At 41.7% G+C, this 63,122-nt stretch overlaps 6 protein-coding genes across 12 annotated transcripts; 3 read left to right on the top strand and 3 right to left on the bottom strand.

Annotated features, from left to right (window-relative positions):
- Positions 1–5,793: 5,793 nt before the first annotated feature.
- ERH3 (P-loop containing nucleoside triphosphate hydrolases superfamily protein) lies at positions 5,794–9,967 on the bottom strand. Of its 3 annotated transcripts, none has more exons than XR_013583152.1 (9): positions 9,634–9,967; positions 8,525–9,008; positions 8,252–8,458; positions 7,368–7,612; positions 7,115–7,273; positions 6,849–6,936; positions 6,318–6,695; positions 6,029–6,136; positions 5,794–5,939 (listed from the first exon to the last, which is right to left on the bottom strand). XR_013583152.1 is itself a non-coding variant. In XM_078583608.1 (7 exons), the coding sequence occupies exons 1-7, from the start codon at positions 9,747–9,749 to the stop codon at positions 6,414–6,416; spliced, it is 1,581 nt and encodes a 526-aa protein (XP_078439734.1). In that variant the 5' UTR covers positions 9,750–9,967; the 3' UTR covers positions 6,209–6,413. The 3 variants fall into 3 exon arrangements, 1 of the variants encoding a protein (XP_078439734.1); XR_013583151.1 differs by having other exon boundaries at positions 6,029–6,128; XM_078583608.1 differs by lacking the exons at positions 5,794–5,939; positions 6,029–6,136 and having other exon boundaries at positions 6,209–6,695.
- Positions 9,968–10,011: 44 nt separating this feature from the next.
- On the bottom strand, positions 10,012–14,030 carry LOC144709928 (uncharacterized). The gene is made up of 5 exons (XM_078583607.1): positions 13,768–14,030; positions 12,652–12,984; positions 12,318–12,422; positions 12,117–12,212; positions 10,012–12,045 (listed from the first exon to the last, which is right to left on the bottom strand). The coding sequence occupies exons 2-5, from the start codon at positions 12,966–12,968 to the stop codon at positions 10,218–10,220; spliced, it is 2,346 nt and encodes a 781-aa protein (XP_078439733.1). The 5' UTR covers positions 12,969–12,984; positions 13,768–14,030; the 3' UTR covers positions 10,012–10,217.
- Positions 14,031–21,939: 7,909 nt separating this feature from the next.
- On the bottom strand, positions 21,940–23,747 carry LOC144709513 (cell division cycle 20.2, cofactor of APC complex-like). The gene is made up of 3 exons (XM_078583088.1): positions 23,616–23,747; positions 23,372–23,521; positions 21,940–22,233 (listed from the first exon to the last, which is right to left on the bottom strand). The coding sequence occupies exons 2-3, from the start codon at positions 23,426–23,428 to the stop codon at positions 21,997–21,999; spliced, it is 294 nt and encodes a 97-aa protein (XP_078439214.1). The 5' UTR covers positions 23,429–23,521; positions 23,616–23,747; the 3' UTR covers positions 21,940–21,996.
- A 425-nt stretch (positions 23,748–24,172) lies between these two features.
- LOC144709764 (tudor domain protein (DUF1767)) lies at positions 24,173–34,849 on the top strand. 4 transcript variants are annotated; one of them, XM_078583400.1, is made up of 8 exons: positions 24,173–24,267; positions 24,353–24,451; positions 24,958–25,249; positions 25,499–25,664; positions 33,670–33,895; positions 33,983–34,150; positions 34,221–34,492; positions 34,577–34,849. In XM_078583400.1, the coding sequence occupies exons 3-8, from the start codon at positions 24,999–25,001 to the stop codon at positions 34,715–34,717; spliced, it is 1,224 nt and encodes a 407-aa protein (XP_078439526.1). In that variant the 5' UTR covers positions 24,173–24,267; positions 24,353–24,451; positions 24,958–24,998; the 3' UTR covers positions 34,718–34,849. The 4 variants fall into 4 exon arrangements, with proteins under 4 accessions (XP_078439526.1, XP_078439525.1, XP_078439527.1 ...); XM_078583399.1 differs by having other exon boundaries at positions 24,353–24,470; XM_078583401.1 differs by having other exon boundaries at positions 24,353–24,470; positions 24,940–25,249.
- On the top strand, positions 26,581–29,334 carry LOC144709529 (uncharacterized). Its single transcript, XM_078583108.1, has 4 exons — positions 26,581–26,675; positions 26,767–28,022; positions 28,125–28,416; positions 29,004–29,334. Exons 2-4 carry the CDS (start codon positions 27,035–27,037, stop codon positions 29,332–29,334), a joined length of 1,611 nt encoding a protein of 536 aa, XP_078439234.1. The 5' UTR covers positions 26,581–26,675; positions 26,767–27,034.
- A 3,691-nt stretch (positions 34,850–38,540) lies between the features above and the next one.
- LOC144709769 (uncharacterized) lies at positions 38,541–40,816 on the top strand. 2 transcript variants are annotated; one of them, XM_078583408.1, is made up of 3 exons: positions 38,541–38,961; positions 40,373–40,453; positions 40,525–40,816. In XM_078583408.1, the coding sequence occupies exons 1-3, from the start codon at positions 38,803–38,805 to the stop codon at positions 40,729–40,731; spliced, it is 447 nt and encodes a 148-aa protein (XP_078439534.1). In that variant the 5' UTR covers positions 38,541–38,802; the 3' UTR covers positions 40,732–40,816. The 2 variants fall into 2 exon arrangements, with proteins under 2 accessions (XP_078439534.1, XP_078439535.1); XM_078583409.1 differs by having other exon boundaries at positions 38,545–38,961; positions 40,534–40,816.
- Positions 40,817–63,122: the final 22,306 nt, after the last annotated feature.

Here is a 63,122-nt window from a genome sequence, read left to right as displayed (position 1 = left end):
GGACGTATCTGGTGCTGGAGCAGGTGCTGTCGGGGACGGTGGTGACGACTCCGACGGCATGTCTGGGGCTGCGCCATCACCCACTATGGCTGGTGAGTGGCGGCTCACAAGCAGTAATATGCACAAAGGCACACGACGAGAAGGCCAACAGTAATCAAAGACCTTATAGCACTTAGAGAGTAGCCCGTGCTTGCGCAAGAGGGAAGTCTTTATTTATTTCAATCTATAACATCAAATGGGATTTATTAACATTAACTTTCCTAGAATTTTTTCAGATATGGGATTTTATCTGACTTTTTGTTTCAACTCCTCGCTGTACTGGGCAGACAAGTGATCAGATGAATTGCAGCCTAACAGGTCGCGATCTTAAGATGAATAAAAATAACAATGACTTGGTCAACCTGGCTCAAAGTCCGTGTCATAATGGGCATTCTTAAACACCCCGATATAATCTCGATCATGTAGTCTTTCTAAGGAAGATTGGATGATGAGAGCATAGTATTATTTTAATTATTTATTTCTGTTATTTTCTTGGACTCTAATAGGCTGTGATGGCCAATGAGGACAGAGGGACCCTCTCCGAATAAATCATGTAGGCCGATGCTAATGGGGAAAGCTGATGAGGATGCTGACATGGGAAATAAGGGTGTACCTAAATGAAGGTCCACCCTGAAATTTAATCAAAAATTAATGGACCAGCTGCCACAGAGATCAGAAGGCCAGAGCCAGATCCGTCCATCTCTGCCCCTCGCCGTCGGCACCATTGGCCGGCCTGCAGCTTCCGGCCATGGGAGACCACTAGATGCCGTTTGGGGGTCTTAGAGCACCCCATGGCTGGACCACGCCATCCTAAGGCCACCTCAGACACTCCTTGGTCCTTAAAAGGTTCTCAAAGGGCCCCGATTCCTCATCTTCCAATCCATTGATCCGTTGAGCATGAGAGACCCATCTGGTGGGAAGACTAGCAAGCGGAGAGGAGTGACACCTCTCCCATTGCTCGGAACACACAGGGTGACACCTTGGATTGCTAGAAATCCTTGGATTTGATTCAGCATGGAGGAAGGTGGGAGGAGATGCACACGAAATCTTGGAGGCGGCAATGGGCACCCCCAATCTCTAGGTTCCTGAATTAGGGCGATTCAGGTGAGTTTCTGAACTCCGTGAGGTGGAGTTATATGATTTTATCCTCTTTGAATGCGTACATTTATTCAAATCAAAGTTTAAACTAGTTTTCGATCTTGTTTCTAAGTTTGGCATCTTTGATACATTTTGATGAACACCTTCTAAGCATCTGGTATTTCACATGAACTTTATCAATTTGACCTTATTTAAAAAATACCAAATATATATATTTATGAAATATGTAAACTATATAAACCATAATTTGCTATTAGATAATTTTTTAATTGTATATTAATAGACATAATTAACTCAATAGCTCTCTATTTTCTCCTCTCTCACCGCTCTCTCCTCTTATTATTTTTCCTTCTACCTAAGTTATTCTAAAATCAAACAAAAGTTTAATCTCTTGATCTATCTAGTTAACTCAACTATCTTAAACACCCCTTATTATCTGACTATTCAATTCTTTTCTAAATTTGATAATCTTTCTTCTCCACTATTTCTCTTAATCTTAAATTCTAAGCACAAATATATACAAATGTATATATATGTCATCCATTGATCTATATCTTAACATTAATTCCTTATTTCCCCTACCATAAGTATTACTCCCTTCTTCCTTCTTCTTCTAAAATAAATACTCCTATTAATTATGTTCTTATATATTATTAAAATAAACTATTATTCAGTAGTTTACTAAATCTTAGCATCCATAATTATTATATACATATCCTATCTTACATAAAACTTTCTATTAAGTAAATTAATGACCTCCTATCTCCTATTAATAGTATTTTATTATTCTATATATCTCGCTAATTTTCTATAATTTTCCACTACCAACATTAACATCACCCTTCATTATAGTATCATTAACTCATTTCAAACATCCTATCTCGAACATCTCTAAAATGATATAATGTAATATCTTATAATATCTTTCTCTTTCTCTAGTTCTCTCTCATACCATTTATTATTCCTCACGGTTACATACTATCTTAATTCTCTCATCCATTAAATACTTCCTCCCACCGAATATTTACTTACCTTCTACAATTCTCACTACCTTCATTATCATTATTGCTTCCAAAACTCAACTATAAATAATATATTTAACTAGTATTATTATCATGCTCAATTCTCCATCACCCTATCTCAACTATTAGATCAACTTCTAAAGGCTGGTCCCTGTGGAGACTAGCCTTAACAATCCCATTATACAAATCTAAGTGAATTTTCTATTATTATAAATTCATTTAATTTAGAAAAAATTAAAAGCACAATGATAAATCCAAACGAGTCATGTAATTATACATATTTTAAGGACACTTTGGGATCATTTCATGTGTAGTTTCCCCACTTTTATGAAATATTACATTTCATGCACTAAATAGAGCAAATGATAAAATGATGCATTTTAATGTCATTTATATGCATGTTATACAATTTAGATAATTTTTAGTAAAACTGTACATTCAAGACCTTTTTAATTTTCTCATGTTCTATTTAGTATGTTGTCTATGATCTTTACCACTCTTTACACATGAAACCCTAACTTGGACATATTACTACTGCTATCTCACCATCCATCTCATCTTATCACCACTCTTTACTCAATCACTATTTTATATCACATATACGTCACATTATTATCCCTACTTGTATTAACTCCAAAGTAGCATCTTCTCCCTTGCCACATCCCTCATTTCATGATCTTAGATTTTATACTTATCTCATATCATATATATAATTTCCATTTAATCTTAAAAAAAAGACTGAAAAACTCTGAAATGGTTACATTACTAATCAATAAATATTACAAGAATTAGTTTTTTCTTGGTATAAAATCACTTCAAAATATTTTTTTCTAACTTGTTTGTTGTATTCACGTTCAAATGAAAATTAAGCTAGTATTAAATCATAAAGTATTTTCTTAACTTAATATTGCCACATAGATTATGTAAATATCCACATTGAATTCTCTGATCCATATTCACAACATGTGGATGTTAAATCAATTTATTCTTGGTCGTAAAAGGTATAATCGCCTCCCATAGCTCAAATAATTAAAACCTTATAAACGTATAAATTTGTATTTATAATTTAATATAATGCCACAAGCAGTATATTAACTTTTTTTGTTAAAGACTATCAGCAGAAAATCAATGTCCCACTATCAAGTTTCAAAAATGATCTCAGACTATGTTATTCAAATTTCTCATCTACTGTTTTACATTTTCAATATTCATATATAAATACCAATTATTGTGTATAATAAGGCACTTCAATTTATGGAGTGGAAAAAGGTAGATATAAAAGACTTTAGGATGACTGCAAATGTTAGCAGAATTTGATTATATTTTAAACCAGCAAATAATATCATTTATCTATAACTGATAATAATATAAATAAGAAGATTTATATCTCTTTCTCTTGATCAAACCTAGTTCATAACTGATTTGGATGCCCGTTATCAAATGATGGCATCTTTTGATTCACGACTCAATTTAAGGTAATTGAAAATTAAATGGATAACTCTTTCATAACATGGGTGTAGTTTTAATATCATGAATTACTAATTTTTTTGAAACTTCAATACTTAATCTATTATGTTCTTAAAATTTTATTTTAAGATTCCTGACATGTTTATATGAATATAATATTCCGCACATAATGGATATTGTTAATTAACCCTAATTGAACGTTAGGAACACAAGCAGTTTTACTACTTATAAATATTTCCTAGGCACATGAGTGCATTTACAGGAATTAAACGGTATGATGAATAAGTCAAGAATAGAGTGATTTGCACTTTTGACTTGGTGATGCCCATTTTTGTGTAAACATATCACCAATCCATTAAAAGAAGAGGGACAATAGTCACCAACATGCAAGAATACTCCAAACACAAAGAATGAGGGGATGTAAACTGGATTTAAGGCCTAATTCTTTGGGATTCTGAGTTGGAAAGATGCACTTGTTATTCCTTTTGATTTGGAGTGAGATAAAATTGCAATTACATATAGAAAAGTAGAGCTCTTGATTGAATCCAACTTTTCTCCTCAAGTTTGCCACAATCATTTTGTGATAACTTTGGTGATGTTGTTCTTACTCGTTACTCAACCAAATCTTAGAAAATTATGTATTTTGGGTATCTGCAAAATCTGTCACCACAAAATATTGAAACTGTATATCACTCAAGACAGGATCAGGTCTTCGTTTTCTGCAAATGTACGATCTCTGTTCAAAATGGAAACACCATAGACTTTTTGAATTTTCATTCAATTAATCTCTTTCATTCGTTCAATTATGCCTTTGATTGCATAGCATGTGGAGAAGCCAGTGCCAAACGCTACTCTTCAAGTAACAGGAGCAGTTGGTTGGAGCCTGGAGGAGAGAGGACCTTGGTTCCAAGAAAAATTAGCTGATTAGATATTTTTACAGTTTCAAATTCCTTTTGTCATTATGTTATCTTGACTAAACTTCAAAACAGATTCCTTCTTCACAATCAGTTTCTAAATTTTGGCATTTTCTCTATCGTTATATTAATTTATTATATCTTCTCTCTATCACTGGTGAGTCACTAAATTGTTCAATAAATTATTAAATTAATATATTAATATGACTTCGTGACGACTGCATCAACAGGTTAATTATTACATTAATTATTTCACATTCTTAAAAAAAATTCTAATTTATTCAAAATATTTTAGCTAAATATTTAAATTCCCAACCAAGCACTGAAATCTTAAGTTACTTATATGACGTCAACAATTTTGGTATCCTAACATATTAAAACATAAGACAATAAATACTACATTTTTCAACAGGATATTAATTTATTAAATTCTTCTACTAAGATAATTCATTATTTAAATGTGACTAAAATTTTTAAATCTGTAAAAAGAAATTATTCAATTTTACTGTACTTTGCGTTTATAAATCCTTAATTTCTCGATCAATAAATTAATTGGTACAACAAATTTCTTACATCCCCTGACAAGTGGCAACAAATTAGTTATTTACCTGCATATAGAAAATATATAAATGTATCACTTTTCTGTGAACAAATTAATCATTATATTCTTTAATTTTTTAGTCAAGAACTTAATTAATAAATTATCTGCATTTGAATTTTAGGTCAATAATTTGATTATCATAACATATTAAACCATACATCTCGTATTAAACAATTTAATTATTACCATCTATTTAGTAATAAAATATAATTGTATTGAAATTCCGTTACGGACGTCATCCATGACGGAATTTTCGTCACGTCACGCGTCCTACCCCGTCACTGTCACATCACCGTCACGGGCAACCCATCACTTGTCACCGTCACAGCTCATCTGAATTGTCACTGTCACCGTCACGTCATCGGTCACATGTCCGTCACGGTGACGCATGATGTGACGGATGACGTTTGACGATCCCTAATTGTTAACCTTTTTTTAAAAGATGATGAGAGCATGTAACATCATCAAAAATGAATACCACAAAGGTTACAGCCTTTTGGAAAACCTTTTCTTATCCGAAGAAAGTGTATCTGCTTTCGGGATCTTCCATGGGAATTATTATAAGCGAGTTATAAAGACAATTCTCTTGGACGTGGGCACTCCAACTTAAAAAAGAACCAGAAAAAACGCTCCGAGAGTTTGGTGCTTAGGATAACTGGATCAAACACGGGACTATTTTAATGATAAGTTATCAAAGAAAGGCTCTCGTCCGCCAAAATAAGTCAATGCAACCCAACAGATATTTCAGTATGACAAATCGAACTAAGGAAAAAGATCAACGATATCAATCGCCAAGTCCTGAAAGTTTATGAAAAACAAAAATAAAACAGTAAACAAGGAACCAATCAATGAGAAAGCCAAAGGTACTTGTAGCATTAAAAAAATACCGCTCGGAATGTTAAGAAGTTCAAATATGTTGCCGGTTAGCTAGGCACTCAAAAGACTGCCTATATTCGCCGAACGCATCAGCCTGCGAGAACCATTGTTCTGCATTCCTACAACATAGTTTAGCAAGGAAAACTTTTCCTATCGGAGAGAACTATAGATGGACAAATTTGCTTGTCAGATAAGTCAAGTTCTTGAGATGATGATTGATGACAACAAACGAAAAGTTTTTTTTCAAAAAAGAAAAACAACAAAAGAAAAGTTTTTTTAAAAAGAGGCTAGGAAGCTGACCATGCAAATTTAAGTAGTATCGCCCACAATTAAACCATCACGTGCTGCGACAAAAAAGAGCTCTTGAGTCTTGACTGGCTGTCAGAAACGACGGTTTTATGCAGATCCAAACTCCGCGAACCACTTCTCATGACGCTCAATGTCAGATGCAGAGACGCTGGGCTGGACCTTGCTCAGAGCTTCCTCAAAGTCGCACATCGCCACGGGGTCCTTGGAAATATCATCCTTGGACATGTTCTTGATCTCGTCTCGCGTCTTCCCCGCAATCTTTCTCCTCATCCCGTTCATGGACGCGTCCCGACAGACATTGGTCAGATCATCCCCACTGTATCCCTCAGCCCTCCTAGCAACTTCATCGATATCCACGTCAGGCGCCACCTGGAATGGGTTTGACTGGTCAACGTCCACAAACGGATAACAGACTGACAAGCGTTCTCACTAGATTTAGAACGATGTAACCTCAGATAGAGTATCTAAGCCATGAAACAGAAGGAAATAAAAAATGACAGAGTTGGCTAAAAGTTTGAATACCTCAACAGTCCGCAAATTGATCTTAATCAGTTCCTTGCGACTCTCAAAATTTGGGAGTGGAATATAAATTCGCTTCTCCAATCGTCTCCTGCATGAACAATATGTCCCAATATATATCATCAAGATCATTGTCCTGAATTGGGAGCTACTATCCGAGAATCCTATGAAAAGACAGAATCATCTTTAAGTTTTGTCACTCGTAATTAGAGATTTCTTTAACACAAATATTGCCGATTACTCGAAGGAGAGAAGCTGAAGGAAGGAACCTGAGAGCCTCGTCTATATCCCATGGAAAATTAGTAGCCGCCAAGACCATAACGATTTTTCGTCCTCCATCTTCTCCGGTTGAGCTGTTGTTGACGCCATCGACCTGGACCAAAAGCTCAGATTTGACTCGTCGTGATGATTCATGTTCGCCAGAGGCACTGCACATTTGGCATGAAAACGCAACCAGCTGATGAATGGGTCCTCAGAAAGGGAGAACCAAGGGAAAAACTGTTGTCAGGAAGGGCTTTGTACCCTCGAGCATTGCAGAGGGAATCGATTTCATCAATGAAGATTGTGCTGGGGGCATAAGCTCGGGCGAGTTCGAACAAGCAACGAACCATGCGTTCACTTTCCCCACGCCATTTTGATGCCAAAGTCGCGGAGGAAACATTGAAGAACGTCGTTCCACACTCCGTGGCCACCGCCTTGGCTAGTAGCGTCTTCCCAGTTCCTGGTGGGCCAAACATAAGAACTCCTTTCCAAGGCCGACGTATCCCCTGGAATGTGATTGATAATAACCCCTCAATAACAATGTACAAGTCAACTCATTTGCAAAGAATCAAAATTATTAGCTAAATAATCTAACTTAACTCGCCAGCTAAGAATTAGCAATTATCCAACCCGAACTCATTAGCTAAGAATTTCAGCAATAGTCAATAAGAACTCAAAGTACCCTTCAGAAAAAATGCATTAAATCATAACCATGACTGGAAGGTTGAGATTAAGTATCGCATGGTCAAATAACAGCAACAAGTCAAAGATCAATTGGGAAATAAAACAACTTCATCTTAACCAGCGCAGTCAGGGTAACGGCTTCATAGACTTACCTGGAAGTAGACATGGTAGTTCTGTTCTTTTTGTGCGAATTTGTGCGAATTTGTGTGAATTTTTCGTTCTGTTCGGTTTTTCGAACAGAATAAAAATGAATTCGAACAGAACATTGCACAAACCCGTGTGCAGTTCTTTTGTTCGCTTTGTGCGAATTTTGTTCTAGTCTTGTGCGAATGTGCGAATTTGTGTGAATGTGCGAATTTTGTTCGTTTTAAAAAAAAAAGAACAGAACAAGGCCCTGTGCGGTTCTTTTGTGCGAATTTTTTTTTCGTTTCAAAAGAACAGGACAGAACAACCATGTCTACCTGGAAGTACTCGGGCATCCACAGAGGGAGAACAACAGCTTCCTCCAGAAGTCGTTTAGCTTCGCTAAGTCCAGCAACATCATCCCACTTCACCCCCGGCGTTGAATCCAAAACATCTCTTTCGATCATCGCCGCCAAGTCTGCATCTGGCCCTTCGTACTGCACCCTTTTGGATTTATCATCTTCTCCATCGACGCTCTTGTCAAGCTTGAAAAAATAAACGATTTAGAAAACATATATCTGAAACGATGATCATGAAGATCGGTTTCCTACCGCAGAATCAGGCTTGCCAGCATTTGCATTTGGTTTTCCTTTCTTCCCTGCCGCTCCCGGCAATGCTGTTGATCTGACAGTCGAGCCCCCTTTACTTGAGGAACTGGACTTCCCTCCACGAGCAGCAGCAGCAGTTTTACTGACAGAGCCGCGCGCCCATACACCGTCTTGGGAAGATTTCTTCGGGCCGCCTTGACCGGCTTTAGCGGGCCTCCTGCTTCCAAACTGATCACGATTGGGGGGCCTCCATACATCAGGATCGTCCATTGTACTACCTGAAGAAGTGGGGTACTCGTCCATCGGCTGGAACACAGAAGATTTGGTTTGAATGGGCGGGGAAGAAGGTCGTCTTCCCCCCGGAATGTCTTTGAACGATCTGAGTTCGGCATCCAGCTGTTTTACCACCTCCAGCTCCTCCGTCAGAGCTTTCTTGCATTTCATCCATTTCGATCGAAGGGTAGTATCGTCGAGAGAATTGAGATGCCTGATCACAAAAGAGCAGAGAGCACCAATGTTCAAAATTACAGATAAAGAGAGCGTGTTTGTTTCAACGGCTGATACTTGGTTGGATGATGAGAATTTCATTTAGAAGCCTAGACAAAATACTTGAAGAATTACTGATCGCAGCCTCTTGTCTGCGAAAAATTGAATATAGATGTTGAGCGTACAGCGGCAACCCCCGTATTTTCCCCAAAAATTCAACCCACCAATGTCTGGCGACAAGTCCTAACCATGTTGATCCTTTGGTCACCGCAGGATGGAACCAGCATCGACATCGATCGTACCATTACGGCAAACGCAAAATATGAATTCTTGTTTTTTTAGACTCAAAGAACAGCGGCGTCTATATTAAGATACTCGAAGCCTCGAGAAAAAGCCGATGGAGAAACTAATTCGTCTACCGAGATATGTGCAGAAAAAACGAATCGTTGATTTGAGGACTGAACACAGAAGAACGGTGATTTTGTCGAGAGAACGGGTTTATCGATCATCGACAGGCACACTAATTAATCACCGAAAGACTACGCAACACCGACGCGGGCAGATCTAGCCAGATGAAAAAGGGAATGCCGCACTGAAACAGAAACAGTCGAGAGAAAGTAATTCACTTGTTGATTTGAGCGATGGCGCCGTCGAAGAAGATGACGGCGGTGTCGTAGAGGCCTTCGAGCGCGTACTCCCTCGCAAGATTGACGTGGTCTTGCAGCCCGGCGAGCGTCCCCATGTCTTTCCTCCCCCCAAAATACCAGATCGCCGAATCAGCAGACTTTAGAAGGAAAAAAAAAGAGGGTTTTTTCCCCGATACTTGCGCTCTCCTCGCCACAAACGAGTAGACCCTCCTTCCACTGTCGATCTCTACGCGGACGAACCCCCCCCGGCAAATTCAAGCAGCCGGCTCAACGGGGACGTCGACGGCCGACCAAGAGCGGGGTCGGCTACGCAGTTACGCAGCTAAAGACCATCGCGTGAGCGACGAACATACAGACTTCAAGTTATAACTCTTCCAGGAGCAAAAAAAAATTTACAAAGCCTCCCCTCTTCTCCCCCGCGACCGAGGCGAAAGAGCGAGCCCCCTTAACACCTTAGATTGGGGTCAGAGGGAGCAGGAAGAAGATCGAGGAACAGGAGAAAGAGCTAGTGTCCGCGTAGAGAGATGGAGATAGATTAGAGAGACTTAGTAGACTGAGAGAGATCAGAGGAGCGCCTTACAGGTGGCCTTGTTGTGGCCGGAGCCCTTGCAGCGGCTGCAGTGGTGGCCGCGGGCGGCTGCGGCAGCTGCTGCGGCGGCGGCGGGGGGCAGGTGGTCGCGCAATTGGCGGAGGAGCGTCCGGGGGCGGCGGTTGCGGGGCGCGGGGATGTTGGCGCCGAAGCTGGAGCTAATCTTGTCGACGTCGGGGATGGGGTAGACGGACTCGGCGTAGGCCACCCGGTAGGTCTCGGCGCGCAGGTAGTGGGAGCAGAGGTCGTAGACGGAACGGCCGAGGTGCGCGGCCACGGCGACGGCGTGCGCGCAGGGGAGGCCGGCGAGCTGCCAGCGGCCACAGCTGCACTCCCAGGCGGCGGTGTCGACCACGCTGATGTTGCTGCCCCGGACCTCGAAGACGTTCTCCGAGGAGCGCAGCACGCCGAGCTTGTGCGCGCGCGCCGCCTCGCGGGCCAGGCGCTGCTCCATGGAGGGGGTGAGCCGCTGGGACTCGGGCCAGGCGGCAGCGGCCTGGCGGCGCAGGTCTACCGTCTCGGCCATCTTGGCCCGCAGCGCGTCGATCATGAGCACGACGGACATCTCCCGCTCGGGGGGGATCCAGGCGCTGAGCGACTCGACGGCGTCGGCGGAGCAGTGGCCGTAGCGCGCGCCCTTGAAGAGAGACGCGGCCCAGCGCTCGGGCTTGGCGGCCATGATCCAGGCGGCGGCCTCCTCGGAGATGCCGCGCACGCAGTCGACGCGGGCGTAGAGCTCCTCAGCGTGCGGGCTCTGGGCGGCGCGCTCGAGCTCCTCGACCATGGCGTCCTTGGCGCCCTGCGACCAGGGCCCCCGGTTGAGCTCCGCCTTGAAGTCCTCCACCAGGTGGGCGAGGCAGAGCGCGTGGAAGCAGTCCCCGAAGGCCTTGCCCACCGCCTCCTCCAGCCCGCACCCCCGGTCCGAGACGAAGGTCAGGGTGCGGCCCGCGCCCACCGCGAAGCGCAGCTGCTCCAGAAACCAGGCCCAGCTCTCCGGTGACTCGGCCTCCACGGCCGCGAAGGCGACGGGGAAGACGGCGTTGTCGCCGTCGACGGCGGCGGCGGCGAGGAGCTTCAGGTGGGTGTTCTCCTTGAGCGGGACGCGGTCGAGGAAGACGAGCGGGCGGCAGCCGTACTCGAAGCCGTGGAGCGACGCGCGGAAGGCGACGAAGATGCGGAACTTGAGGTCGGCGGAGGTGGCCAGCGTGACGATGCTGCCGGGGTTGCTGTTGAGGATCTTCTCGCAGAAGACGGGCAGCTGATTGTAGGCCTCCTCGTGCAGGTTGAGCAGCTCCTTCTGCGCGTCCGTCTTGCCCCGCCACACCTGGTAGTACTTGAGGTGGATGCCGTACTCCTCCGACACGTCCCGCAGAATCTCCTTGGTCTTGTACAGCGGGCTGTCCCGCAGCTTGTCCTTGATCACGTCCACCAGCCACTTCTTGGTCGCCTTGGGCTGCACCTCCCCGCCCCCCCCGCACCCGCAGCTGTGCTCCCCGTTCAGGATCTTGATCACGATCTTCTGCTTGTACGACGACTTGGACGCGTGCAGCCGCCACGGGCAGCTCTCCACCACGCACCGCGCCGTCACGCGCGTCAGCTCGCTCTTCACGAACTTGTACGCGAAGCCCCGCCGCATCGCGTACTGGAACAGCTTCGCGCGCAGGTCCTTGACGTTGTCGAACTCCTGACCCACCCCCGTGATGATACTCTCCGCCGGAACCGACGGCCCCGGAATGATCAGCCCGTCCCCCCCGCCGGAGCCTGCCATCGCCGACAGCTCCATCTCGCCGGCCCCCCCTCCCCTGCACCAACGCCCACCCGCTTCACATTCTCTTCAACCTTTTCATCAAAAAAAAAATCAAGCCCAACCGACCTCCTGCCCAGATTCTCCATGGCGACGAGCTTTCCCTGTCCCTCGTCGTCAGTCTGCAACAGAGAAGGGAAACTAGGCGGCGCAGCACTAATCATCCTGGAAAAAAAAAAAGGAAATAATATAAATTCGCTCAACCAAATATTAAGAAAGATTATTAACAAGCACAAAGCAGGGATAAGCGCGAGAGTCTGGCGTTTTAACCTGTCGTAGCTGTCCATATCGGCCGTAACCCGTTTCCGACGTTTGGCGTTGCGACCAGAGACATTCGCCGAATTTCCCGAAGACCCCAGGAGGCCTCCACTCAGCCTGCAGTCATGGTGCAACTTGAGAAACTGACCCAGCAATGTATTTTTTAAGAAAAAAGAACCTAATGATGTAAGAAACATAAAGAGGAAGATTCGACGCATACTTTGTTTTTCAGGCAACAACATAATTAGCGAGAGTATGTCTTTAGATTCTAGAAACTGTAATCCTGAAGTATATCTTATTCACACTTCAATCTACTACGCCTTGAGGGATGATGATTTTGGCATACCTGGCCAAATCCTTGTCCAAGATATAAACGTCGACAGTGGTGGAGTTGGCGTGGAAATCGATCATGCGGTGCAAATCTTTGTCACTGGACACGGTGATGAGGGTTTGTCGGTTGTTTGGGAGAAAGTACTTGATCGACATGGCGGTCACGTCGATGTCAAATAAGCTCATTATTTCAGACTTGAAATCCTCCAGGTTCAGATCAGTGTTGAGATCGATAGCGTGGGCATCACCACCGACATAGGACATTGAGCCATCCTCGTTGGAGATGAACTTGCCCCCATACTGACAAATGGCCACGATTCCAATTTGAACCATGGTCTTCAGCGGCTACCTGTGCTTGATGAGTCAGAAGATGATGATGATAATAAACCATCACGAGTGGACAGTAAACATAAAACGGAGATTAAATAGGATGGAAATTACTAAAGTCAAATAGGTAGAGATCATCTCTCAATCTTCCTTTCCAGAGTTCATCATCTCGCAGTTGAATCATCAGTCGATTTTTTTTCCCATAGTTTATAAATTTCACTTTTGAAATAGCGAACAGGCCGTTGATGAGATTTAGAAATTAATAGTAGAAGACTCATCTTTCTCGATCCTAAAGCACGAATAAATAGGAAGAGAAACACACTGAACAAAGGCTTTCGGTTCCCAACAACAAGCCATATCACATAATAAACTCTTTAGGCTTGCAAATTCAAGCCATTTCGGGGATCAAAGAAAATAAGTTTTTTAGCACGTTGCGAAAGATAAATCAAGTTTTCAGGGAACCCGCGCGGAATCTCCTGCAATGTCAACCTGGAAAATATGAAAAGTACAAAAGCGTGCTCGACGCACCGCAAGAACCAGACGAAAAAGGTAAATCTAGCCTCGATTGCCAGTTTTCCTGACAGAATAAAGCATTTTTCGGAAGAAACAAGAGCATTGTTTTTCTTGCCCATCAAGTCCACAACTTTTATTTTCTAATTTCCGAGTTGAGGGTTATCCCGCGCTGATTCATGCAGCAAAAAAAGAAAGAAAACATTCCGAGCAGGCGGATTCGTTGAGCACAGGGCAAAGGGTAATCCATGACCGTAAAGTAAACACATAGCACAGGGGAAATGAAAAAATGTACCAGAATGATGAATCCCCGGTATCGATGAGAGAACAAGAACCGCAGCAATGGTGTCGAAATCGGACTTTAGCAAGAGAGGGATCAACCCAGGGCATAAACAACGGGTCATAGGAGGAAATCAACGTTCGCTAAAGCTCGAAATCGCGCGGATTCTAGCAACCTTGGAGTTCTGACGACACATCGAGGGGCCGAGTAGCTCCTTCCTGCAACCACAAACCCTCGCGCTTCTTTCTGTCTCTCTACCCTTCCTCCCAAATCCAAGTATCAAGCTTCTAGTATTTTGTGGACAAAGCGTCCTCGTCATCCAAAGTCCGTCGTCGTTAACCGCCTCCAAACGAATGACGCCATCGGAACGGGTCTGGTAAAACCTACAAGTTACGTCAACAAGTAACTAAAAAATCATATCAAATGTTTAAAAATCAAGACCAAATTTTAGATCAAAATAGTTATTAAACGAAATGAATAAACAATTCTAATAGGTAAAGACATCATTTGTGTCATGTATTCACCGCATAAAACTGCACTTGTATTAATATTTGTATTTGTATTTATATTCATGCCCGTACTTACGTATTTCCCTAGTTAGGTATTTAAATATTTACGTCTTTAGGTAATAACATGTTTGCATATTTATGCATTTATGCATTTTGGTACTTAGGTGATAATATATTCTTGTATTTGCAAACTTAGGTATCTACGTAGTTAGGTCGTTACGTAGTTTGGTAGTTACATATTTACATTATGGACTGCTTAAATTTTTACGTATTTAGATATTCACATATTTATGAATTTAAATATTTCATATTGATGTATTTGCCTACGATGTATTTGCGAGAGTAAATTGCATTTCCAATATATTTTAAAGTAATTATTTTAGGTGATTTTATACTTCTCGTGATTTTTAAGTATTATCCAAATTGGAAAATAAATTAAATAAATTAAAACTAGAGAAACTATTTTAAATAAATGCAATACTTATTTATTTTGTTTTAGATAAGTTTCAATAGTTAAGTATTATTGTTTTAGGAATTATCAGGGAAATTTATAGTGCAAGAAATAAGATTTAACTTTAAAGGAAACATCCGGCCGCAAATTTGTGGGCGGTGGCGCTCCGCCGGGTGGGTAGTACACTGAAAATGTTGTAACTCATGCTACATCATGAATTTTTCAGCGCTATTTGATGCGTTGGAAAGCTTGAAGTCTAGCATAGCTTCTCTAATGTTTATCTAGATAAAAAGGTGATAAAATTCAAATGAAACATTCAGGAGATTACACAAACCTAGCTGTCACTTCTCCCAACGACCAAGTTGTGTTCTTTCTACAAAAATCTTTATCACCCTTGAACTCTATCTCCCACACTCTCGTAGAAAAACAATATATCAAACAAATATGATGCACTAGGCCACCAACAACAATATGAGATACAAAGAGAATGGAGAAGAGAATAAATAGAAGTTTCCTAACTCTCCGAGGCATTGGATTTAATTCCAAGGGTTTGGAGAGTTAGGATTATTTGATTTCCATCTTGGATTTACATTGTCCCCTTCCCATCTTTGAAAACAGGCCTATCAAAATGAAGCTGTGGGTTAGTTCCACAATTTTTGCTTTTAGTTGAACATGTCCTTACAGAGATTTGAATGGGCTTTTAGAATGGGCTTATTGTGTATCGAGTCTCTTCCTATTATTTATTAGATGGCTTAGGTTTCTCCTTTCCTTCCATTTTTATCCCAAATTCACCATTTTATTTACCTAAGTCCTATATTTCAAATAAACCTCTAAGAAGATATGAGACATCCACTTGACTCTAAGGGGTCAAGTGGGGTTAGTCTCAAAATTTTATAAAAAATAGAGATTAGGAAAATAAATAATAAATTTCTCATTTTGTCCTTTAATCTTGAATAATGGTAGTGCAAATCTGAAAAAATATGTAGTAAAAAAGAAGTATAAAATCATAATTTTATTGATCTAATTTGATGTTATCAGGAATGGAGGGGAGAAAAGAGAAAATAAATCCAACATAGAGAGATTATTTCCGATTTGCACACAACAGAATAATTGACGCAGGACACGCAGGATCATGCAGTTGCAGAGACGGTGACGAGGGGGACAAGGATGTGATTAGGGCGATGGAGACGGCAACGATGGCGATGCCGAATACAATAAAGGGGGTGATGAGGGCGACACACTAGCTACATGCTAGTTAGTGCAGACGAATTGCCAAGAGATAAGTCTGTATTGAGGCGGCAATTACATGCGACGTTAGTAATGACAGCCATTAGACCTCTTTCTTGGACTATATTTTTTTCTAAAAAAATTGTTATCTTTTGGGTGTCACGTGAGGGCTTTATATAGCCTCCAAGTGATATCCCCCTTTTGTAAACAATGTATCAAATAAAATAAAATTATTAAAAATAAATATAAAATTTTTAAACACTATGCAGATGGGCCAATCACATAGTTTATTAGATGGGCCAAGCATGTCTCCGTGAATTAGAGGATATTTTTTCCCAAATAGTATATTAGCTATAGTGCACAAAATTCAAATTGTAGAATGAGGTGATGGAAATTTCAATCAAAACTCGATAGAAACTTTCCAGCTCTTAAAAAATATTACAAAAGAATGAAAGGATAAAAAAGATTAGGGAGTTTTTTAACAGGGTTGTATTCAAATATGCAATCAAATTTTAGAGACAAGAGTTTTGTTTTAGTAATATTGATGATAGGATAATAATTATAGATAATATGGGAAGATTTTGTTCAACTGCATCTCAACTTTATTTCAGTATATTAAAGGGAAAATGATGGAGAGAACAAAACTTGGTTGAATGTATCTATAAATTTTCAACTCAAAGAGAAAATGAATTCGTTTTTTTTATTCCAAATGCATGAATATAATGGATTTACCATGTATATCATTCATGGACACTAATGACAAAGGATGGTTTCTCTTAAGGGAAATAGTTCACCAAATTTATATGTAGGAGGAATGCCTGAATTAAATAGTTGGGTCACTTCACCAAATTGGATCACCTGTATAAGATAATTTATGTCATTTTATAGATATTAGATATAATAATGAAGTAGGATATTTGAAATGAATTAATGGTACTATAATTATGGGTTTTGTGAATGTAGGTAGTGGAAGAAGTGTAGAAGAGTAGTGAGATATATAGAATAGTAAAGTACTATTAATTTGAGATAGGATGTTGTTTATTTAATTTACAATAATTTATATGTAAGATCAGAGATGGATAATGATGATGGATGCTAATATTTAGTTATATATTGAATAAGATTTTATGGTAATAAGGTGAAAGAAGTTAATCAATGGAAGTATTCAGTTTAGTAAAATATAAGAAGAAGAATTAAGTATTGCTAATGATAGGGAAATAAGGAACATAATAAAGAAAAATAGTAAGAGTTATTAAGAGCAATATATTTTTATTAAGACATAGATTAATGGAATAAATAAATACTTATATATCTTACCTAAGAGAGTAAGATAAGATAATAGCAAATATCTAAGTTATAATAAAATAAAGTAGCTATATTGAGAGGGTATTTAAGCTAGTTTAATTAACTAGATATACTGAGGGAGATAGGTTAAAAGAAGATGGAGGGACTAGTAAGAGTTATTAAGAGTGAAATTTTATAATAACATATGATTAATTGACCGATTTTAATAGTAGGATGCAACTTATATAGGTGTAATACTTAATATGTGTATATATATATATATATATATATATATATATATCTACATATATATATTAGGATGTAAAATTTGGAACAAAAATTGTGAAAATTTTTTAGAATGCCCAAATGCATGGAACCTATTGGATCGAATGCCTATAGAGGCCGCACAATGAAATCACAATGATATCAATCTCTACAGACAAGTTAAACCAAATTTATGAAAACAAACATGAATACGAACTAGGTATATCCTGAATATGACACAAAAATCAACTTGGATTTCTCTGACTGAAGCAATTGGAGATTGGGGGCGAAGATCACCGCCTCCTAGCATCTGTGTGCGTCTCATCCTGCCTTCCTCTATGATGGTGAAGATCTGAGGTGTTCTAGATCCGAGGAGATGAGCAAAGTAGGGGTCGTCGAGCCCTTTTAAAGGTTTGGAAAGGACTTCCCATGGCTGCTGATGTAGTGGGCCTGCCTTGGGGGTTCTCCCAGCCATCGAATTGCCTATGCAGTAACCCCCCCAACCCCCCCCAAAAAAATTGTCATTTGGTGAAAGTTTTCATACGATCTCCTTTAAATGGGATTCGACGGCTTCGATTAAATGTCAGATGTGGACCCCCATTAAGTTTGATACACACTCACGAGCCATGTCACCACCCCGTCATCAGCCTCGCCATCCATTTTCTTTGTCTGATTAGTTATTCGGGGGGATCAGTTGTCCTCGTCAGTCGGCGTGGCCTGTTAGAACCCTGCAAAATAAGTAAAAAAAGAGAATTAAAAATAATAAATCTCACTGTCCGATCTCCATTAAGAATATTGGACAACTAAGACTTTATCGAAGTACTTATAGAAGCCCATTCTAACGCGCGCCGGGCATGGTCAGCTCGAAGCGCAGTCAAGGTTTCTTCTTATTTGTTTTAATATATCCGCCTGCTGGGCCATGATTTATCTCATCACTTGTTAGCCCATCTGAGTGCGGAGTTCACAAAAATAATCAGATAAATCCCATACAAGAATATGATAAAACAAAATAACATGACATCTCCCCTAAAATGCGCAAGCTACATCTGCTCTCAGGCCTTTGTGGGCTCCCTATTGGACTTACTCGGGCTTTGTTTGTGTTTGTATGTGCCTGATGTGCGCTACTACATGGTCGTCAACTATTCACTGGCCACGCCCAGGATTGGGCACCACGTGCTCGTCTGCTTGTTGCTGGCTCGAGCAGTTGATGGACGCTTGGTGGAGCTGCCTCTAGTGCTTCATAAAACCACTTTTTATTCATTAATATTCTTCTTTTTATTAAAAAAAATTACTTCCTCCCCGAAACTAACATACTACATAGAAGGATTAAACTAGTTAAATGTAGTAATATTTTAAGCATATTTTGAATAAGAATTAGTAGGCCCATAAATTAAGTAGAGATAACCTTAAAAAGTATTTCTACTTTTTAAGGTGATGTAAAACACCTTTACCATTTTAATTAATCATATTTTGAATAAGAATTAGTGGGCCCATAAATTAAGTAGATATAACCATAAATTAAGTAGAGGACCCATATAGAGATGAAGATAATATCAGTAAAATGATCCAAAATGGCTTTAAAGTGTGTATAATTGCACGTCGCATTTTGGGTTCATCAGAAAGCATTGAGACATCTACTTCATTATCTAAAAGGAAGTATATTTTATGGTTTACTTATTCATTGATATTCATATTTAACTATAAATGCATTTAGTAGTGTAGAATGGGCAGGGATCACATAAATACAAGGTTGAAAGGAGTCTTTTGATATATATTGGACAAAAATCGACCAATGGAAGCCAGATCAAGCACTGCCGGCTGAATGTAAATCCTTAAATAATGTCACATCTGAAGTCCTTTAGATACAATCTCTAATCAAATAAGTTTACGTTAGAGTTTACTGATAACCTATTATTTGTGTGATAATCGTGGGTGTTGGGTTCTTTAAGCCTAGATCTGGATGAACAGAACAAAACGATACGTAGCGGAAGACTCTTTGCGAATCGAACGGCATCAACGAAAACATTAAAACGATGTACATTTGCACAAATCTCATTCGTGATTTCTTCGATCCCGGAGTGAGACGAGTCGAGCTGCTCAAGTGTGCAGCCTCTAGACATATCCACGCGGTCCTCGGTGCGTCGGATCTCCTCCTTCTCGTAGACGAGCCCCGTTCTTTCTCCGTCGGCGTCATTACGTCGTCCCGATCACATCAGGGATGGAGAGGGGGTGTGGGGAGAGTGGAGAAGAAGGGGAAAGGCCCCTGAACAATTCTGGCATGGGTGAATTTCGTTCAGGGCCTTCCCTTATTTATACTAAGTGGATATTTTTCATAAAACCCCCAAAACTTAAGTATATCTTCCAACGTCCAAAAGACCATTTGCGTGTGACCCTCTAGGCCCATGTATTAGTCTAGTTAACGACTCCAGCGGCCCAATAACCTTTATTGGCCTTCCAAATTACTATATCATCATATAGATTAATTAATGTCGGATCGATTTAACCCAATCGATAGGTCGAGACTCCGACACGTGGGGTGCCAAGCTACACCTCGTATCCTAGAAGATACAAAGGAGTATGTATCGACTCACTCATGGAACCTGTTCATCATCGGTTACCGTATATGTATAATCCCTCATCCACTTGACGCTCCTTGGACGACTTAGGGTATGGTCAACTGTCAAACCCTAATCGATCATCCGAGTTAGTACTGATGCATTCAGAAATCATCGGAGAACTCTTCTCCGATATTTCACTACCTTGGCCAAGGACTTTATTGCATCGTCTTCCTTGAGGTGTCACCTCTTATACCGAGGGTGGACGATCCTATCTTGACCACTCAATCGCCTTCGTGTACTTCTTGATGCACCCGAATTAAGACCGTTTAGAATCCCATGATTAGAGACTCGTAGACCATAGCCAAAGTACAACCGTCCGTCCACAAGACGTCTTTGGTGTCTCATGTCTAAGGACCACTTACACAACCGTGACGTGAATCAACCTGATTGACAGTTCGGTATAATACCATTCAGGGATTCATACGGATCAATTCAGTGAATTCTTTCCACTAAAGAGCACCCACTATCTATCCTTAGTGTCGCCACACTAATGGCTACGGGACCAGCCATACTCATCATATGAGTGAAGCTAGATAGTGTTATTCTATCCGGATACTTTGATGTCCTTCTCGCGTATCCTTTGAATATGAATGTTTAGAACACATGCTTAAAGAATAGTGATCTCCGTATTACGATCTCATCGTAATTCACTAAGTTCGATAATGTATTCATCGACGTCATTATACCCATCACACGTGCACTATAATGAATATGTTCCATTAATGAATATGGAACGAGATGTGGAATGTGTGATTGGCTTGCCGACCACATATATTTCCATCAATGGGGCCACCTATCTAGCGGCAAATCCAGTATTTCATGCAATGACAAAACAGAGCCAAAGAAAAATTCATCTCATTTCAGAGCAAGTTCCATCAAAAAACATCTGCGTCTATTTCATCAACAATGGAAGGTAACTTGCATATGTTGTGACGAAGCCAATTCCAATAATTTGTCTTTCTTCATTTAGAGACAAGCTCAACGTCTCATTACCAGTGTTGCGCCTTGCGGGGGTAATTGAGGAGTCAAAAACTTGGAGACTAGTTTGCAACAACCTCAACCAATAGGACTTGATAATAAAGAGTATCAAGTGATAAATGACCTTGTACCCTATACTTGTTCAGAGTGTTAACAGTCAAGAATCGATTCAGAACCAAATATAGAAATAATGAAATATAGAAGGCCATGATTCAGTAGTAGAAATGAAACATTTAGACTGTTATAATGTACTATTTTAAATGCTAAGACAACTTTGATTAGTGGAATACAACAATCTCTAACTGTGTATATCTTGTCTTCTCCCAAACTTATATCTTCATCTCCCATCATACCTCCTGCTGCAGAACCCTCTGGGATGACGAATGCAGACGACGTCTCATCAGACTATTAGAGGGTGAGGTTGACGAAGGACGAACATCTATCACAACAACTGCAGAACCCTCTGGGATAGAAGTAGACATGGTTGTTCTGTTCCGTTCGTTTAGAACGAACAGAAAATTCGCACAAACGAACCGCACAAGGGTGTGTTCGGTGTGCTGCTCTTTTTATGTGCGAAAATTCAAACAAATGTTCGAACAATTCGAACAAACGAACAAAATTCGCACATCCGAACAAATTCGCACAACCGAACAAATGCGAACAAACGAACAAATTCGAACAAATTCGAACCAAACGAACAAATTCGAACAAGCGAACACAATTCGCACAGAAAGAACATAATTGTTTGGTAATTGCATAAAATGCTATAAATTGCAAAAAAATGTTATGCATAAAGTATAATTTACTACGAATAATCTAATTTAGTATGACGTTAACTTAATTTACGAATCGCAAGTCATGAAACACCATAATCAGTATAATATTTTCAGTATAAATATAACAGTCATTAAATCTAGTGATAACAGTCATTAAATGCGAAGTTCTGTTCATTTCCAGATTTGTTCTGTTCGGAAATCCGAACAGAACGAACAATTCGCTCAAGTTCGCACCAAACGTACAGAACTACCACCCCTGCTGCAGGGCCGGCCTTAATGGGCTTTTGGGCCGCCGTTTCTGGCGTGCCGAACACGTTCCAGAACCTCAGCGTCTCGTCCCCCGCCGCTGACGCCACCGTGTAGCCATCCGGGCTCTTCACGCACAAAGAATTAAAATAAAATCAGAATAAAAAAACAGGTCGAAAGATGATCATATATAAGAAAAACGAAATCAAAAGGTATTGAGATGAGATAAAAAAAAGAACATAAAAAAGTAAAAAAAACAGTTGAAAAAGAAAAGAGAAGAAAAAAATATACAGTCCAGAGGAAAAAATCAAAAGAAAAAACAAAAACAACGAGATCCGAAGGCGAAGGATCATGCTACTGTTTTTTAAGGGCGACAAAGTGGAGAAGATCAGTTGACAGAGAAAAACACGAATCGAAAAACGATCAAAAGAAGACAGAAAACAGAGAAAATATCAAAAGAAGATAGAAAACAGATGAAAAACAAAAAAAAAGAGATCAGAAGGATCATTCAAGCAAGAGGGAAAAAAAGGGCAAAAAAGACGGAAGAGGAAAGAAAAAACAGATCAAAAGAAGGCAGACGCAGAAAAAACAATTCAGAAGAGGAGAAAAAGACGGAGCAAGAAGAGATGTGAACAAAATAGCCAACAGAAACATATCAGAAGAAAAAACAAGATGAGAAGAGGGAAAAAACAGATCAGAAGAAAAATAAAGACCAAGTGCTGAAGGAAAACGAGAAAACCGAGATTCGAAAGGATCAAGCAGACTGTATTCCGTAGAAAAAGCAGTCCGTAGAAAAATATCAAAAAAAGACAAAAAACAGAAAATATACAAAAAAACCGATAGAGGAGAAAAAACAGATAGAAAGAGGATTAAGATGAGAAAAACACTGAAAAACAGCTTAAAAACGGAGCGAAAACATCGAAAAATCAAGATCAGAATAACGAATAAACAGAGAAAAAAAGAGATCCGAAGTGGAGAAGATCAGAAGTCAGAGAAAAAACAGAAGGATAGAGGATCAAGATGAGAAAAAAACGTCGAAAGAAGACATGACACAGGATCCGAAGATTGACAGAGAAAAACAGATCGACAGAGGATCAAGATGAAAAAATTAGGTCGAAAATAAAAAAAACAGATCGGAAGTGGAGAAAAAACTGATCGAAAGAGGATCGAAAGAAAATATCAAAAGAAGAGAAACAAACAGCTCAAAAAATAAAAAAAATCAAGATGAGAATCAAAATCGGAGAGAGAGGGAATCAAAATCAGCACCTGCGCGAGGAAGAGGACGCGGGAAGTGTGGCCGGTGAGCTCGGCCATCTTCACCATGGAAGGATACTTCCAGAGAGTGAGCTGGTTATGCGTGAATCCGTGCGAGCTCAGCAGCTCCCTCTCGTGCTTGCTCCACTGCAGCGCGCACACCTGCGACCCCGTGTCCAAGCAAATGCATCGATTCAAAAAGCTAAAACGAGACATACAAGATAGATTTTTCCCGCAATCAAAAGGGCGAGGATACCTTAAAATGTCGGGAAGCTCCGTGATTGAGAGAGCAGAGAGCAGAGAGAGGCGAGACTAGAGAGTAGAGAGAACGAGAGAGAGACTCGAGAGAGCTTTCTACAGGCCGTCGTCGAGTTAGAGGCGAATTAGAGGCGTGTCTACAGGCCGCCGTCGAGACTCGAGAGAGCTTGAGAGAACGAGAAAATGAGGTAGAGTGGGGGAGGCAAAGCGGGAAGCATTCCTTCTAAAGTTCTAAGTTTCTTAATTTGTATAAAATACTTTACAAATAAATTCGCACAAATCGAACAAAGCGAACCGCACACTGGTGTGTGCTAAGTTCTGTTCGTTTCAAGATTTGTTCTGTTCGGAAATCCGAACAATTCGCTCAAGTTCGCACCAAACGAACAGAACTACCATGTCTAGATGGAACGAGAGACCTTCTGGTATGTGCATCGTCATCGTCATCCGAATGGAGTCGAAATAACGGATTCGACGACGATTCACTATCGTCATCGGTTCAGGACGAGGACGATTAAATAAGTATTCACGAGGGGAAAGAAATAGAGCCTAATTAATCTCATCAGACTAATTTGGTTTAATTAGATGGTCGCTTGATAGATGTTCGAGCGGGAAGACTGCGCCGTCGAGGGAGCTCACTGCACTGGAGAAGGGTGGGGGGGCATGCACTTCGATCTTTGCAATTCTTGAATTTTCTAACTGCGACGAGTTCAATTCTGATCGATCTCTTCCTCGCAGGAAGACTTGCGATCACGAGGATGATAGAGTTGCGGTTATTGTGAGGCCGTGCAGACGACGAAGGGTATTAGGAGAGAGCACGCGCGGAAGCTCGGGAGAGTAAGCTCAGCATTTCTCCGTAAGCTGCTTCTGCGATGTTTATTTCTTTTCCGTGGATGGAGTTTGCTACTTGGGCAAAAGCTTTTCCTCGATATTTCGTGGCTGCCCAGTCTAACTTCATCTAAATCTCGACGAGGAACAATCGAAGGACTCCAAAGATTTTGCGGGCGCGGTTTCTCGTTAGTATTCTTCGTCAATCGCTTTATCTCTTATGCCTCCTTATCAATGTCTGACTTTTAAAGCCAATTGTTTCCCTGAAAAGTTTCCTTGAAAATCTCATGGGATATTCACATAGGATGTCATTGGGTTGAGGGTTATGTATGTATATGGAATGTTATAATCATGAGCTAGTATGAAATCCAACCTATCCCCTCTTATGATTACTGTTGCATGACGAAGAAACCTGTCTATGATTGCGTTTGCGTTGAATGCACAAGAAGAGGGGGGGGAGATGTAATTATCGCATCTTGTTAACTAAAATGGTAAAGGTGTTTTGCATTTGGTAGCAACCATCGCTGGAGGAGGGAGACTTGAACAAGTGGGCAGGATGGAGGCTTCAAAGCTGTCAAAGACTATATTGGAAATGCTGACATCGAAAGGGTGGCGCTTCAGGAATCCTGAGGACATGCTACCGTTGTTCCAACACGTTTTCGAAGAAGAAGGTGGCCAAGATTTGGACAGGATTCTGAAGGCTGTGGAATCAGAGATCCTCAACATGGATATGAGGTCATCTGGCGGAAAATGCCTTCCAGACTCATCGGCCATGAAGAAATTGTCTCATCTTCAGGGGCCCTTGGTCTTGCAGGCAAGAATAATAAAATACTTTTGAGCATTGTCTTTCTTTACACGATCTGCTACTTAGGAAGAAAGTTATGACACATCAAACTCTGTACCATGGGCATTCAGAAAAGCACATCTACAATAAAGTATGTGAGATTATGCCTCAGATTTGTCTCATCCCGTCACTAGTCATCGTTTTATGTTGCAGTGAATAATCAAGTGAACAATTTCCCAAGCCCATTCATGGTCAATTTCTATATTATTTACTTTGCAGTTGGTTCAGGCGAGGGATATCTATCAAAGCAGCATCGATTCTTCGTCTAAGGATCGCCGTCTACTTCGTCTAAATCTTACTGATGGGCACACAGAAGTGATCGCCATAGAATGCAGTCCAATACCTTCAATAAATGAACCCATCATTCCAGGAACTAAGGTACCATGTCTTTCTTCCCTGTCCAAAATCTTTATTCTTCTATTCTTTCGGGTGGGAAAGTTCCTTTTAGAGTATTTACTGTCTTACGAAAATTAAAAGGAAAGGGATTCATTTTGATGACTAACATGCAAATTAAAGAGAAGAGATTCGTTTTGTTGAATAATTCTCATTTATCCCGTCTAGATATTCTATTTCTTCGATGTTTCACCTTCTCGTGGTTGGGAAGAGATGAGAAGATAGGAAGGTATGTAGATTTGTGGAACAAATGATGAGGGCAGACTATAAGGTACTTTTTTTGACAGCGGAAAATAATGGATTTGATAGGTTCCCACGTCGGGGATGGATCGATAGTCGAATGTACTAACAGAACTCAATGAAAGAACAGAAATGCTCCAAAGTAGCAGTAACATGAGTAGGGGAAGAGGGACAGAAGTAGAGAGAGGGAAGAAGTAGAGGAGTTCCCAGGGTGGAGAGGAGAGAAACGGGAATGATCGCCGGAGAGTAGTCGAGGGCTCAGCCGGGAGGTCGTCGACCTACGAACCACAGAGGAGAGGTTCACGACCAAGAGATAGGAAGGGAGGACGAGAGAGAGAGAGAAGGGAAGCTTACTGTGTGATTTCCTACCCCGACTGCCTCAAGAGAGGCCTTTAAGTAAGAGATGGTGCGGGTTGGGCCTGGTCTTGCATAATGGCCCTGACTCGGGTCTTCTACCGAATGTAGACCCGCTGTTGGATCATATCAGGATTTTGGGTCTATTTACCTACTCAGTCCATTGAACAGAAGTGCATAACGGAACAGGATTCTTGACAGTTCTTAATACCATTCAATAATGACCATTGTAGCATGGAATTTGGGTCCTAAAAATTGAACTTAAATTGAGATGTAATTGATATGATACCGGGCCGCATTTATTAACGTCGGCGGCCCAAGACACATCAAGAGCCCACAGGCTCAACAGCAGCCCTAACTTAAGGGTTGGGGTGTTGGGGAAGGAGGGCAGCGAATATCATTGTAAGTCATTCCTCTCTCAATCCCTCTCTCTCTCAGCGAGCTCGAAATCTCTGGCTCGTCGCTTACCCCCTCCCCGGTCGTTCGATTGCAGAAGTTCTTCCCTGCAAGCCTGACGCCGTGGAACCCTCGTCGTGGAGTGAAGCTCTTCCCACTTCCTGACACATTGCCCCGTCTCTCTCCCTCTTCTCTTTCCCACCCCGGACCACATCTGTCTTTTGGCATTCTCGGAACCGTTATCCGTTCTAGGCATCGATGAAGCCTAAGAGACGGGAAATCAACCTTCCTCTTCAATAATCGAAGTATCTTTTTGGAGTTTCTTATCACTGGTATCAGAGCTCCAGCGATCTTCGGGCACCGACATGGCGAAGAAGAAAATTGCGGCCGAAGACCAGGGACCATCTCAGGGGGCGCTCCAAGAATTAGAGGCCAGCCTCTCGGAGTTGAGGACACAGGTGGCCGAAAGTGCCAGGGTCACAGACGTCAAAGCTCATCGAGCGGAACAAGCACTCCTCCATGAGAAGCTCGACACCGTGTTGGCCAACCAGATCGCCACCTCAGAGAGATCGGGGCGTTCACAGAGGTCGGACCGGGCCTCCCACATGGGGTCCAGTAGTTCGGCGTCATCACCAACTCTTAAGGAGTGCGGAGATGCAACCGAGAGGCAGCTGCCCACAGCCATCCACGCTCCCGAAGGCCTGTTGCCAAGGCCGATGGCGGGGACCAGAGCGGCCACGGACCGCGGGAAGCAACCTTTCGCCGAATTCACCCCGGCGAACCTGAGTCCATTGTTTGGACATCAGGGCAATGCAACAGAACACCGACCCAATCGGCAACAGAGGACCCATCGTGTCCGTTTGGGACTGGGAACATCTCGGAGCCCGTTGGGACACAGGCCAGAAGCGCTACCCAAAGATGAAGGGCGGAACGCGTACCCACCCATTCCAGGCCGATGGCTCGGGGCGATGATGGATCGAAGGGACCTCCCCCGTCGCTATCCCCAGGCACCGTCGCTGCCACAGCACCACCGGGGAGCCGCAGGCCATCCGGGCCCATTGAGGGAACCACACCTGGGCGTCGACGATTTCCCTGATCAGGATGCCGAGGCCGAGGAGGACCCATACTGTGGGGGCCGTCCTGCTTGTCTTCCCCGCACCAATATGCATCCAGAGCTGGGGGAGCAAGCGGTAGCCCGAGTTGGGGATAATGCTAGGGGATTGCGACGGGCGGGTTGTGACCGGGGTGAGAGCCTTCCTCCTGTCATGCCCCGACATGATCGAGCAGCAGACCCCAGATGCCACCATGCTCGGGATATGGACGAGTATTCAGTCACGGAGGCCTATCCGCGAGGTCATCAGATTGCGACAGGGCAGCGTGGGGGAAGACATTTCCATCGCGTCGCTGATATCCCGTTATTCTCAGGAGAGGATTCAGAAAATTGGCTTTGAAAAGTGGAACACTATTTCCGTTCTCATCCTGCCGAAGACGGAGAAAGACTGAGGGTGGCATCTTCGTACCTGGAGGGCAAGGCGTCCAAGTGGTTTTGCTACAAAGACGATCATGCAGGCTTCCGAAGTTGGGATGATTTCAAAGCTCAACTATGTCGGCTATTCGGCCTCAAACCACACCAAGCCTACACCAACCTTTTCCGTATGCGTCAGATGGGAACGGTGGATGAACTACTAGACGAATTCGTCTGTTTGGTGGGGTACATTCCAGACTTGTGCGGGAAGACTGTTAAACTGTGTTGTACTAACTATGGGCCTAAGGTCGTGTAAATGTAATAGTCTAACCTTAGGGCAAATTAATGGAAAGCTAACTCTCCCTAACTTTAAATTACTGGGCCTGTGCAAGGCCCATTAACTGCCCACTAAGGGCCCATTAAGGGCCCATTAGTGGGGGCCCTTAGGGCCCATTAAGGAATATTTACATCAGGCCCAGCATCCAACGGCCAGAAATCTGGCCGTTGGAAACTGCTGCCCCTACGGCTATATTTTTTCAAAAATATAGCCGTTGGAAAGGAATATTCCTGTTAGGAAATATTCCTTCCTACAGCAGTTTTTTTCTTTCTCTCTTTGTTTGTTTCTTGAATAAAAAGGGGCCATGGTGAAGTAATAAGATGATCCTTTTGAAGTGCCCTAATTCTGTCTCTCTCTCTCTGCGCACTGTTTCTCTCTCTTCTTTCTCTCTCCTCAGTGCTTCACATGGTATCAGCTATCAATGCAATACTGGCTGCTCTCAAGCCGTCCATACGAAGGAGATTTGCTGGCGAGACCCCCAATCTCCTGACAAATTATTTGATCTGGCTCTAGAAGTTGAAGAAATTCTCAGGGAGGAGGAGGAGGTTATTCAACAGTCCCACGGGTCACGTTTTCTGAAGCCCAAGGAGACGCGGGATCATCGCGGCAATATGGCCGAGCACCCTACGCCCCGCACGACCCCGGGGCCCAAGCACCGGCTGCGCCTTACGGTGGAGGAAGTGGCCCAGCGCAAGGCGCAAGGCCTTTGTTTTCGATGTGACGAAAAGTTTACACCCGGCCATCACTGTCGCAAAGACCTCCAGATCCATCTCCTCCAAGAAAAAGACGCGGAGGGACCGACGCAGATTCCGGAGATCAAGCTATCAATATGGACGCCGACAGTGACACGGGAGATGAGGTAACGCTAGCCGTTCTCTCTTCGAAGACGGCCATGGGAGTGCCCACCCGGCGCTCCAAGAGTTCTCTCCGACTGCGGGCCTTATCATGGGACATGGAGTGGAGGTGTTAATCGACATGGGTGCGACCGATAATTTCATCCAACATCGCCTGGCAGTCATGTTGAAGCTACCCCTCCGTACTACCACACCCTATGTCATTCGACTGGGGGATGGCCGCACAATACGGGGTCGACGCTGCTGTCCGAGAGTCCGCCTACAGTTGCAGGGTTACACAGCGGTGACCAATCTCCTTCCCGTTCGCGACCTATGCATAGACGTCATTTTGGGTCTCGAATGGCTGAGCACCCTGGGATGGACTCAAGCCCATTGGGGGCTGCTCCTCCTCCGATTCCAAGAGGATGGGGTGTGGCACACCCTTGAAGGTGAACTGGGAATGAGCCGTCTCACGGAGGCTCCAAACAACCGGGCACCACAACGCCACCAGCACCGAGGGCTTGAACTGCATCTATTGACAGCCCAGCCAACTGTCCAGACGGGCGCACACGCAAGCGAGATCATGGCCTCAGCTGACCTCCGGCACGGATTTTCCACGGTGTTCGCACCGCCCACCACTCTGCGGCCACCTCGACTGACGGACCATCAAATAGTCTTGCTGCCAGGTACGAGTCCCATTAATTGTCATCCTTATCGATACTCTCACTTGCAGAAGAACGAGTTGGAGAAGCTCGTGGCCGAGCAGCTCGCTCTAGGGCTGATACGGCCATCTCCCAGTCCAGCATTGTTGGTAAAGAATAAGGATCACACTTGGCGTTTTGCGTGGACTTTCGGGCCCTCAACAAGATGACAGTACCAAACCGCTTTCCCATTCCGGTGGTCGAAGAACTACTCGAGGAGCTGCATGGTATGACCACTTTCTCCAAGTTAGACCTAAAGTCGGGCTACCATCAAATACGGATGTGCGAGGAAGATGTTGAGAAGACGGCTTTCAGGACACACCAGGGGCATTATGAATATGTGGTGATGCCGTTTGGCCTGTCCAACGCACCCGCCACGTTCCAAGCCTTAATGAACCTGATCTTCCAGCCTTATCTACGACGCTTCATTCTCGTATTTTTTGATGACATACTGGTCTACGGCAAGTCCATGGAGGAACATACGGCTCACCTGTACAGTGCGTTGGAGACGCTAGAGCGACACAATCTGCACATTAATACCAAGAAGTGCTTCTTTTATCAGTCTCAGCTCGAGTATTTGGGACATTTGGTCTCTGCAGAGGGGGTGTCTACAGATGCTGGCAAGGTCGAGGCTGTCACCAACTGGACGATTCCCAAGAGTGTTAGGGAACTACGGGGGTTCCTGGGATTGGCAGGCTACTATCGGCGATTTATAGCAGGCTATGCGGCACTGGCTTGGCCTCTCACACAGCTACTGAAGAAGGGGAAGTTTGAGTGGTCTGCTGTGGCACAGGAGGCGTTTAATGCCCTTAAGCAAGCCTTATCCTCTGCGCCAGTCCTCGCCTTGCCGGATTTCACTCAAGAGTTCCTGCTGGAAACAGATGCGTCCGGCATTGGGGTCGGGGCGGTTTTGATGCAGCAAGCCAGACCTATCGCATACTTCAGCCAAGCTCTTCCCCCAACCACACGCACTAAGTCGGCATATGAATGTGAGCTGTTGGCCATCGTCCTAGCCGTCCGAAAATGGAGGTATTATTTACTCTTCCAGCACTTCACAATGCGGACAGATCAGTGCAGTCTTAAGTACTTGTTTGAACAGCGGGAAGTTTCAGGCGAATATAATTGGTTGCTGACAAAGCTCCTGGGCTATCGCTTTTCAATTCAATATAAGGCGGGTCACCTCAATCAGGTCGCCGACGCTCTATCCAGGATAGAGACCCCAAAGGAGTTAGTCTGTTCCATCACAGTGAGCAATTGGGTCAACTTAGCCGACGTCCAAGCCGCAGTCCGGAAGGACCCTGAACTGAACAAGCTACACCAGGACGTTCGGCAGGGAAGACCACTACCCCCCCACTATGCCATCACGGACGGCCACCTATGCTACAAGGTTCGTTTGGTTATTCCTCGGGCCTCTCCGTTTATCCATCAGGTTCTACAGGAGCTTCATGACGAGGCAGTGGGCGGACATGGGGGGGTTCCTTATGACCTATCAACGCATCCGTCAGCAGTTTTATTAACCGGCCATGAAATGTGATATTAAAACCTACGTCAATGAATGCCAGCGATGTCAGCAGTGCAAATCCTCCTACCTCGCCCCCGCGGTCTCCTCCAGCGGCTTCCCTTGCCCACTAATAGTTGGGAGGATATTTCCATGGACTTCATTGAAGGACTTCCTCGGTCGGAGGGGGCTAATTGCATCCTGGTGGTGGTCGATCAGCTTAGCAAGTACGGGCACTTCATCGCCCTGCGCCATCCCTTCACGGCCAAAGACGTGGCCCTTCTGTTTATCCAGGAAATCATTCGTCTCCACGGCGTGCCACAATCCATCATCTCGGATAGGGGACACATCTTCATGAGCTCGTTTTGGTCTGAACTTCACTCCCTCCAAGGAACCACCCTCAAACGCAGTTCAGCCTACCACCCACAGATGGACGGTCAAACTGAAGTCGTCAACCGCGGCCTAGAGACGTATCTTCGCTGCTTTGCAGGGGACCAACCCAAACGTTGGCGCAAGTATCTTCCATGGGCAGAACTGAGTTACAATACATCTTACCACACCAGTCTCAAGACATCCCCTTTCCGTGCGGATTATGGTCGAGACCCCCCAACCTTGGTCTGTTACAGCACCCCAGCCTCGCCCATTGACGACCTTGACAAATTGCTCACGGAACGTGACCAGATGCTGGAAGTCCTAAAGGGTCACCTAGCCGGCGCCCAAGCTCAAATGAAAACCCAAGCTGACACAAAGCGACGCGAGGTGACCTTCACCGAAGGCGACGAGGTATACGTCAAACTACGCCCCTTTCGGAAGAAGACACTGGCCCGGCGACCCAACGAGAAACTGGGTCCCAAATTTTTTGGGCCCTATCGCATCCTGCAACGCATCGGCCCCGTCGCCTACCGTCTCCAATTTCCCCCTGAGGTACGTATCCATCCTGTTTTTCATGTATCTCAACTCCAGAAAGCAGTGGGATCGACAGACCGGCCCCTTCCCATACCCCCACTCCTCTCGGAGGAAAATGAATGGATCGTCATGCCGGAAGCCATCACAGCATTCCGCCCCTCGTCCCAAGGCCTCCTAGTGCTCACCCACTGGAAGGGCCCACGAGGCCACGTGGGAAATCGCTTCCAGCCTATGCCAACAATACCCAGAATTCCAGCTTGAGGACAAGCTGGTCCAAATCAGGGGGAGTATTGATATGATACCGGGCCGCATTTACGAACGTCGGCGGCCCAAGACACATCAAGAGCCCACAGGCTCAACAGCAGCCCTAACTTAAGGGTTGGGGTGTTGGGGAAGGAGGGCAGCGAATATCATTGTAAGTCATTCCTCTCTCAATCCCTCTCTCTCTCAGCGAGCTCGAAATCTCTGGCTCGTCGCTTACCCCCTTCCCAGTCGTTCGATTGCGGAAGTTCTTCCCTGCAAGCCTGACGCCGTGGAACCCTCGTCGTGGAATGAAGCTCTTCCCACTTCCTGACACATTGCCCCGTCCCTCTCCCTCTTCTCTTTCCCACCCCGGACCACATCTGTCTTTTGGCATTCTCGGAACTGTTATCCGTTCTAGGCATCGACGAAGCCTAAGAGACGGGAAATCAATCTTCCTCTTCAATAATCGAAGTATCTTTTTGGAGTTTCTTATCAGTAATGCCCTAAAAGGATTATGGGAGTTTTCCCCCTTTCTAGAACCTAAACGTCTCTTCTCCTCCCTCTTTTCTCTTCTTTCTTCTCTCAACCCATCACTTGCCCTGAATCTCTGATTGACTGGTTTCTGAGAAGTGCTTCTTGTACCGAGTCTGTTTTACTTCTTGGCGCTGCCTGAGAGAAGAACGCCTGCTGCCTCTATATCCCTACATTCCCTACATTCCCTACGCCCTCAATCAATCGTTAAGTATAATGGATGGCATTCTTCGTAAAAAGTTATTATGGATCACTTTGGGCCAGATCCCATTCGGCATCTCTCTCTCATCTCTCCATCCTCATCTCTCACCTTACTGAATGTAGCATATACCTTCTTCCAATGTTCAATGCAGAAGAAAGTTGTTGAGTTTGGTCATTTTTCATCAATCTTCTTCCAAGAGATTCAAATTAACTTTGCACTCTGTTTCAGTAATCCTGTACACTTTTAGTACAATAGAGCTGACATGATTTAAACGTTATTTCCAGGTTCTTTTGCAGAGCAAGATACCTGTGCGTAATGGTATCCTGTGTTTAAGTTCCAATGTTGTGAAAATTATCGGCGGTGTTGTCCAATCACTCTTTGATGAATGGAACGTGAGCCAGAAATACTCTGGTTTTTCTCGGTCATCTCAAGGCGTTGATGGTTCAGGACCTCCCGCATTTGAAAAGTTGCGGCTTGAAGCATACACCTCCGAACCAGAAGCTCTCTACAGTATAATTCAGCTTCCATGGCACAAAATTTCTCTGATTTACTGTCAATTTTCACAAACTGGCTCATCTTTTGTACTGAAATCTGCAGGATCTGTGAAGACCAGACACCAATCTCCTCAACACTCATTTAGTCGAAAAGAATCTGGTGACAAGAATGTTCTGTCCATGGAGTCAAAGACTGGTGATGGAGCACATTCAAATCTAGCAGCATCAAAAACTGGCATGGTCAAAAACACAGATCTCAGACCAAAAGAGGGTTAGTTATCCTCCTTTTGTGCATGAGGTACTTAAACATACACTCTCCCTCATTCCTTGTTGCTGGCTAGTGGTCGAAGCTGTTCCGGTACAAAACCAAGCTGCAACACAGAAACTCCTCCAGAAATTGAATCAATCAGACTTAGAGAATAGACATTGTAGAGGGGGAAGACACAGAGATCGCGGAAGAGAGGAAACCGCTGTCTTCACTTTAGATGAATGGGAGAGGAGGAAGGCAGGCACTCTGAAGTCTCCGGGAGCTTCCAGCGCAGCCCAAGACACCAGCCGTGACGAAGAACTTGCTCGGCAACTGCAGAATCAACTGGACATGGAAGAATTTTATGTCATGCTTTATCTATTTTCCTACTCATCCTCCTATCAAGTTAACCAGGTTTGGGTGATGATCTAATTATCATTATTCTGATAGGCTGAGGAAAGACCAGATGCTGCCGCAGAGCACTTAAAGCTGAGCATGTTCAGTTATGGAAGATCTGAAGGTAGCAGTGACCAGGGAAGGGAGTACGGACGAAGGGGACGGGGGAGGAGGAGTCGAGGAAGAGGAAGGTAGAGGGGAATAATCTGATAAAATGATAAATCTGTATACCACTGGTCTCTAAGTTTCCTTGTATTTTCTCATCAGAAAGATATCTGTTGAATCTTTGCCAAGAAAGATATGAATGATAAAAAATTATTCCTCTTATATCAGTAACCAAGGCAGATTCTTAATCTAATTCTCAGTCATGTTACCTTCGCGTTCTGCTCACTCAGAGAGTAAGATGAGTCATCCAAAAGATCCATCTTAATTCTTCTTTGGAGGCCAAAATTCCAGAGAACTTTTGCAAGTGATCCTTCAAACATTGATGCAGTAGACTGTAGTCTCATCATATGCACTTATTTGACACCAAGCCTCTACAGCCGCAAGTGTTTGGGTGGCAGTTAAGCTGCGAATTTTCTGACATCAGCAGGACCTATTATTTTCCGTTTGTTAAACTTTATTTATGCCCCTTACCAACCTTATAAAACTAAGTGATAGCTGTACTTCCTCATTGAATTTGACTCTCAAGATTTTTTTTTCTGCACAAATATTGTTTTCATTATCTCACAATGAATAAAACGGACCAATATTTCATTCAGTCTCTCAAAAGTGGCTTGATATTTTGTTCTCTAGATACTCTATCCCTCTTTCTTCATTGTGGAGTATAAAAGGTAAAATTATAAAAATGTTATTGGTTGAGTTCAGATCAAAACAATGATTAAATTATCCCTAAATTTGCAATTACATGAGGGCCTATGTGAAGGAGGATTTAAGGGCTGACTTGGAAGAGGTGGTGCTCTAACCATCCATGGAAAACTGAGGTGGTAATCGAGATCAGAGCTTCATTGATGTTTTATTTTCACAATATTATTAAAAACTCCCAATTACCTAGTGGTTTGTTTTGGGAGCGTAACACACACAGTGATTAGTTATAATGTGCAATTTACATATACTTATGCATAACAATGTCTGCATTTTAAGGTTTAAACTATTGATTTATACTGCATATTACCATGTTATGATAGAATTTTGCTAAAAATTAGAATTTCCATTAAAATTTTGAACTAATTTGAATACAATTTAAGATTTTAAAATTAATTTTAATGGAAATATAATTTTTAGGATAAATTTTGGCAAAATCTTCATGTTAAAATGCCATTTAATTTAAATGATATTAATGTTGTAATTTCTGAAAATTTCCAGAATTTAAATATACATATTTTAAAAGAATATTTCAGGGTTAAAAAAGAAAAAAAGTCAAAAGGGGCCCATATCATTGGGGTTTATGCGGCTTCATGCATAGGCTCCGATGTAGATCTAAGGATATTTAATTATTTTCTCTTTTATTATTTGTTTTATCCACAGGATACACGGCGGCATCCGGAGCAGTGGATTACCACCCATCTAATCGGACAATCATGATGAGCTATGATCATCGCAATCGTCATCTGAGGGTTGAGATCACATCCTCACTTAAAAGGGAGGGATCAGATGCTCCATGGTCAATCCAATCATCACTATGATCAATCCGACGGCTAAAAGCCATTCTGACTAGTGGCTATTCTATGAATTGGTCCCGAAGCCATGTAATTTTTATGTTTTTTTCTATGTAGTCTAGCTTAAACTATTTTTGGGTAAATGAAGAGTGTTTTCAGAGCATCCTCCCCTTGAATTCTTCATTGTCGCTTCTAGCAATTAGCTAGCCAAATGAAAGAGAGCACAAGGAGGCTTCAAGGGGTGTGTCTTCATCATTAAGTTAGTAAATTTCTCATATTCTCTTTTCTTTATTTGTGTTGGAGTAAGATGCCAGAGTACTAAGAAAAATGTATGCACTCACGGAGACTTGATCATGAAGTGAGCATCACTATGACAGACGTGAAAACATATTTCATTCTGGAGTAGTTTTCACTTCGTTAAAATCATAGATATCATATTAGGCGTAGATTAGCAACGCCATTGAATACATTTATCATCCTAGACCTTTGTGTTTCAAACTTAGAAAGGAGATACATACACAAAGATCATCATTTCATCATTCTTAGGAAACTCTAATTAAGACCAAAGACCTATCCACTCTGTGGTTCGACCCTTGCTCATTCTGTATTAGTTTATTTTTTATTAAGGAGATTATTAAACTTTATTGCATAAGTTGGTTTACCTAAATCATGTGTTATTAACTTACAGAAATAAACCTATAGTTGCACTCCGTGCTGGATATCTGACAACTCATTTTTACAGTAATTGAAAATAGAAAATAGGGTTAATAAAAAACTTGTAAAACCAGATCAAGAAATTAAATCTAAATAATTTGTTACAATAGAAAGTTAAGGATGTTTCCACAAAGACTAGGGATTATGCAAACATCATCTACCAAAAAGTGATGGAGAAGATGGGATGCTTATTTTATAAGATGGTAGATAATTATATAGTGGTATTTAAATATATTAAATAATTATCTCAAAATGGACCACATCAGTGTTGCTCTCGCCATTTGATGTGTCAAATCAAGTTTGACTTATTTAAAAGAATGAAACTCTATAGGGAACATGCTAATATTTATTTCATCAAAGTTTCCGTTACAAAAATGTTTGATTTGTAGACTGTACTGTCAAAAGTCATCTATTCATCAAATTGCAGATACAAATTGCTTACTCCATTGCCTTTTGTTCAAATTGATTTATCTTGTGACAATTTATTGAATATATAGTATGCATACCTCCCCAAGGTTGACCATGAGTTTTCTAAGTCCAAGAAATTTTCACCGAGGTTGACCAATGAGTTGTCTAATCGCATGCTCTTAACATTCATCAAAACCCTGACTTAGACCTTTTCAAAGAAACGCCAAAGAAAACCAATATTTATCTTTCAAATGATGTAGAAGTGGAGTTTCACATCAAATTTTCAATTGATGCTCTTTTAAAATTACAAATGCAATGAAATTTAAAATAAAAGGTGATTATGGCCTTAAACCTTGTCCAAGAGCTTGGTCAGGGAACTTCATCAGGCTAAGCTATGCAGTTCAAAATTTTAACAAAAACAGACCCTTTGGGGCATTTGGGTTCAGTAAATATTTCATTTCATAGAATGGGTATATTTATCTGAGAACTTATAATTGATAAAAAAGAATATTCAATAATGATATTACAAAAAAATAAGGGGAGTAATTTTCAATGGTGTGGTTTAGTACTACTGTATCCATGAGAATGAGAATTTCTCAAATTCACATGATATATGAACAACAAATAAACTAACCGGCATTCTTTTTGAAAAAGGTTTGTGATTTTTTTAATCGGAGAAACAATGTATCATTTAAAATTTTGAACTAATGGAAATACAATTAAATATAATTAAAGTATTTATGTGGTCTTTGCTTGAGAACCTCAAATTCAATACTTTTAATCATCCACCCAACCAAGTTTTTCGAATTACTTTGACACTATAAGATACTGGTAAAATTTTTTTTACACTTCCATAATATTTCGTGCCGTGACAACTCCAATTACTTTCCACGAGACATGCACATGAATTATTTTATACAATGATACTATAATTGTCCATAGAGATATGAACAATATGATCACATGAATAGAGATATTCATACTTTTGTGAAATTCAGGTCATGTAAATATATTAGCGGTGCAAGTTGTTGCTGCAGGATAATGTAACAAAAGCCTCAATACTTTACCTAAAATATTTGCCTACTGAAAATGGACAATGATATTGGGCCCAATGATATAGGGTCTAATAATAATGGGCAAAAATTTAATGGGCCTAATAATGGGCTGTGAGGCCCGTTCTGAGTCGCAGAGTCGAAGGTGGGCGCGCCATTTTAATATCCAGCGCTGGCAGCTGCACCACAGCCGACGTAACACCACCTTTCCCTCTCCTCCAGGTCCCGGCATCTCTCTCTCTCTCTCTCTCTCTCTCCTCTTTCCCTCTCTTCTCTATTCTCTCTCTTCTCTCTGGCAAAGGCTTACTTTCCTTGGCGTTTCTGGAAGATCGTGAGTATAAAGCAAGGGCTGCCGTTGCCTTCCGCCTAGCTAGGGCACCGTCGCCGTCCTCTTCGCTTGGTGGGTAATCGTCGTCGCGTTGGCTGATCTTTGTTTCTTCGTGTTCTTATGGCCAAGAAGAGGAAATCCGTCGCTAGCCGGCTCGACGAGGTCGACCGGAACATGTACTCTAGTTTCTGTAGCGCTGCGAATTCTCTGTCTCAGATTTACACCCAGGCCATGAACCAGCAGAAGATTGCCTTCCAGGCCGGCGAGCGACACGGCGTGGTTCGTATTCTTGTAAATTTTACATCTTTGTTTGAATTACCTTCCCTGTTCTCGTTTTCATGCCGTCGCTTCCGATGTCTCCTCTGTGTCGAATATTTGTCGTAACCAATTTCATTTCTTTGGCGCTTTGTCTTTGCAGTTCGCCTTCTTCACTGATGGAGTTTGACTTTTTTTCATTTTTCTCGATTTTTCTGTTTTATTTGTTCATCTGCGGTCACCATGACTCTAATCTGTCTTCCTTCTTATGGTATGGGCACTGAGCATTTCTATCTGTACTGCGAGACCTCGGGTTGCATTTGCCATATTTGATTACTAGTAAAATCAAAGATGTAGAAGGTTTCTCAATCGATAGTTTTAAATCTAGATGTTTAAGTGGTCATTCTACTCTGACTCTTGATTACGTTTGAATCTCTTTTAGTCTCGCCCACTTTTTGCCGTTTACAAATCTCTTTCAATCTCGTCCATATTTATCAAGATATTATTTTCGGCCTTCTTATGTACGCCCAGCTTGCTTGTTGTTATGCTTATCTTTCTGAATGCTCGTTCTTCCTGGTTTTCTTTTTATTCTGGCATACTTTTTTGCATCTCGTTCGTCTTGTTGTCTTCAAAACGCATGTAAAACTAAGAATTTTTCCCTGTTTGGCGAATGGTCTTCAGTCATAGTCGGTGGGATTCTGAAATTCGGTGTGCTTAATAACTTTTTTTTTGGGCGGAATTTTACTTTTGGTGCATTCATCCATTTTATGTTTCTTTACGAAAGGGGATGTAATGTTGCACTCTGCCATCATTTTTTAAATGCTATTTCTCAAGAAAAACGGTTTTGAGAAGTCTTGCTGAATGATAATCAAAATATTTCTTACGTTGTATTTGTGCGTCAACTCTTTTTGGACAGAAATTACAATTGTCAAATTTTAACTTTTTGAGTTAAATAAATCCTAGCCGAGGGCTAACTTCCTCCGCAATTTGCTTTTTCCCTTCAAAAGAAATTTCAGTGCGATCAATTCGAACCCTAATTTGGTGAAAATAAGACCCGTGGAACCACTCCTGCGTACATACTCGAAATTTGCCTCATTCCACTGTGTAAAATTTCGTTAAATGAATCAACTGATTCCGTAAATCCAAAGCTTTATGGAATTTCATTAAAACTTAATCTATGTCTAGCTCGCTTCAAGCGTAGTGGCATTTGAAACTTTTCCCTGTTATGTACATTTTGGGTGGCTGATCAAGTGAATTTTTAAACTTGAATCTTCTTTGCTTGGGCTTCTCAAACTGATAATATTTGCTAGCTTTTCATGTTTCAATCTTTCTGACCAATATTCAAGTGAGAGATGGGTGGGACAATGCCGATTTTCTCAGCATCTTGCATTGAACTGATTCTTTGAGTTGAAGTCTAAATATCCAATTCACGCAGGAGAAAATCTATAGCTGGATATCTAGGCGGCAAGAGCAAGGTTTGGCTCCTACCATGGCCGACTTGATTGGTTACTTGCAGGTTTGTCTCCCAAACTCTCAGCCCTGTCACTCTCCCTTTCTATGTCTCGCGGTTCCCATTCAAATTTTCAGTGCATTCAGAGCGAGATCGAGCATGGAGGTGACGACTTATCGAATTCGCCTAGATATCAGCCCCAGCACGGGCCGCTCCACGCCGGCGCCTCGGCCTGGTTCGGGCCCCCTCGAACCAATACCTTACACAGCGGCACTACCGCCACCCCCCTTGGCTCCGGCGAGGCAGCCATGGACACCCACTCTGATACGCACTCCATTTATTAATGTAAGTAAATCTCCTATCCTAGTCCTTTTTCTCTTGTATTGATTACCTACAATTTCAACACGAGCCTGCTTTTGGTTGGATGGAGCTGAAGAGGGGACCTCTACAGCTTGCCTATTTGTACAAAACAATGAGAGATGAGGGAAGTGGGCGGAACTATTCTTAGGTTGTGCTTTAAGAAAGGCATGAAGAATAAAGAAACCTCTTCAAGATAAAAGAAAACCCCATCGGATCCTAGAAATAGCTACCCTTGCGAGGATTGAAGATCTCATCAACTTGCCATGTGATGGTAGAAGTTGTCGGCAACTTCTTGGTGAGAGGCATGCCAAGCAGGTTGTGGGTTTGTCTCAAAGCTTCCCAATGTGTTGCAGTTGGCATTGACGTAGGTAACAGCTTCCAACAGATTAGTAATATGTTAACAAGGCTGTCGGCATTGACCGTTGTATGCCCCGCTCCATTGAAAGTATTAGTTATGATTATAAGTAAAAGATACTTAAGCATTAACAAGGCATATTAAAATTCTAACAAAATCCCATCAGTATATAGTGTAAACTTGTTGACTAGACATGACTTTCTAGTACATGATTGACTGAATACCAGGTATGCTGCCTGAGACAGCGCATATCCTTATTAAGTAAAAGATAAATACAGAGCCTTTTAGTTTGTACAGAACAATATGATCTCTCCGCTGCCAGGGGTTAAAAGATACGACCAGTGGGGTTAAAAGATATGTTGTCAAAGACCAGTGGGCCGAGGTACATTGTATTTTTATTCTAAAGTAAAGAGAAACATGGGTTCCTCAAAATTGAGGCTTACGTGGGATGAATGCTGAACAAGGAGTTAAATACGATTGCATTTAAACTTTTCACCTTCCCTTTGATGATTTTATTTTGTTATTTAAACTATTTTCGATTTATAACTACAAAAGGTGACAGGTTAGAAATTCAAGGAATAAATCTCACGGTGGATAATCACTCTGAAATAAGAGAAATGCCTCAGCAGCTTTTACATGTCAAAAACGAAAAGGATCTGGGCTATTCAAGTATAAATGAGGTAAGATATAGGTTGATACATCAAACAAATAGGTTTAGATAGATTCGTCGAAATATTTTTTCCAAATAAATGCAAGGATAAACGGATGAGAACAGGAATAACATAACAGCTGGAAAATTCTTCAACAGGGTTGAGTTCTGAATGAACGTTTGAAATCCTTTCATGTACATATCGACTTCCTAATCTAACCAATAAAAATGCTCTCAAAGAGATGATTTTTTCAAGAGAAAATGATCCAGCCGTTTGATTTTGAGGCATGAATACAAAATGAACACTCAACCTTATTTGTCATTGATCAATGTACGGACTACATCTTAGAGAAATATAACGGTACAAATTTTCTTCAACTTTCCTCACAGATTCATTACATGAAGTATGACGTGCCAAAACTATGTTGTCAAATTGTTTTTAAACACATTCAGCGAAGAGGGAGTCTGAAGGGGAGGTATCCATGGGGACCGTGGCCTCAGATTACTTTTTGCTAACCTGGATCACAAAAATCAAGCCATTAAATCATTGGTCATTTGATGATTGGTCATATATCTATGGCCTCAGAATATTTGTTGTCACTATGAGGCCAAAAAACATGGGCGTACGTTATGAATACTCGAGCCATTTTGATGATTCTTGATTAAGTTACGACCATCACATGACCAGTTTGATGATCCTATTACGACCAACTTTAGAAATGTCTCCATCCATAATTGGGAAGCTTTTGATCGAACAAACAGGAGTGGCTTAACTACCTTACATCATGCAAATCCCTAACAGTGTGATTTCATAATACCACTTGAACCCATTGATTTCTTAACTCCTATGCAGACACCTATGCCATTGATCACATTCATATCATTAATGGAGTCTACACATCTAATTAGAAGGTTGGTCAGCTTTTGTTATGCGTGAGGTGCAAGATCATTGATCATGCATGCCACCAAATGAGTTTGACATGTAAAAATCACATTTTTTGCATGCACCTAGGTTTCCGCAAGTGTCATCCATCATATCTTTCATCACAGTGCGGGAGGCGTGATGGATGACATGACGATGACGACTGGTCTCAGACAAGTGGTGTGACGGGACAGCTGTCATGATTGACAGTGATGATGGACTTTGAAATAATTAAAAAAGATGGAAAATAGTAGGGGAGATATGATGGTCAGAATAAAAATCGTAGTTAATTTTATTAAAGAGAAAAGTTTAGAATAGCTGATTATAAACTCAGTGGAGTGAGGCATTGCTATATTTATTTCTCCTATTAATTATTGGATGATGCCAAAATGGATACAAATTATTTATCTATAATTATGCAACAATGATAAGCAGACATGACATAAATCAATTTTTTATAAATAAAGATGTATTGTCAGAAATAATATAGTAAACCTAAATGTAGATATAAAATTAATTAGAAAATTATAAAAACTAAGAATGACAGATTATAAACCCCATGGACTGTGGCAATAATAAATGTATTGATCCTATTGTATGATGCAAAATGGATTATTTATGTGCAGTAAAATTATATAAAGAGGGTAAGAGGCTACGAGGGATAACAAATTGAATTAGATTTTATCTTTTATGAAATAAAAAAATATTTTAAAAAAGGATATAGTGAACCTAAATGATACCTTATAAACCCATGTAGTGGGCCATGGATATTTGGTAGTTGTAGCAGTTTATAGCTATAGTTTATTAGTTGATCATTGGTAACAAACATTTTTAGTAGCTTAATCTGGCCATATTTATATGTTTATTTTTATTAAATTGATTATATATGCATGTTATCAAGCTTAAATGATTCAATTTATTTTTAGAATCATATTTTGAATTTGATACATTTTGACATATTTTTAGGGATTTTGTGACAACATATGCTGAAAGAAAATATTATTGCAATAAAGATGAAATTTTCCTGAATTTTGCAACATTTAATTTGTAAAGATATGATTTTTATAAGTTTAAATGCATATTTATTTATAATTTTTGGGCCTTTATCGCAATAATTCAGACTTTAGAGTATTTTAAAACCCTTTTATTTTATTGATGCTATGTGTTGTCGTTCGATTTCTTGAATGGTAACTAACCACAATTAAGGTTAATGATTGGCGACAACCAATCATTAACATAAACCGTTATGACATCGCGATTAGCAATTCAAGATGGCATTTAATGACTAACAGCTTTTTTTCTCTGCCTTTTCTATGCATGATGATGTGGCCCAAATAAAAAATAGCTCTCTTTTTTGCAAAAAAATGATACATAGAGACTGATGATTGAGGAATTAAAAAATACTTTTTATTTAATTTTCTAATTGGTCAATACTGGGCACCCATGTGTCATGGTGACATATGGTGCCACATATACACATGGCATGAACGTGTTATTTTTTAATGGCTGCTAAATGAAGTGTGCTGATGTGGCATAGGCTGATACATTGCCACGTCTTACGTGCTTTCAGTTATTAACTTATTTATTCTTCTTGTCGTTTTCCTTCAGGGACACGTGGCACGACGATGACCATGGATAATGATGATGTGGAACAACCTGGGAGCTCATCATTTTCAATTGCCAGCATTGAATGCCGACAACCCTAGATGTGGCGCAACGACGGTGATGAGGACAAGGAGTGATAGAGGACCATCTCGTCGATCAAGCCCTGACCCGTCGCCAGCCACGTCGAGGAGCCCAAGCCGACGTGAAGAATTTACAGTTCCATTATCAGGTTTGAGAAGCGGCGTCATTGTCTCGCTTAGTGTCATGTGTGTTTATGTAATTTTCTTTTTTCGTTGTCGTTGGATTGTCGGGAAGCCCCTCCTGTGTGAGTACCGGCCTTGTGCGTGCGTTTTATTTTTAAGTTATGATTTAGTGCCATCTTTAGGGGGAGGAAATTCCTGTTGGACTTCTTCTCCCCCTAAAGAGCCCTTTTACGGAGGAGCCCAATAGGCTTTCTCCTTAGGAGGAGGCCCAATTGGGGCACCCACAACTGCCACTCCATCTCTATAAGAAGGGGTGGGGGGGACGTGGGAAAGGAGGCTTGATCATTTTGCAAAGAATTCTTGATCTGAAGCTCTATTTTGGCAGTTATTGTTTTTTTCTTCATCGTGCTTGTTTTCTGAAGAAAAAGGTGAAGATTGTCGCATGAAGAAGAGAAGATTGCAGTTTAACTGTTGGAGAAGTATCATCGCATGGAAAAATTGCTCCCGGTGTCTCACGGTCCATGCTTCTCCCAATTACCGGACGTCGTCGAAATTCACCCACACGATTCTGACCAGGCCAGGGTCCCCTCCCGTTGATTCCCAACCTCCTTCGACTGCAACCGGCGGCGACTCCATCCTCGACATTTCATACACCTGCCCCAGTTTCAACTTCGGAGATTCCTTTGGTCGACACAACTGATCATCACACTGGAAATGTGAAAGATGGCCCGTGCAGTTCTCTTTTTTCCCCTTCATCGTGTCCGTCAAATTTCATCAGAAGTGAAAGGAACTCCGGCATGACCATTCTTTGTATTCTTGATCCTCTGGGTATTCTCGACATCTTGTGACCCTCAGAACACCCCCGGTCGACGTGGAATAGTGCCAAGCTGACGGCGGTTTCTGGGAATATTCCGGTTCCGATCATTTAATCTCCCTTGTAACATCAGAAATTGCCCAATCCCTTTTCCTGCAAATTGTCCTCCCTGAGACCACTGCAAGGGGAATCGTTGGAACAAATGTTTTTTTTTCAGTCCTCTCAAACTAAGCGGAAGAATATCAGGAGTCTGAATTCGCCTTGCACTGGAACTGAAATCATCAATCCCTCCCCACCTGCCCGTGTTTGGTTTCTACTGACTGATCATTGAACTGACGAACGTGACTCTTCTTTATCTGATTGAGCTCGGCGCGTGATCAACCTGTGAATGATTGTCAACTTTGTTTGGCTCCATCGACCTCCATCTCACTCAACATCGGTCAATAGATGCCAATCGGCTCCTTTGGAAGCTGAGCTACGTGGAGACTGAATATTCCTTATTGGATGATCACCGTCCAACCTCTCAGATCATTTACCACGGTCTTCTTCAGGCTGATAACTGCATTGATTGCGTTTCCTTCTGAATACGAACACACCACGCCCACGGATCTCTGCCAATACCGGAACGAGCTGATTAATCACTTTTGGATTCTACCACGGTACTTTCACTCCGATCCACAGGTCAAGTCTTCTCTTCCCTTCATATACAGTGTTATTTATCTCTTTCACTGCCAATCTCTAAATTGCTCATCACCACAAGTGAATTTAGCGTGAATTTTAGGATTAGCCACCATATTTGTGTTAGAGAATTTCTTTACGGTGTCGGAACTACTCAATTTTGTTGATAGTGCGGACCCTCACGGACAGTGAACATCCCCAACCCTGTTGGCCTCGATCTGAACAACCGGGTCATTGGGAGCTTGTCCGTCTCATAACCCGTCCAGTGTGATCCAACCGACTACGTCACGGATCATCCGATGATCATTGTACTTCTCATTATTATTTTCTCAAGAAAATAAATTCATTTTTTACGTCATTAACATCGCATTTAGTGCTTAACCTCTGGACGTAACATAAAGTGTCAAATCGCAACAGTCGTGTTATGTCAAGGATAGATAATATTTATATTCAATTGATGGTTGAGAGTCATCCAACTTCCAGGCTCAATATATGATGATACAGAAGTCTGATTGAACTAAAATTTTATGTCCTCCATCTATCCATATAGCTGGACCTATAAATGAAGCTCTCGATATTTCTGAAAAATATCTTAAAAACTCACTTCCTCCTAGAGAGGCAGATTAAAAGAAAGTGAAGTTTTGAAGGTCCATTAAGATTGTTCTTGGCATTTTTAGTTCTGGGAGAGGCTCAACATAGAAGTGGCAAGCCTGATCTTCATTAGGAAGATGCCTTGATCTTGTCAGAACATAGGGATCCAAGGTTAGCCTCTTGCCTTACATTGAATCTCCTCCAACATATTTAGATAGATCATTTGCTACTTCCACCTATCACTCCCATCCAACATCAACATCGATCCTCATCCATTATCATCACTATCTATCATCTTCCACCATCCATGTTACATATCACTTAGGCCATTACGATCCCGTCTCACTTTCCCATCCTCCTATATTCTAGTAATCCCTAGCTTATAAAACCCTCAATTTGGTACCTCTTATCATTAACTCCCATCTCGTCTCACCATAACCGCTTCACGCCTTTACCCTCTAGTCCTACTCACTTGATAATCATCCATTCCTATTACTATATTTATCCCATCTTATTAAATTACTACTCCCTCTATCATGAGTACTATCTTCGCCTATTCACTACCTCTCATGCTATACGTAATCCTTCTTACCTTCTCAAATCCACCCGATTGAGAGAGCTCTTTCCCTAATATTGTTCCCCATGGAGACAATCCTTACTCATGACTAGCTAAAGGGTGCCTTTTTTTACATTAATAGGATCTATTTATACAGTCGAGATCAATGATGGATACGGAATATAGACAGAACAACCCTCAAAATTTCAGCCCAAAACTCCATCTGGATAATCATATATCATGTCGTATCGTTGTACTCTAGATGTTTATTTTTCTCCCTCTCTTCCTTGATCCACATCATGAGTTTCTTGTGTGGCAGAAAAATTATCAGACTTTCTAAAGATTCTGTATTGAAATAAATGTTTAAAGTGAGCTTCAACCCGATGTTGACACCTGTCCTTGAAATCACCAAAAAGTGCCAATGATTGGCATGAAAATCAACAAATTTAATCAATTTATGACATGTGTCCTTGAAATCACCCAGAAAGTTCTAATCATTTGAGTGAAAATTAATGCATTTGATTAATTTCTGACATGTGTCCTCGAACTCACCCCAAAAAGTGCCAATGATTGACATGATTCATGTTTTAGTCATGCATTCATCATATTTTTCCACGTGGACATAAAAAAGAAAAAAAACTAAAAAAATTGTTGGCAGGTTTAATGCATATTCACCTTCATCAAGTCACATTGTTCCGCATGTGAATATTTGAAAAAAAGTTAAATAGATTTGTTAAAAATTTAATCAGCAGTTTATCTAGTCATTAAGTGCTTGTGGATTAGATATTTTACTTTTTTAATGTAATGTTTTTTATTGTCTTATCATTTTATTATGTCAAATTTTAAAATAATGTTTGTTTTTATAGGTTCACCAAATGAATCAAATTGCAACAAATGGCAGAGCAGATATGAATCAAAATAAATTCTTAAAACCCATAAAGTATAAGAGAAATTATAAATTATGTCTTATGAATATATTCATAGAAATTTAAGAAAAATATAGGAAATTATTTTAAGCTTAAATAACATGTATTTAGGATCATTTTAATGAAATAATTGTAACTTATGCGATATTACTATAATAATTAGTAGGTTATTTGAGGTTATCATGAAATTTGGGGAAAAAATAGGAGATCCATGATTCGAAGATTGGGTGGATATGTATACAGGTTGGAAAGTTGAATGGCTTAAAGAAATTAATTTTAGGAAGGGAGTGAATGCAAAAAATTTCCATTCCAGGTGATATGGTAAATAATGTTTTCAGTTTTAGGATATGTCTTTGATTATGTGTTCCATTACACAAGCAACTTTGGGTAAAGTGGATTAAGGCCCATATTACCAGCAATGCCATTTTTCAAAAATAATTTCTTCCACCAAAATGAGGATAGAACTTCATCATCAGTTCTACATAACTTCATAGCCTAATGATATTAATGGCAACATGTTATTTATTTGTGCCCTTGTCCTAACAACCTCCCCCTAGAAGTATTTGGGCACATAATACTGAATGAGTATTTGGTCCAAAGACCTATTCATCTTTAAGATACCCCATTTTTATGGTGTGTACATGGGAATACTCATGGATCACACCCTAAGGAAATGAAGACAGGTTCATTGAGGTCACTTCCATATCTAAGTATCTTTTTAATTGGTTCTTCACTGTGCCAAATAAATTTTATAAAACTATGGCAACATATGATTTGGAATTTAATATGTATAGCCAAGTCAAAGGTGTGCAATAATCAACAAACCAAATGAACCATATATATATGTATGAAGTTGCAGTGGAAGATGGGACCCACGATACATAGTGGATAAGTGTAACTGACACTAGACTTCATTCATTCCTCCCAATGAAAGATGCAAATTTATGTTCAGAATAATTTCATGTCTTGAAATCAATATTAGATAAGTTTCCATATTTCAAAAATTACGGCAAGCATAAGATGCTTTTATACAAATGGGAGAAAAGGAAATGACCAATCCATTTCATGAACCAGCAGAAGAAACCTAAGCCATGGTAGAGCATAAAAGAGGTCCAATATACAAGAAATCTACTTTTGGAGCTTATTGAAGGCATTTTAAGGGTTGGGTCAAATAAAGGAAGGAGTTGTAAAACTAACCATCAAGAACCATCAAGAACATGGATCAAGGCTTGAGAAAAGGAGTTATGACACCTCTATTTAAACCACTCCCCCCCCCCCCCCCCCCCCCCCTTTTTGTATCTCGTTAAAGATTTCTGCTCCCAAATTATTTTTAGAGGCCTAGTGCATCATATTTATTTGATCAATTCTTTCACAATAAGTTTGTGGGACACAGGCTTCAAGTTTTACCAAGATTCTTGGAGAAAAAGAACTAGTCACCAAGAGAAGTGATGACTAGGTTTGTGTACTCTCATATCCTCTGATTTAATTTTTATCTTCATTTTCTGTAGATAAAATTTTCTGTGGATAGCTTGATAAAATCTTTCCAACGCATCAAATGATGCTAACAAATTCTGACTATAACAACATTTACATCAATTTTGATCTGCTATATATCACTACTGCTCCTAGGCAATGGTATACCCAACTGCCAGTCAAACTGTAATCAGCATACATGCTGATCTTACCTTGTCAACTTGGACCTACCGATTTAATCCAACCCAGGAAAAAACCATTTTAAGGCTCAAATCCAAAACCATATTTAAGTTTTTAAATATTTAAAAATATATTTGTATTGAAACTTTATCTCATTATCTTACACATTGCAGCTTTGAGTGTGATTTGTTCGAAGGAAACTTTATAAATAGTTATTGTATAAATTATAGCCTTAAAATGGCATATTTTGACCTGTTATTCGGTTTAACTATCTGCTGCCCTCAAGCATTGCACTTATGTTGTGGTACCACATCCAAACAACAGATCAATATCAGTTCCATTGCTAAAAGGCATATGTCAATTATTCTTTTTGAACGGTGAAGTCTTGAAGTTCTTTGCCTAGTCATAAACAAAAATAATCTCATGGTCACATTAAAGATGAGATTTAAATTCTTTAAAACAATTCAAGGAGATATAAGTTGTGACAAGAGACCAAGAACTTGCAAAAAATGTTTATGACACCCATATTTGGAATTTCAACATCTCTAATACTAGTAACGGGTAAAATTTTCCCTTTCATGAATTACACATCTCTCCTCTTTATAAAGAATGAGATTACACATTTTTTAAAAATAGGGGGTCATATTATTATTTTTTTAACAAGTTATCAAATTCCTGGTAAAAGAGAGGACTAAAATAAGTAGGCAGCTCAACATAGTGGGCGATGGATGTGGAACTTATCGGCTCCACATGATTCTCCATCTCTTAATTTAATTTATTTAGCATTAGTGACATAGGCATGACACATCTTGGAAGGTCATCCTTTGAGGGCCAAGAATTATCCTAGGTATGATTCTTTTTTTTACGAGAAGATCAATGAAAGTTTGAATTATATTTATGTATACTCACTTTTGCCTTTTGTTCTGAACCTTCTTCCTCCTATTGCCTCTAATTTTTTGCAGATGCGCCTTCACATCCATCTAATTGATGTCTCTGTTGCTTAGTCTCCGCCATAAATCATGTTCCTGCGTCTTCCTCATCCCCATAAGGTGTGGTTTTGTCATCTAGTGAAAAATGAATTGCTTCCTTATGAACCCAAAATGAAGCATGAAATTATACATATATTAAAGGCCATGTTGGCATCATTTTATTTATTTTATGTTCATTTTTATAATAATTCTCATTTCATGCATTATAAGGATAATTTGGTCAAAACAACAATTTTTAATGTAATTTATATAGTTCATAGGCCCATTAGTTTCCATTGAAAATACATCTAAATATTATTAAACTTAAGGAATTAAATTCTTCTCTATTATGTTATTTTATATTCTCCAAAGCTGAAGACAAATTCAGGAAACGAAAATCAAAAGAGAGATATCAAAGAAGAAACGAACAAAAAAATTTAATTTCAAGCGTGGCGATGCATAAGCCCGCTTTAGGCATGCTAGCACAGATGCTCAAGCTTGCCTGAAACTGGCAAGCAGCAACACACAAACGGAAGTGCCACTCAAATCAGAGCACAAGACTAAACACACACGGGTACAATCGTTGGCCCATGTGCAGGCCAGAGTCAAAGACATGCCCGTACGTAGGAGTGGTTTATTTTATTCATTTCTTAGTTATGCTTGACCTTTATATAGGGCTTTATAGAGGAAATTTTTTGATATGGGATTCACGATGGTCCTTTAAGTTAGAGGATTTTTCATGGGCCAAGCAAGGCCAAGGAGTGAGAAATGGATATTGGCTCAACGGGCCACAATCTTATGAGAATCAGAAGAAACTATGACCGGGCTTTGAGCTAACTCAGCCCAAAGCCTGTACCATATTTGGCTAGTTAGCTGATATCATCTCAGCCGTACAATCTTCTTAACCAAGATATTTTGACTTTAATTAAATTCTCTTCATTTCAGTTTTCAAGCCTCTGATTGGCTGTTGCAACTGATGAGGACGGAAGGACCCTTTGAAGAACCAATCAAATAGGCAGATGTTGAAAGAGAAGGCTAACGAGAATGCCTGACATGCCAAGTGTTGGGTTCTAGAGGCCTTGACCTAGATGAAGACAAGGATTCCATGCAGCGAAAGACTCATAACGTCCAAAGACCATTTGCATGTGACCCTCTAATGACTTGAGCGGCCCAATAGCCTTTAGTGACCTTTCAAATCAGTTAGATTAAAAAGTCAGATTACTTTAACCCAATCAATGGGTTGAGTCTCCAACACTAGGGTGCCAAGCTACACCTCATGCTCTAAAAGATACAAAGGAGTGTGCATAGACTCACTCATGGAACCTGTTCATCATCAGTTTCCATGTATGTATAATCTCTCATCCACTTGATGCTTGTAGGATGACTTAGGTTATTGTCAACTGTCAAACCCTAATCGGTCATCTGAGTTAGTACTGATGCGTTCGATAATCATTGGACAATTCTTATTTTGTATTTCACCATATTGGCCAAGGACTTCATTGCATCATCTTCCTTGAGCTGGCACCTCTTATATTGAGTGTAGATGATCCCATCTTGACCCCTCAATTATTTTCTTGAACTTCTTGATGAATGCGTACTAAGACTATTTAGAATCCCATGATTAGGGAAACATAGGTCCTAGTCAAAGTACAATGGTCCATCCACAGGATGTCTTTGGTGTCTCAAGTCTGACCACTTACACAACCGTGACGTGAATCAACCTGATCGATAGTTTGTTATAATATCATTCAGGGATTGATATGGATCAATTTAGTGAACTCTTTCTACTAAAGAACACCCACTATATATCCTTAGTGTCTCCACACTAATGGCTATGGGACAATATTTGGATACTTCGATGTCCTCCTCAAGTATCCTTCAAATAGGAATATTAGAACATATGCTTAAAAACTAGTGGTCTACGCATTACGATCTCATCATAATTCACAAAGTCCGATCATGTATATTTTGACTTTATTTTGAGTATCATATGTGCACTATAATGAATGTCCTATTAATGAACATGGAATGAAATATGAAATATGTGATTAGCTTTCCAGCCATAGAGAATGCTAATGAGACATGGTGACGTGGGAAGAAGGGTGCACCATTACTTATAGAGGTCCACATATGAGATTTAATCGCAATTGTTTGATCCTCTATGAAGAGATCTGACAACCAAAGGGGAGATTTGACCATCTCCAACCTTGGTTGTCACCTTCATCAGTAAGAAAGTGGTTTTCACTGGGAAGGGGGGATCGGAGGCCATCCAACAGCCCTCAAAGGACTCCAAGGGCAGATCAAGAGATCCACGACAATGGGAGGTCCTTCTCGATGAACCTTTTGACGACGGTGGGAGCCCCGTCCTTTGGTTTCCCTGGTTTTTTGGGGGTGGTGACAACTCCTTGGAGGCTTGGGTCGCATAGGGCGGCATTGGCGGAGCTCCAAATCATCTTATATTCACATCAGCACAAAGGAGGTTAGGTAGAGATGCATACCAACACTAAGGGGTGGAAATCGATGCCCCCGTTCTTTGCCCGCCTGAAATAGGGCAACCTATGTGAGGTGCTAATCTCCATCTAGTAGATTTAAACCAGTTTATTATACTTACATTATTAGATTGAGCAAAAATGCCCTTCTTAGTTTAATTTGTGTGATCTTTTATAGTTTAGATCCTCTAGGACATTTTGACGAACACATATACATGCATGAAGTACTTTTCGTGATATTCACTATTTTCTCTTGAATTTATATTATAAAATACCAAAAATAACTATTAGTAATATAAATCATTTGATTGAATTCCCTAAACATACATTAATATATGAATATATAATTACATATAAGTACTTCTACTATTCCTACTACCTTATATATCTCTCTATCGATCTAGTTAATTAAGCTATTTTAAAAGTATTCTCTATTTCTTACTAATTCTTATAAAATTAGACAACACCCATTTTCTCATCTATCTCCCCTGAGAAATCAGAATAATATATCTCTTTATATATTTAGGCTACATTTAACTAAACCGTAGAAAATATCATTATTATATCTATCTCAATAACATCAAAGTGGTTGCCATTTAAAGATAAAATGAGAAATTAATGACTTATTTTCCTAAGCTCTATTTTTAGATATATTATTGATTTTTGAGACTAACCCCTCTTGACTCCATGGAGTCAAATGGATTTCTTACATTTTCTTGGAGTTTTATTTGAAAAACAAGACTTAGATAAATAGAATGGTGAATTTGGGATACAAATGGAAGGAAAGGAGAAACCCAAGCCATCTATATATAATAAGAAGACTCCCAAATTTCTATAAAACTAGACTTCAAGCTTTTAGACGTATCTTACCTTTGATTAGGGCCGGTCGATCTAGATCAGATCGTGATTGTTGATCAATCGGGTCAACCTAGTCGACTGAGATCAGATCCAATCAACCCAAATCCAACCTAGATCTAATTCAGTCGACCCGATTGATAATATCAGTTTTAGGGGTTTAATTTGTCGTTCGTAATTGAGATTATATTTGATCGTACTTAAGAATACTTAGTTAGTGATGAGTATGGATCGTCTCCACAGGGAATGATGATTAAGGAGTTAATTTCTTATGATAGTGATGATTAACGAGAGAAGAGATGAAGATGAGAGTAGACGATATGAGCTAGTGATATCAAGTAAAAGGATGTAAGTTATATGTTAATTTAACAACGAGTAAGTGAATGTTAAGGATACGGTGATGGTCGAGTGTGTGAATGATGATAGTGGTTGAATGTAGACGGTGTGATGGAGAGTGTGTATAAAGGAGTAAAATGTGAGTGAAAATATAATGAAGAACACTAATTAAGCGAATTATGATGTCGGGAAAGAAACAACATAAGGTGAAGACACCTACCTTAGATCCTTACGTTCCGCCAGGATCGCGATGATTTACGAGTTCCGATAAGCTCTCCCTTTTCTCCAATGCTTCTCCCCACACACCCAGGGCACCAAGAACACACTTGATGGATCTCAAAACTCACTATTTTTAAATCAGCCCACATAAGTAAGAAGCAAGTTCAAGATGAATTTCATAATGATCCAGGCCTCTATTTATAGATCAGGGGTATGGATGTAAAGAGGAAGGGAAGATTGCAGCTTAATCAAAGTTAAAGATCAAAAGTTATGGCTGTTTGAAGTTTAGCCAATCCTAGCCCTTGATTTCCTTCACACTCCTCGTCAGCGTCATCATTTTCTGTGCTCGTTGAGAAGTCAAAGCACTCTCTATTCTGCACTCTTTGTATTCTGTGCGGGACTCTTATAAATATATATTTTGAATTAGAAAAATCATAAATTTCCAAATTTAATGTCAAAAATGCCAAAAAATGATATTCTATCCCAAAAAATTATATATTTTTAGAATCTATAGTCCGAAAATTCCCAAAAAATACACAACAAATGTAGAAAATTTATGAAATTCATTCAAAAAAATAGATTTAATCCTTTTAAGCTTGATAACATGAAATTATAAGTAATTTAATGCATATAAACATGTAAATATGATCATATAAGGTACTAAAAATGCATGTTATCACTGATCCATCGATTGGTGGCTTTGAATAGCCGCCAAAACTGGATCGGGTTCGACCAGTTTGGTGGGCAAGGGATGGCCCACCATGAGCATGTCAACAGTCACCAGTGGTCATGCGTGGCACTCATTGGTGGCTGCAGACGGTCGTGCACGCAAGGCCCCAAACAGCTGTACGCGCAGTGGTCGTGCTCATGCGGAGTTGGCATTGGCGCTACTGGCATTGGAAAATGCCAAGAGGGACGCCCAAAATCAAAATTTTAGACATCCTTTTGGATGTTTTTCCTTTCTTCTTGAACCAAGGCTCATGGAACTTGGCTTTGATACCATTGTTGGGTTTCGGGCCTTGGTTCAATCATGGGAAATAAGTTTTTTCTATGAGCGTGGAAGTGCTAAATAATTCTAAATCAATCTTTTAAATCATACATCATAGTTACCTTGTGGGGAACTTGTTCCACGTTGACTTGCTCACTCTGAGATTGTTCTGAAATCGTTCATGTGCCCGGCCTCTAGAAGTATCCATGTGATCATATTTCTCTTGGATCTCCACTCCTTCAACATTCCTTGAAAATCTTGAAGATCTTATGACCATGAAAACCCTCTCCTTGGTCGAGAAAAAAAGAGATTAGAGTGGAGAAAAGGGGATCCCAATTTTTCCAGGCTTGGGTGGTTAAAATGGGTCTCCCTTCCTCATTTATATTTTTCTTAAGTTTTTCTCAAAAACCCCATACATCAAAATATATTCAATAATGCCCATAGGATCTTATCTGTGTGACCCTCTAGACCCATGTATCATTCTTGTTAATAACTTTAGTGACCTAATAACAATTATTGGTCAACCTTATTAATTAACTATATCAATGTATACATTAATTAACTAAAGATTGTTTTACCCCAATTCGTAGGTTATGTTTCCAGCTCGTGGGGTGCCAGCTATACCTCATGCTCTAGAAGATACCAAATAGTGTTTAAACTCTCTCATGGAACCTTTACCATTATTCGTTACTATATATATATAATCCATCATCCGCGAGAAACTCTTGAACAACTTAGGGTATGGTTGATTGTCAATCCCCAATCCCGCGTTTGATCAATACTGATGTGTAATGAGGATCATTAGAGAACACCACCTCCAATACTGTCACAACCCTGGCCAAGTATTTGTTGCATCATCTTATTTGAGTCAATGTCCTCATATAACGAGGGTGAATGATCATCTTTACCACTCAATCATCTCCGTGAGCTTCCTATTACATCCAAGCTATAACTTGTTTAAATCCCATGATTAGAGGCTCGTAAGTCATAGTCAAAACATAGTCTTCCGTTCACAATATGTCCTTGCTATATCAGGTTAGTGGATTGCTTATATACAACTGTGACATGAATCAACTTAATTGATGTTGAGGTATAGTACCACTCAGGGATTCTTCGGATAAATACAATGAACTCTTTCTCCAAAGAGCACCCACTATTTGTCATTAGTGTCGCCGCACTAATAGCCACAAGATCAGCTATACTTATAGTATAAGTAGGACCAGTTGGTGTTATTCTATTTGAATAATTTTATGTCTATCTCGACTATCTATTGAATATAAATATTAAAAATACATGCTTAAAAACTAGTGATCACTGTATTATAATCTCATCATAATTTACTACGTCATTGCACATATTCATGGACTTAGTTATAAACATCACACTAGAATAATAATGACCTTAATATTTTATTCAATTAACTTAACTAAAACATGGTGGTGAAAGTTGGCTTGAGGTACACATAATATCCATCGATGATCTCTCTCTTTTCCTCAACCACTTGATCAATCAGTCACAAGCCTAATAAATCATTGATTTCTACCATGATCTCATGTCCCAGAGCTTGCTTCAACATCAACTCTCAATTAATATGGTCGTGAATGATGGATATTATGTGGCTGGCAAGAAAATCAAACCACCATTTTTTATTTTAAGTTCATTAAATGAATTGTTTCTTAATTATTTTTTTTATATGATGTTTATAATGAAGCCCATGAATATGTGCAATTACCGCTAGTATTTAAACATATATTCTAGTCATTCCTATTAGATGGACGGTCGAGATATCATCAAGATATCTAAATGGAATACCATTATATGATCCCAATTATTTGATAAGTATGACTAATCTTGTGCTTGTTACTATGGCGACACTAAAGACAGATGTTGAGTGCTCTTTGGAGAAAGAATTTGCAAAATTGATCTGCATGAATATATGAATGGTATTATACCTAACATCAATAAGGTTTTTTCATGTCATGTTTGTATAGCTAATCTATTAAACGTAGAAACCAATGACATATTGTGGATGGACGACAACATTTTGACTATAGCTTATGAGTCCCTAACCATGGGATTCAAATAAATCTTAGGTGCTCAAATGTAGTAAGAAGCAAGCATAGGTAATTGTGTGGTAAAGGCAAGATCGTCCACCCTTGATATAGGAGGAAATTGACTCAAGGAAGATGATTCAGATGAATACCTGTCTAGGGCACTAAGGTTATTGGAGAAGGTATTCTCCAATGATCCCCATTACGCATGAGTACTAGCTGAATACCCTAAGTTACGCATGGGTACTAAGATGATTAGGGTTTGTAGATTAATAATACCCCATTTTATAAGAGTTTCACACAAATGAAGGATCATACATGTGTGGTACCCAATGATAGACAAGGTTCCATAAGAGAGTTCAAAGACTACTCTATATCTTCTAGAGCATAAGGTGTAGCTTGGCAACCTATAGATTGGAAACTTAACTTATCAATTGGGTTAAATCGACCATTGATTATGTAACCTCTACTCTGATATAGTTAATTTATAAGGTTGGTCAATAATTATATTTGGACTTTTAAATTTTTAAATAGAATTATATATCAGGCTAAAGGTTCATACACATAATATTAAAATGACATTAGGAGTTATAATTCCTTTTAAGGATTTTTATGAAAAATATTAATAAATATTACTTGGTCATTGGTGCTTCTATGCACACCTCATCTCCAAGTAGTAGGTTTCCTAGGATATACACTATTTAGGTATTACTACTATATTCAGGCCCCTAAAATCTCTCTATAATCAAGAACTAACTTGTCAAGATGAAACATTTATGGGTTCTGGACATGTGTCTCACCATTCTCCTAACCAGATCATTCCATGAACTTGAGCTAAAGTAGGACTTCACATAATCCATGGACTTTGATATCATGTTTGTGGTTTGGTCAAATTGGTATCTAGCTGGCAATAAATCAGGCATCAGTTAGGGTTGTTAAAATTAGGGCTTGAGGAAAAGAAAAACTTACTTCAATTGTCTCCCCATCTTTATGGGGTTAAAAACAGATAAATATATTAGGGAGACTATTAAAACATAAATAAATAGAATGAAACAAAAAAATAATAATTGAAATGGGAAAGTGGGTTCTCCAACCCACATTGGTGGCATTCTTACTTCAAAAGTTTGAATTTTGATCTATAGGGGCATCAGAATACATAAGGTACATGATAGAGGACCATCTAGCTTAGTAGACCCCGTAAAACCAGTTGGTCGAGCGAGGGCTCACGTGTAAGACCCATCCTTTAGAGTACCCAGCCTAGTCAACGGGCCACATGCATTTGACGCTATATTTTCCTTGTTTAATAGGCCTTGTATGTGTTGAGTTCTAGAGGCCTTGACACAGATGAATTAAAAAAAAACGATTCACAGCGGAAGACTTGAACGAATTGAATGGCATCAACAAAAACATTAAATGAAGTACCTTTCCACGAATAGCATCAGTGATTTCTTGGATCCCGGAGTGAGACGAGTCGAGCTGCTCATGTGTGCAGCCTCTAGATGTATACACGCGATCCTCGGCATGTCAAATCTCCTCGTTCTCCTTGATGAGCCCCGTTCTACCTCCACCGTCATCGTTACGCTCTTCCGATCGCATCGGGCATGGAGAGGGGGTGTGGGGAGAGTGGAGAAGAAGGGGAAGGCCCCTAAATAGTTCTGGCCTGGGTGAATTTTGTTCAGCGCCATCCCCTATTTATACTAAGTGGGTATTTTTCATAAAACCCCCAAAACTTAAGCATATCTTACGACGTCCAAAAGACCATTTGCGTGTGACCCTCTAGGCCCATGTATCAATCTAGTTAACGACTCTAGCAGCCCAATAACCTTTATTGGCCTTTCAAATTAATTAACTATATCATCATATAGATTAATTAATATCTGATCGATTTAACCCAATCGATATGTCGAGCCTCCGACACATGGGGTGCCAAACTACACCTCGTGTCCTAGAAGATACAAAAGAGTGTGTATTGACTCACTCATGGAACCTGTTCATCATCAGTTACCATGTATGTATAATACCTCATCCACTTGACGCTCCTTGGATGACTTAGGTTATGGTCAATTGTCAAACCCTAATCGATCATCCGAGTGAGTACTGATGCATTCATCGGAGAACTCTTCTCTGATATTTCACTACCTTGGCCAAGGACTTCATCGTATCATCTTCCTTGAGCTGTCACATCTTATACCGAGGGTGGACGATCCCATCTTGACCACTCAATCATCTTCGTGAACCTCTTGATGTACCCGAACTAAGACCATTTAGAATCCTATAATTAGAGACTCATTGGCCATAGCCAAAGTACAACCATCTGTCCACAAGTTTTCTTTGGTGTCTCAGGTCTAAAGACCACTTACACAACCGTGACGTGAATCAACCTGATTGATAGTTCGATATAATACCATTCAGGGATTCATACGGATCAATTCAGTGAACTCTTCCTACTAAAGAACACCCGCTATCTATCCTTAGTGTCTCAACACTAATGGCTGCGGGACCGGCCATACTCATCATATGTGTGAGGCTAGATAGTGCTATTCTATCCGAATACTTTGATGTCCTTCTTGCATATCCTTCGAATATGAATGTTTAGAACACATGCTTAAAGACTAATGATCTCCATATTATGATCTTGATGGCGAAGCCCTCAACATATATGCATTTGTTTCCTAAGTTTAGTTGAATTTTTCACCTTTTAGGTTAAGTGTTTTTCCTTATTTTTCCTCATGGGTCCTATATAAGGAACCCCTTTGTAATAAAATAGGTAGATTTTCCATTTTTGAGAAACCACTTTTTGGAATTTGAAAGAGCGAGGTCTCAGTGACCTAGAAGAAGGCGGCTCCGCAGCTGGCACCCTCCAGCTGCGCCCCGCGTGCCCAAGTTCGTGCGCCGCTAGTGCCGCTCGCGCGCTGCCTGCACCGCTAGTGCCGCCCGCACGCTGCCCGCACAGCTAGCGCCGCCCGCGCACCCAGCGCGCCGCCCACGCGCTGCCCATGACGCCAGGGCGCCGCCCACGCGCCCCACGCGCAGTTCGCGCTGCTGCGCGCCCAAGGCCGCCACGCCCCAGGCCACTACGCCCCACGCCGACACGCCCCAGGCTGCCGCGCCCCCCGCCGATGCGCCTCAGGCCGCCGCGCCCCGTGCCGACGCGCCCAGCCCACGCCGCCTTGCGCCGCCTGGCGCCAACTCGCGCCGCCCCGCTCCACGCCGCGCCCAGCCAAGCCGCGCCCAGTCGCTGAGCTAGGACGCGCCACCGCGCGCCCAAGCTCAGCCGACCGGCCCAATGGGCCATTCTGGCTAATGGGCCGGCACCAGTCGGCCGGGCCTATGAGGCCCAGCCGCCGACACCGCGCCCCAAGGCACCGTTTACCCTTAGCCACCCATGTGCGCTTCCCGAGGCTGCCACCTCAGCCCTAGCCCTTGTGGGCTTTCATTATCGGGGCGCCATCGGCCCATCAGGCCTTCAGGCCCATCACCACGGCCCAAATCGCGGTCCCGCCAGCGGCCCGGACCTCGCGTTCTAGCCTCACCCAGCCGCGCCCACCCGGGCCGCCATCGACGGCCGGCCGCCACCTCCAGCCCCCGCTGCCCACTCCGGCTGTCACCGCCGACTCTGGCCATCGACTTTGACGCCGCCGCCACCTCCGCCGCGCCGCCGGCCGCCGCCATCATCGACCACCGCCGTTGCCACCGGCCGCCGCTACCACGCCGCCGCCACTCTTCCGCCATCGCCGCCACTTCCAGTCACCGCCGCTATCTTCGGCCGCCATCGCTGCCGAGCGCTCACCGCCGCTGCCGCCGCTGCGCCGCCGACGCCACCGCTGCCGCGCCGCCATCGCCGCTCGATGTCGCCGCTGTTCGACGCCGCTGCCGCTGCTGCCGCGCTGCCGCTGACGCTGCCGCCGCCGCTGCCGCTGCTGCCACCGCCACCGCCGCCGCCGCTGCTCACCGCCGCCGCTGCCACGCCGCTGCTCGCCGTCGCCGCCGCCGCCGCTGCTTGCCGCCGCTCGCCGCCGTCGCCGCCGCTGCTTGCTGACGCAGTCGCCGCCGTCACTACTCTATTCGCCGCCGTTCTCGCCATCTGGCCGGTTGAACTGCCCCACCCACCGATAGTCGGGCCCACCAGCGCCTCGACGACTATCCGTGGAGCGTCGACCTCGTGAAGATAGAGACACCCTTCGGCCCCAACGAATTGAGGACCTCGTGCAGGACCTTCCCGGGACACCCTCCCCCCCAGCGAAAGCGGGACGTGCCGTCCAAGATCACTGTCCTCAGAGAAGGACGAACGGACCACGCTCCCGCTGCAGGACATCGACGACGTCCGTCTTGCATCAGATCTCATCATAATTCACTAAGTCCGATCATATATTCACGGACTTCATTAGAAGCATCACACGCACACTATAATGAATATGTTCTATTAATGAACATGGAACGAGATGCGGAATGTGTTATTGGCTTGCCGGCCACATATATTTCCATCAGTATGTGGGCCGCGTATGCGTTTATTTTTTTTGTTTGTTCGCATGTGTTTGGGCCACTTTAAGGACCTCCACGTTTGCTCGTGTGTGAGCCCATGTGTGGGCGTGTTAGTGGGCTTCTCTCTCCTATTAGGGGGTCCTAGGACACTTTATGTGGGCCTTCTTCCCTTTATTTCTATGGGGGAAGGCCCATACTTACCCTTGTGAGAGAGAGGAGCACCCATAGGAAAGAGGAGAGAAGAAAAGATTGAAAAATGTGATTTTTGAATAATTTTCCTTTTTTTAGTTTTTTTAGTTTTCTACGAAATTATGAAATTGCCACTATGAATTTGAGAGTGAAAAAAAAGGTTTTTGAATCCCTAGCCCCCGCCGTCACTGCCAACGCCGATGCTCTGGCCCCCGCCGTCGCTAGCTTCCTGTCTACGACCGCCACCCCCCTGGGCTGCCTGTGCCACTGCCATGGCCGACCATGAAGCAAGCTGCGGCCACTACGTCCCGCCGTAGTCGTGGGAGCAGGTGCAATCGCCGCAGCCACGACCTCAAGGTGGAGCCACTACAGCCGCGGCCGTAACCACAACAATAGCCGCCAGCCGCCGCCGCCATAGCCACAGTCGCTAGTCGTCGCTGCGGCGGCAACCGCAACCGCAACCGCCAGTCGCGGCTACGTGCCTCGTCAGAACCTCACCGCGGCTGCGCCACCGCACCATTGCACCTCCGCACCACCATGCCGTTGAGTTCTGCTGACGCGCCGACGCGCCTCGATGTCACGCCTTGCCGCTATCGTTACGATGCACTCCCGCCTTGCCAGCGCCACACTGCCACACATTGCCGTCGTCATGTTGTCGTGCGGCCTCCACGTGCCTATCATTTTGTCCAACGGTTGTGCCTTGTAGGCACCACACCATCGGGCAATGTCGCCACCACACTATCGCGATGTCACAGTGCCGCCACCGTGTCGTGTTGCTACAATTTTGTCGCACCGCTTGCACTCAACCATCACTGCATCCTAATGTTGATGCGCCTTAGTGTCGAC

Source organism: Wolffia australiana, chromosome 11 (genome assembly GCF_029677425.1).
Source record: "Wolffia australiana isolate 7733 chromosome 11, ASM2967742v1".
NCBI lineage: Eukaryota > Viridiplantae > Streptophyta > Magnoliopsida > Alismatales > Araceae > Wolffia > Wolffia australiana.
Note: the sequence above shows the minus strand (reverse complement) of the source record. Positions and strands in the feature narration are given on the sequence as shown.

Excerpts from the sequence above, each read along its gene's own strand:
- ERH3 (XM_078583608.1), bottom strand. The coding sequence starts at position 9,749 with ATGGGGACGCTCGCCGGGCTGCAAGACCACGTCAATCTTGCGAGGGAG. Across the intron at positions 9,009-9,633 it reads GCCATCGCTCAAATCAACAA|GCATCTCAATTCTCTCGACG; the intron begins GTGAATTACTTT and ends TTTTGTGATCAG. Across the intron at positions 8,459-8,524 it reads CTGGCAAGCCTGATTCTGCG|CTTGACAAGAGCGTCGATGG; the intron begins GTAGGAAACCGA and ends TATTTTTTCAAG.
- LOC144709928 (XM_078583607.1), bottom strand. The coding sequence starts at position 12,968 with ATGGTTCAAATTGGAATCGTGGCCATTTGTCAGTATGGGGGCAAGTTC. Across the intron at positions 12,423-12,651 it reads TTGGACAAGGATTTGGCCAG|GCTGAGTGGAGGCCTCCTGG; the intron begins GTATGCCAAAAT and ends CCATGACTGCAG. Across the intron at positions 12,046-12,116 it reads ATGGAGAATCTGGGCAGGAG|GGGAGGGGGGGCCGGCGAGA; the intron begins GTCGGTTGGGCT and ends GCGTTGGTGCAG.
- LOC144709513 (XM_078583088.1), bottom strand. The coding sequence starts at position 23,428 with ATGGTGAAGATGGCCGAGCTCACCGGCCACACTTCCCGCGTCCTCTTC. Across the intron at positions 22,234-23,371 it reads GCGTCCTCTTCCTCGCGCAG|AGCCCGGATGGCTACACGGT; the intron begins GTGCTGATTTTG and ends TTGTGCGTGAAG.
- LOC144709764 (XM_078583400.1), top strand. The coding sequence starts at position 24,999 with ATGGAGGCTTCAAAGCTGTCAAAGACTATATTGGAAATGCTGACATCG. Across the intron at positions 25,250-25,498 it reads CATCTTCAGGGGCCCTTGGT|TTTGCAGTTGGTTCAGGCGA; the intron begins CTTGCAGGCAAG and ends TATATTATTTAC. Across the intron at positions 34,493-34,576 it reads TGGACATGGAAGAATTTTAT|GCTGAGGAAAGACCAGATGC; the intron begins GTCATGCTTTAT and ends TTATTCTGATAG.
- LOC144709529 (XM_078583108.1), top strand. The coding sequence starts at position 27,035 with ATGGCGAAGAAGAAAATTGCGGCCGAAGACCAGGGACCATCTCAGGGG. Across the intron at positions 28,023-28,124 it reads CACGGAGGCCTATCCGCGAG|TGGAACACTATTTCCGTTCT; the intron begins GTCATCAGATTG and ends GGCTTTGAAAAG. Across the intron at positions 28,417-29,003 it reads TGCGGGAAGACTGTTAAACT|GGAGGAGGAGGAGGTTATTC; the intron begins GTGTTGTACTAA and ends AGAAATTCTCAG.
- LOC144709769 (XM_078583408.1), top strand. The coding sequence starts at position 38,803 with ATGGCCAAGAAGAGGAAATCCGTCGCTAGCCGGCTCGACGAGGTCGAC. Across the intron at positions 38,962-40,372 it reads CCGGCGAGCGACACGGCGTG|GAGAAAATCTATAGCTGGAT; the intron begins GTTCGTATTCTT and ends CAATTCACGCAG. Across the intron at positions 40,454-40,524 it reads ACTTGATTGGTTACTTGCAG|TGCATTCAGAGCGAGATCGA; the intron begins GTTTGTCTCCCA and ends TCAAATTTTCAG.